The 72,089-nt window shown below is 41.8% G+C and overlaps 1 protein-coding gene across 3 annotated transcripts; it reads right to left on the bottom strand.

The window, feature by feature from the left end:
• Positions 1–18,060: 18,060 nt before the first annotated feature.
• On the bottom strand, positions 18,061–60,337 carry ABHD8 (abhydrolase domain containing 8). 3 transcript variants are annotated; one of them, XM_040320408.1, is made up of 5 exons: positions 60,151–60,337; positions 35,328–36,072; positions 33,796–33,966; positions 30,610–30,826; positions 18,061–19,124 (listed from the first exon to the last, which is right to left on the bottom strand). In XM_040320408.1, the coding sequence occupies exons 2-5, from the start codon at positions 36,062–36,064 to the stop codon at positions 18,957–18,959; spliced, it is 1,293 nt and encodes a 430-aa protein (XP_040176342.1). In that variant the 5' UTR covers positions 36,065–36,072; positions 60,151–60,337; the 3' UTR covers positions 18,061–18,956. The 3 variants fall into 3 exon arrangements, with proteins under 3 accessions (XP_040176342.1, XP_040218301.1, XP_040176352.1); XM_040362367.1 differs by lacking the exon at positions 60,151–60,337 and adding an exon at positions 59,601–59,949; XM_040320418.1 differs by lacking the exon at positions 60,151–60,337 and adding an exon at positions 41,783–41,805.
• Between the last annotated feature and the right edge of the window lie 11,752 nt (positions 60,338–72,089).

Genomic DNA, 72,089 nt, shown 5'->3' on the forward strand with positions numbered 1-72,089 from the left:
CCCCCCTAAAAGGTGTCAAATGTGACACCGGAGGGGGGGTTCCGATGAGCGGGAGTTCCACTTTAGGGTGGAGCTCCGCTTTAAAGGCCCGGGCTGGGGTTTACAGCCGCGAGCTATCCTTGCTTGCCATCTGGTAAGCGGGCATTCCTTATGGTCTTATGGTGTCTTCACTTTTGGTGGTGGATTTCTTAAATTTTTAACCATTCAAGAAGATTTTGTGTTTTTCAACACATTTGTTATCTATTTATTTATTTATTGTTTATTCATTTATTCACACTTCAATTACTACTCGCAGTAGTATCTTTTTATATATTATTTTGTATCACAGCGCAACTACATTTTCTTCTATCACTTCTCATAGCCTACCTGATGCCCTGCTAGGGAAGAAGCCCCCCCCCCCTCCCTCCCCCTCCTGCTAAGACCCCGTGTGTGTTTCCTGATGATTTTGAATCGAGGATCCGGTAAACGTATTGCCCAAACAAATGGACATTTTAGGCATACAACAAAAGTTAAGTAGATGACGGTATTGTACATTGTGTACCCGTCTCCCCCCCCCCCCCCTCTCCCCATGTAGAGTATCCTGAACATTACATATCACCTGCATTTTGCTTGAAACTGTTGTGAACATGATCACTGCATATTGTATGTACATCTTTATTTATGTTTTCTGTTTGTTGTTGATGTTTGTTGTTCCATTGAAAAATAAAAAACTTTTTTGTTAAAAAAAACTATGCCCTTTATCATGCCTTAAAGAGACAGGAGCTCTTTAGGGTTACAACCACTTTAATTGCTGTGAAAATTGTCTGTTTCTATTCAGAGGCCACTCAAGAAGTGAAAGTGGAATTCCAGGCTTTTTCTAAGTATACTTAAAGGGGTTGTAAAGGAAACTTTTTTCATAATAAGCATCCTTTACCTGCAGACATTCCTCTTTTCACTTCCCCATTGTTCGTTTTTGCTCAGAAGTTGCTTTATTTCTTCTCTGTTCTGTTCACTTCCTGCTTTTCTGATTGTTACTCACCACCGTGATGGGAGGCTTTACTGCGGTGGTGAGTAACGTGCTCACCCCCTCCTGGGAACTACATCTGTGTGGCAGGACGCTCTCTACGTGTTAGAGACTTCAAGGAGGTGTGAATTACTTGGCGTGTCACAATTCATACTGGGAAATGTAGTTCTTACATGAACGAGCGATGCAAACCAGAAAGTGAATGCGAGAACAGAAACTAGAATGCCGGAGGTGATATAGATGAAGGAATTTAATAGGTATTTACTCGTTTTTTAACAGAATCATTACACTATTCTGTCTGTCTACCTTGTAGACATTCATTTTAGGCAAAAAAAAAATTTCCTTTAGTAACCCTTTAAACCTGCCACCACTTCTTTTCTAAATCCTATTCTAACTAGTAAAAGGAAGATGCTTTTACTTACCTATTCTGAGGGTGTTTCAGTCTGGTCATGTGATCTGCTCCCAGCCTCAACGACAGATGCCCCATAGCAAGTCTTAAATTGATGTCGCTGCACAGGCATTTCAAATGTTTTTGGCGATCTCTCCTCTCCCCTGAAGCCAGACATTGGGGTGATCATGTGACCGGACCATATCACTCTGAGAATAAGTAAGTATAGCATAAGCATTTTCTTTTCACAGGGTATTAAAAATATGATTTAGAAGGGGGGTGGGAGCAGCTTTAGGCATAGTTCAAAATTGCTTGGACTTGCACTTTAAACTTGTTAAAAGAGAAGTATAGTTTTTTTGTATTCAAACTTACCTAGGTGGTTGCAGCATTGGTCCGATGCTGCACCTGTTCCCCAGCGCCTCTACACTGAGAACCGAGCGATCAAACACCGTCAATCGCTAATTTCTCACAGCTTCCGAGCAGAGAGCTGCTGATTGACAATCAGAAGCTCTCTTCTCTGCTCCCTTCTCACTCACTGGAGCACTGAGCTGTGGAGGGGGAAGGAGCGGCCGGCTCAGGCTCTCAGCGGCTCGCTGTGAGGCTGAACTGGGTGCCGGTCCAGGGATCTGGAGGACCCCAAATCCGTAGTCGTGACGACACGGAGCCTGGACTAACTCTGAGACATCAGCAGAGAGCGGACTTTAGCCAAACAAGCTTTTGGCTGTACTTCTCCTTTAAATACTAACATTGGCGTTTTGTTCATAGGCCTTTTGCAGTGGAAGCTGGTTAAATCTGTTTTAATAAGTTAGTTCAGTTATTAGTATCTTGTAAATCACCACGTGGTAATATAGGTTCATTAAATAATAATTGTTTGCATAAATTAAACAGTCAGGCATTGAAGAGTTGAAACAGTAATAAGTACCATTCCATTATGATTATGTGCAAATGTCTGTTATTAATCCTTGTTCGTCTATGTGCAAATTATCATTTATTGCTATTATGAGAGCCACAGTGTCCAGACACTTGTGTTCACAAACAAGAACAACAATGGAGTCTTTTGTTGTATGGTGTTTGTCTTTTGGTATTTATCATTTAAGTTATTGGCCAGCATAACACTTTTACATGATTTTTTTAAATGTAATGTCTATGACATTTATTTAAATTAAATTAGTATTTCAGTTATACAGATAGTTTACTAGGCAGGTTTATTACAGTGGAACCTCGGTTTAAGAGTAACTTGAATTGAGAGCGTATTGATTTGCGAGCAACTTTTTTTTTTTTTATTCTGACTCGGTTTGCGAGTGTTGACTCGAAGACGAGCAGAATTCAAGCTAAATAGGCCTACAGTACCTCATTTGGCCTGATGTACCGGGGCGCAGGAGCCGAGAAAAGCCAAACATTGGCCTGCAGTACCTCATTTGGCCTGCAGTACCTCATTTGGCCTGAGGTACGGGGGCGCAGGAAATGAGCCGAAATGTCCTCAGGACTTTTCGGACGTTTTCGGCGCTCTCTGCCACCTCTGATAGTTTCAGATAGTTTTTCTTAGTTTTAAATTAAATGGTACATTTAGGAATAACAATGTAATGATACAGACAAATGCATTACAGCATTATGTTTCTTAGGCAGGCAATACACAATTCAAATCTCGGTCAGTTCAGTAGGAACCGGCCGAGATTTGAACCATGTATGGGCTGGCTGAATGTACAAAGTTGATCGATCGCTCAACTTGAGTACAACCAGCATGTCGGGTTTTACCTGCAATTATTGTCACCGGCTGCTATAGCTGCTAGCAATAATCACTGTCTTCTTCCAGCGGGAACAGCTTCCCCCACCCACCTCCCCTGCCCCCGCCAGGAGAAGACAATGGCCCAGAAAGAGGGATTCCCGCATCAACACTGTCTGTGTTAATGGGGGAATCAAGTGAATTTTTTTTCCTGCAACCCAAGTCGTGAAGCAGTCTGGGAGAGTTCTTGGGCATGGTTGGATTGAGCTGGCGTGCCAAGGATTGAAAAATTCTTTGTGGTAATCTAGGATTTGGAGGTGGAATGAAATGGTGGGTATTAAGGTGTTAAGGGGACAGGGGGTGAGTAAAGGGGGGAGGTGTAGAGGGGTATAAAGGGAGGAGCCACAGGGTTTTTAGGGCATGGGGCCTGATTGAGTAAAGTGTTAGCAGGTCCTGTAGGTAGATTTGAACTTTGATGTTCATTGGGTGGGTTAACAAATACAAGTCTAGGTTTGCCACTCATATAGGAGGAGTTGAGGTTGACCTTGAGCTCATAATTTTTATATATATATATATAGTTAGTTTGAAGAACATTCATCCTGCCCATGTTTTAATATATGGGTCCATGTTGTTGTTGGTAACGTGTATCAACTCCACCATTTATGCCACATGTTCTATTCATCAGAACCAGTCTTTCATTTCCATCATGTGAGTCCCTTTCTAGAATCTTGGTATGACTAATTTTGTGACAATTGAGGGATATTAACTACTTGTGTGAGGTTTTGTAGTTCATGTAGGGTAAGAAAGGGACCCAAGGTTTGTGCAGTGAGGTAAGACTTGGCCCACCAAACGTTAAGAAAAGTGACAGACATTCCTGGAAGAAATTCATGGTTGAATCTAACAATGGTTAGGGGGTTTTAATCAGAGGAGTGGTTGAATTTGCTGTTCAAGGTATGAAAGCTCTAAATCTAAGGGCAAGTATGCAAAGGAATTGCAAAAAATAAGTACTTAAGTGTCTAGTAAAAGTTCCAGTCCACGATCTTGGACAGTTGGCTAACCCAGTAGTATTTCTCTATGTCAGGGAAGCCAATGTCCCCTTTGGATTTTGGGAGGGTAAGGGTATGGTATTTTATTCTTGAAATACGAGTGCTGGGTATGGGTAATGTGCATTTGGTCATCTAAGAGCGATGGATTCAGCCTCCAGGGTCTTGTCGCTGAGTTGGGTCAAAAGAGAGCAATAGATAGGGTGCCAGAATTTTCAAAAGATCAGGTTTACTTACTGTGGGTCACGGATAAAAAGATTTGTCTTTTGTGGTTGGATTCATGAATTGTCAGAGAGAATTCATTCATAAAAAAAAAAAAGCGTGGGGTCCCCCCCAAATTCAATTACCAGGCCCTTCAGGTCTGGTATGGATATTAAGGGGAACCCCGTGGTCAATTTAAAAAAAAAATGACGTGAGGTTCCCCCCAAATATCCATTCCAGACCCTTCAGGTCTGGTGTGGATTTTAAGGGGAACTCCACCCCAAATGTAAAAAAAAAATGGCGTGGAGTTCCCCCAAAAATCCACACCAGATCCCTTATCCGAGCACGTAACCTGGCCGGCCGCAGAAAAGAGGGGACCCCCTCTCCTGAACCGTACCAGGCCACATGCCCTCAACATGGGGAGGATGTCCCTATGTTGATGGGACAATGGCCTCATCTCCACAACCCTGGTTGGTGGTTGTGGGGGTCTGCGGGGTGGGGGCTTATCAGAATCTGGAAGACCCCTTTAACAAAGGGGACCCCCAGATCCTGCCCCCCCTATGTAAATTGGTAATGGGGTACATTGTACCCCTACCATTTCACGAAGGAAGTGTAAATAGTTGTAGAAAAACACACACACACACACCGTGGAAAAAAGTCCTTTATTAAAAAAAAATATCCAGCGGTGGAAATCCACTCGGTCCCGGCTCCCTGCTCAAACGTTGTCGGTATCCAGCGACGGGTGATCTCCTCTCCAGTCCAGCGAAGAGAAGATCGTCCGGGATCCAGAGCGCAGCATCGCCGGCCACCTGTCTCCACCGCCGGAGACAGCCCGGCGAATGACGCTGCTGAAGCTGTGACATTTCTTATATTGGTGAGGCGGGGGCCATCCGTCACGTGACCCCGCCCCCTCTGACGCAAGGGGGAAGCCTGGGCTACCCCAGTGACGTAGCACAGGGTGCGTCAGAGGGGGACGGGGTCACGTGTCGGGTGGCCCCGCCTTACCAATATAAGAAATGTCACAGCTTCAGCAGTGTCATTCGCCCCACAACCACTGGCCAGGGTTGTGGGAATGAGGCCCTTGTCCCCATCAACATGGGGACATCCTCCCCATGTTGAGGGCATGTGGTCTGGTACGGTTCAGGAGAGGGGGGGCGCTCTCTGTCCCCCCTCTTTTCTGCGGCCGGCCAGGTTACGTGCTTGGATAAGGGGTCTGGTGTGGATTTTTGGGGAACTCCACGCCATTTTTTCTTTAAATTTGGGGTGGAGTTCCCCTAAAATCCACACCAGACTTGAAGGGTCTGGAATGGATACTTGGGGGGAACCACAGGTCATTTTTTTTTAATTGATGGCGGGGTTCCCCTTAATATCCATACCAGACCTGAAGGGCCTGGTAATTGAATTTGGGGGGAACGTACGCTTTTTTTTTTATGAATGAATTCTCTCTGAATTGCCGGGAGCCAACAATTCATTATAGCCGCGAGTCCGGTTTTAAATTACTTTTTTTCCTTCAGAAATGACACTTTGTGCAGAGACAGTTCTAAGTACGGGAAACATGCGCTATTTCACATGCTTACTTTACACCCCCCCACCATGGTACGAAATTTAAAGGAATATTTCACTTTTATTGTTTCACTTTAAGCATTATTAAATTCACTGCTCCCGAAAAAACTGCAGTTTTTTTAAAACTTTTTTTTGCATTGATACATGTCCCCTGGTGCAGGACCCAGGTCCCCAAACACTTTTTAGGACAATAACTTGCATATTAGCCTTTAAAATTAGCACTTTAGATTTCTCCCATAGACTTTAACAGGGTGTTCCGCGGCTTTTCGAATTTGCCGCAAACACCCCAAATTGTTCGTTGTTCGCCATACAGGCGAACAGGCAATGTTTCGAGTCGAACATGAGTTCGACTCGAACTCGAAGCTCATCCCTAGTCTCCATTAAGAATTATGATAGCCAAAGGAAAACTTTGTAGGTTGGCTCTACATTGATGTATGGAGGTGACATGTTTGGTGTTTGGACAGTGTATATTTGCTAAAGTGACTGGTTTGTTGTTCTGGCTTTCAGCAATAGGTAGCAGCCTTCTGTACCGGCCAATATGTCTCCTAGCTTGAATTGAGCATGTTTCGAAAGAAGCATAGAGACTCCATTAGACTTATTGGTAGCACTGGTAGCATAATAACCCCCAAGGTAGTGAGAATTTGAAAAACAAAGTCTGTTTAAAAATATGTTTCTTGTAAGAATGTGATTTGTGTTCTGAGATTGTGTATCTCATTTATTAGAAATTATCTTTTCACAGGGATATTGAGACCCCTGATATTCAACAAGAAAACTTTGCAAGGGGGGTTGGAAGTAATAGGTTTGTGTTTCCGAATTTGCATGTCTTGGTTGTGACTGAAAAAAATATAAAAGATGTATGGAAGCAGGTGTGGGTGAATCCTGAGCTACTCCTTGGTGAATCCTGTTCTGGAGGGTTGGATTGAGGATGGGATTAGAGGGTTGAGGTTTTGGTTGGAAGTTAACTGAGCTTGGGGAGGTAAAGGAGGAGGTGTGTGAGGTGGGTATAGAGTTAAGTGACAGGGAGAAGAGGGGAAGCAATACACAAGAGTATTGCTACTCTGGTGGTGGTTTGTAAACATGTCCCACCAAGTAGCAGACCTGGAGGTTGTCCTTGAAAGGTTTTGGCCAGTATATTGCTTGATTGTTCATATTTTAGACCACTGTTAGTGACCAGTTGTGTGCCACGTGACTTTGGGTATTATGATTGGGTGTCAGAGAAAGCTCAGTGTTGTAATTTTAAGTTGAAGTATGTCTGGGGTGAGTTATTTTACAAATAGCATGGTACCAGTGTATCATGGTACCATATGGGGGAAGGTGGAACACAAAATTAATACTCAACTAAGAGGCATACATGGTTTCTTATTATTTCTTATTAAAATACTTTTAAAAACGCGCCAGCTGTGGCAGATTAAGACTACAGTCTGGTCCAGACATTTGTAGACATGTGCACAGAAATTTTTTTCTTTTTTTTTTGTTCTGTTTCGTATCGTTCCGTAGGTTCGTTTCCGTTCGTTTTTCGTAAGACACCCGTTTTCCTGTTAGTTCCCGTTCGTTTTTCGCACGACGAGATTTTTTCGTATTCCGATCGTTTCGTATTTTCGTTACCGTTTTATTTTCGTACATGCGGGATGGTTCGTTATTCTGTTTAAGTCATGTTCGTTACTTGTTAGACAATAATTTTCGTGAATTTTCGTCAATGATTTGCATTCTGGTGTTTTGGATTTCTTTTTCTGTTCGTGTTTTCGGTCGTGTGTTCGTGTGACATCTATGACAATTTGTTGTGATGTCATGTGGGCATGCGACTGAAGATACGAACAGAAAAAGGATTTTCGTAATTTTGTACTTTCGTAAATATATCGCGGGATTCGCGGCACTTTCAACAAGCGGCTCATCCATATTAACGATTGTTAAGCCCCATACACTTGGTCAGACTTTTTTAACAACAAAAAAAGTTCGTTCTCAGAAAATTTGTTCGTTTTTAAACTCCATCAGAAAACCATTTTTGGGTTCAAAACTCTGGCCAACTGATCTCCCTTCAGATGAAAATCCACAGAAAAGTTTATTTGGCTTTACTGTACTACTGAGCACAAAAGAGAAGCTGCTTTACTAACTACACTCACTGCCCATTCAAAAAAATGAAAATGACATCTATAATAAAAGATTTCCATTCTGCATTTTGGGTCCTTTTTCATTTGGTGTTTTCGGTCGTGTGTTCGTGTGACATCTGTGGCAAAAGATTTGCATTCTGTTGAATCCAAAATACGAACAGAAAAAAGGAATTCAAAATACAGGGTGCGGGTCTTTTGTTGTGGATGTCATGTGAGCATACGACTGAGGGTGCGAACAGAGAAGGGATTCAAACAGGATACAGAATGCAAATCTTTTGTTGTGGATGTCGTGTGAACATACGGCTGAGGATACGAACAGAGAGGGGATTCAAACAGGATACAGAATGCAAATCTTTTGTTATAGATGTAATTTTTGTTCTTTTGCCGTTTTCATTTTGTCGTATTTTCGTCAGATCGTTCGTTCGTATTTGCGGTTGTTCGTTATGCGGCTCATTCGTAATCCTGTCGTTTTCGTATTTTGGTGCTTTATTTTTTTCGTATGTACACATTATTCCGCGGGTACGAAAATGAACATTTTCGTACGAAAATAACATTCGTACGAACGGGAATGCACATATCTAGACATTTGTATAGTTCGTAAAATTGTATGTGGATAGAGAAGGATAATAACTTAAGAATCTGATGCTGATCTTGTTCATTAATTACAGGATTTATGAGGAAAATCCCTGCTAGGATTTCCAGAATCCCTACTAGGATTTCCAATGGCACTCAAAGAATTCCTGCCAGGACTTCCAACGATACTCACAGAATCCATACCAGGACTTCCAATGGTACTTGCAGAATCTCTGCCTTCCCTTGCCACCTACCTTTCAAGCCTTGCCTGGACCTGGCTAATTTCTTGTTTGCTGCTTGACTTGACCCCTGCCTGAATCTCACAATTTTCATGCCTGCTTCCTAATGTATAGTCTATACACAGTAGCGGTTGGGGTGGAGTGCCCCTGAAGGCTGTGAACTGATGAGAGTTTGCAAGTAAACTGGAGCCACTAGGGTCTCCAGCTCCTCCACACGTTCAGGAGCTCTGGTGAAGACCAACTTAGACCCTTGTCAGCTGCCAGGGGGCACATAACAATATCAGAATTTTGGTCCCTGGAGAAATAGCAACAAGCAGTGGCGACCAGTCCATAGAGGGCCTAGGGGCGCCACCATCTACAGTGATGAAAATAAGTATTTGAACACCCTGCTATTTTGCAGGTTCTCCCACTTGGAAATCATGGAGGGGTCTGAAATTGTTATCGTAGGTGCATGTCCACTGTGAGAGACATAATCAAAAAAAAAATCCAGAAATCACAACAATGTATGATTTTTGTAACTATTTATTTGTATGATACAGCTGCAAATAAGTATTTGAACACCTGAGAAAATCAATGTTAATATTTGGTACAGTAGCCTTTGTTTGCAATTACAGAGGTCAAACGTTTCTTGTAGTTTTTCACCAGGTTTGCACACACTGGAGGAGGGATTTTGGCCCACTCCTCCACACAGATCTTCTCTTGATCAGTCAGGTTTCTGGGCTGTCGCTGAGAAACACTGAGTTTGAGCTCCCTCCAAAGATTCTCTATTGGGTTTAGGTCTGGAGACTGGCTAGGCCACGCCAGAACCTTGATATGCTTCTTACAGAGCCACTCCTTGGTTATCCTGGCTGTGTGCTTCGGGTCATTGTCATGTTGGAAGACCCAGCCTCGACCCATCTTCAAAGCTCTAACTGAGGGAAGGAGGTTGTTGCCCAAAATCTCGCAATACATGGCCCCGGTCTTCCTCTCCTTAATACAGTGCAGTCGCCCTGTCCCATGTGCAGAAAAACACCCCCAAAGCATGATGCTACCACCCCCATGCTTCACAGTAGGGATGGTGTTCCTGGGATGGTACTCATCATTCTTCTTCCTCCAAACACGGTTAGTGGAATTATGACCAAAAAGTTCTATTTTGGTCTCATCTGACCACATGACTTTCTCCCATGACTCCTCTGGATCATCCAAATGGTCATTGGCAGACTTAAGACGGGCCTTGACATGTGCTGGTTTAAGCAGGGGAACCTTCCGTGCCATGCATGATTTCAAACCATGACGTCTTAGTGTATTACCAACAGTAACCTTGGAAACGGTGGTCCCAGCTCTTTTCAGGTCATTGACCAGCTCCTCCCGTGTAGTCCTGGGCTGATTTCTCACCTTTCTTAGGATCATTGAGACTCCACGAGGTGAGATTTTGCATGGAGCCCCAGTCCAAGGGAGATTGACAGTCATGTTTAGCTTCTTCCATTTTCTAATGATTGCTCCAACAGTGGACCTTTTTTCACCAAGCTGCTTGGCAATTTCCCCGTAGCCCTTTCAAGCCTTGTGGAGGTGTACAATTTTGTCTCTAGTGTCTTTGGACAGCTCTTTGGTCTTGGCCATGTTAGTAGTTGGATTCTTACTGATGGGGTGGACAGGTGTCTTTATGCAGCTAATGACCTCAAACAGGTGCATCTAATTTAGGATAATAAATGGAGTGGAGGTGGACATTTTAAAGGCAGACTAACAGATCTTTGAGGGTCAGAATTCTAGCTGATAGACAGGTGTTCAAATACTTATTTGCAGCTGTATCATACAAATAAATAGTTAAAAAGTCATAAATTGTGATTTCTGGAATTTTTTTTGATTATGTCTCTCACAGTGGACATGCACCTATGATGACAATTTCAGACCCCTCCATGATTTCCAAGTGGCAAAATAGCAGGGTGTTCAAATACTTATTTTCCTCACTGTACATATCAGAGCGCCGGACCATGGATTCCAATGCGGGGTGGGTGTTTTTTTGAAGCACCTGATTAGAGCCAGGGGCTCTAATAGGCTTTAACAAAGGGTGGCCTCGGAGCGCAGAGCATTGCACTCAGAGCACACCCAGTTGTGTACGATCGAGAATTAATTTTTGCCATTTTCACACTAAAGTTCCTCCCCGCCAATTAAGAGGCAGGTCGCGAATTCTGCTTAAAAACATGTGAAAATTTAAAAAACAGTAACAGCTGATTGTAAGGAATTGAGTAATGGAAATGTTTAGTGAGGTATTTTTATGGTCATGATGTATTTTTTTTTCATACACTGTAAGTAGTTTCTGATAGGACCATTTTTCTTCAGCTTACCTACCTTTCAGTAAATGTATGGGTGGAAGTAGGAGGAAACAGCATACCTATGCATATATAGGCATAATGAAGAGTTACAGTAGAACTTCACTCTTTCAATTAACATTGACTGTTTTTAATCCTTATGCTGCTAGCATTAGTAAATAAATAAGAACGTGTATTTACGTGTTAGACATTTTTTTTATTTCTTCAGTTACTTCAGTTACTTCTTGGTTTCCAAGCCTAGGCAATTTATGTCATACATCCAAGGAGTGTTTAGGAGGGTAGAATGGGTTTTCTCAGCTAAGCATACCCTTCTGCCTGTATAACATTATGAATACTGACAGTTTAAGTAAACATTGGCTATCTTGTTACAATGGCAACTGAAGGTGGGTTAGATATATTAGGCAGCAAGTGAACATGTTATCCCTGAAGTCGATATGTGAAAAACTGAAAAAAAAAAAAATGGGCAAGCGTAAGGATTTGAGTGGCTTTGACAAAAGCCTAACTGTAATGGCTAGACAACTGGGTCAGAGCAACTCTAGTATGTGTATGCATGAATGGAAGTTAGGGACCTTAGATTTTAAGCTCCTTGATGTCACAGACTGATGTGAATTTATAATATATACTGTATGTGTAAAGCTCTGCGTAAATTGACAGCGCTATATAGGTACCAATAATAAGTAAATTACGCCAAAACTGCAGCTCTTGTAGGATGTTCCCCTCTGCAGTGGTCAGGACCTACCAAAAGTGGTCCAAGGAAGGAAAGCCGGTGAACCAAACGACAGGGTCATGGGCAGCCAAGGCTCATTGATGCACATGTGGAGCTAAGGCTGGTCCGTGTAGCCTGATCCAATAGCAGAGCTACTGTATCTTAAATAGCTGAAAAAGTTAATGCTAGGTCTGATAGAAAAGTGTCAGAACACAGTGCATTGCAGTTTTTTTTGTTTATGGGGCTGCGTAGCTGCAAACTGGTCAGTATGCCCATGCTGACCCATTTCCACAGAAAATGCATCTACAATGGGCAAATGAGCATCAGAACTGGACCATAGAGCAGTGTAATAAGTTGGCCTGCTCTGATGAATCCAAGAATAGTTTGAGCAACACAACAAGTTTGAGGTGTTGACTTGGACTTGAATTCTCCAGATCTCAGTCCAATTGAGCATCTGTGGGATGTGCTGGAAACACAAGTCAGATTCATGGAGGACCCAGCTTGCAACTTACAGGAACTAAAGGGTCTGCTACTAATAGATTTGTGCCAGTTACTACAGGTCTTGTGGAGTCCATGCCTCGATGTGTTATTGTGGGTGGTAAAATGTAATGGCTTATTGATGTACGTATATACAAACTTGATATAAATTTTACATATGCCTCCTGAAAATACAGCCTACAAGAAACTTTGTGTTAAGGTGGATGAAGATCATGAAACAGCCAAAGTTTTACTTAGCAGTGACACTGATTATTGGACAATTTGCCTGAGGATCATTAACACATTGGCCAGCATGACCCCCTGGTGGCATTTACTTCCCACACCTGTTCGATACTGCTGCATTTGCTGAGGGCAATTTTACAAATGGTCATACCTTCATTTCCGTGTAATCAATTGTAAAAATTTCACTCCGAGCCTCTGACAAAGGGAAATTATCAGCTTTTGCATGTCATGTTGGACAAGTCATCATTAACTTTGCAGACATGAATTTAGCTCACTTCAAGTTATAATGAGAATGTGTGTGTATCAACCTAAAATTTTGACTCTCCCCTGTTTCCCTTAAAAAAAAATTTTTCCTTTGAAATTAGTAGTTATGTATATCAATATTTGTAAACCCTTATTTTAAGATCCAGTTGTCCTTCTTTAAAATCAAGGCACCGCAAACAGAACACATTCTACAGTAATAAAATAAGAATATATCCTCATTGTTCTTTGTAGTTGGAGCCATTGTGCTGTAATTTATTTTAACAGTTTGTACCTTTTACTGTCTCTCAATAGCTTGTCTCCACCCTCACCATGCCAGTTGTGAATTGGAAGCCTACCTACCTTCTAATGCAAACAAAGAGCAGATACAGTACAGGAAGGGAAAAAAAGAGAGAAAATTGCTAAAACTGCACTTCAGCAACTTCACAACTTCTAATTTTGACAATATATTGTTCCATAGTGATTGTAACTACAGAGGTTAGTTGGGGCTTATTTCAAAGTTCATTTGCTGCATATAAAGATTATGAATTATATGTAAATATTTATTTAAATGTCAATGTCCATAGCATGGTCCCAGTTCTACTTTGAGATGGAAACGATCAGTCCTGCTTATTTAAAGAGGAGTTATTTGATTACGGCTTCAAGTGGAACCCAAAATTGTATTTATTGGCATTTATTCCTCATATTGGGATAAAGGATGGAACCAGAGACAGATTATCCACAAGGCATTTTAGCAGCAGCCTAGGGCCCTGTGACGTCCAAGGGGCTCAGCTGAAAACTCTAGTAAACAAGGGATATAGTGGAATTGGTCAAAGTAGAGCACCTACCTGTCATTTAATAAGATAGGAATTTAAGCAATTGGTGTTTGATAGGGCCGTGGGAAAATGCATATTGGGCAGTTTCCCTGTGCTTATAGCAGTCCTTATCAATGTCAATCGAATGGATGACAGAGCCAAAGCTGTTAACTTGCCTAGGGCCCTATTGTGCCCTAACCTGTCTGTGTGGAAAACCATTACTGTGACAAACTAAGGAATCCATAACCACTTCTATATTACAAAGTTTGTAAAGCGGCACCCTCAGTAAATGATACATACAAACACCTAGGCAGGTCCTGCTTTTCAGTCTTGGTGCCACTTTGCAATTTTTGCAACATGTAAAATGTTGAAGCAAACTTAATGTGGGGGAAAAAGGACGCTGTTGATAATGATCTTTCCGAATGCTAGTTGCCTGTCTGTAATAATGACCTTTTACCTCAGCAATTAGAGCCAATGGACTGGAACAAGTATGCAGATACAGATTACTGATTTTAGTTTAATCTTCCTAACATGCATACTTGTTTTAGATGATTGGTACAAGTGTTAGTGACAGTAGGCCCAAACAGGTTTGCTTCACAGCCTGCAAGTAGTAGATCTACATTCTGATGAGCCAAGCTTCCCTGCAAAAGGACACAGATCTACTGTAGCAATTGCCTAAGGTTGATCATACTATGTATCAATAAAATCATGTGTATAATAGTTCATTTGAATGACTATAAACGTGTTGTATCCAGGATGTTATCAACAGAAATGGTCATAAATATTAAGCTAAAATCAGCACTGACTTCCTGACAATAATCATTGTCATTTAATGCATTGGGTGATGAGCCACAATCATCTCCTGGCTATAAATGGGGTTAAAATAGGGACTGTAAAATCAGTTTTCTAAGTGAACATTGTGATGGAGTTTAAAGCCCTGTACACACGGCTGGGAATCCCGTCAGGGGAAAAAAAACTTTGGTTTTCCTGACGGGATTCCTGGCAAGCTTGCCTTGCAAAGATTACCACAATAGACAATGGAATGCAATCACACCCCACCCCTTTCATCACAGCAAGCTGACTAGTATACATCAGCCAACACACAATATATATACAATATATACAATATCTGACCGCATTAAATGTGACTAGCACAGACCATAGTGGGGTTCTCATTCACCTTGTGCCCCTAAAGTGACTCCCGTTACATGGCTCCCCCCTTGTGGAACACTCTGGCAGACCCGGCTTGATCCTTTTCGGGTCAACTTGGGGATGTCCGGAACTAGGAGGCCGGGATAACGTCTGTTTGCCGGGATAACCCATCAGCATTGCCATTTGGCTTACCAGGTCTGTAGCTGATGGTGAAGGTGAATAATGGAATTCAGTTCAGGAAAAGTCACTTGCTTTGCTCTCTCAATGGCTCCCAAAACCTGTTGCTGATGCTCTTGGGACAGATACGGCACCACCTGGATGCAAATCCCATTTAATCTTTTGACAATTTCAGCCTGTTTGTGCATTTCAATGTTCAAGCCACGGGACATCTCATAATACATGACATAGTGTCGTTGCATCTCTGATTTCTCACTGGCCAACTTGTCACATTCCCATTTTAGACTGTGATATTGTCCCGGATCTACAGTACATGTCGGGGAAGGTAGTCTTACCCGGGTCTCAGCAGCAAGCGAGTTGGTTCCAGCAACGCGGGTCTGGGCACAGGTAGTCACTGTGTGGGCTTCAGCGGGGCACATCGGGGCGTACGCAGAAACAAGGGGGGCCAAATCATTCCCCAGTAGTACATCTGCTGGCAAATCCTTCATCACCCCCACATTCACATGTCCCGAACCAACCCCCCAATCCAGGTGAACCCGGGCAACGGGTAGCCGGAAGACGGTGCCTCCCGCTACTCTTACGGCTACGGTGTCTCCGGTGTGCTGGCTCTCTGGGATGAGTTTCTTCTGTAGCAGGGTCATCGTGGCTCCAGTATCACGTAGTCCATTGGCTACCTTTCCATTGACCCAGACAGTCTGCCTGTGTTGCTGCCTGTTGTCCTGGTTAGCTGCTTGTATCGGATCTGCCTCGTGCAGAACGTCCCAATGTTCTTCCTCCTCAACGCAGTGGGCCGCAGGCATGGATGTGCGGGGGTTCCCCCTTTCTGGCTGTCTCCATGACTGTGACTGCCTGGGTGGATTCAATGGACAGTCTAGCTTTCTGTGTCCTACCTGTTTACACCCAAAACACCTGATGGACTGTGAGTAGTCCTGGGAGTTGAACCTAGGCTTCTGAGGATAAGTGGCCGCTGGAGGTGGTGTTGTAGGACGGTCCGACTGGGGTTTGTAGGCAATAGCCGGCGGGGGTGCCGCTGATCGATAATCCACCCGAGCTGTGGTCTTGACCACAGAGTTATCCAGTTTGCGGGCATCTGTGTATTCGTCCGCCAGGCGAGCTGCTTCAGACAAGGAGAAAGGGTTTCTGTCCCGGACCCATTCTCTGACTTCCCGGGACAGTTTGTCAAAGAAGTGCTCCAGCAGGAACACCTGCAGCACCTCTTCCCCGGATTCTGCTTGGCATCCATCGACCCAGTGGGATGCTGTGCGGTGTAGGCGGCATGCCCACTCGGTATATGAGTCTCCAGTCTGCTTTCTCGTCTCTCGGAACCGCCTCCGGTATGCCTCCGGTGTGACGGCATACCTGGCCAAAAGTGCTTCTTTTACCAGTCCATAGTTCATAATATCCTTGTCTGGGATGGCCCTGAACGCTTCACTGGCCCGGCCGGACAATTTCCCAGACAAAATGGTAACCCATTCCTCTGTGGGCACCCGGTGTAGGGCACATTGCCGTTCAAAATCAGCAAGATACCCATCAATCTCCCCTTCCGTTTCAATGAAGTTCTTAAAAGCAGCAAAATGTATCTTTCTCCTTTCAGTTGGTGCTGCTGTGACTTCTGCTGCTGCAGAACGTCTTTGCCGTAGCCAATTTGCGTCCACAGCAGCTATAACCCGGTCTATGATCTCCGGTGGAGGGTTAGGACCATAGTGTGCCAGTCTTAGTTTGACAGCCCGATCAAAGCTTGCCTCCTCCAGGGTCCTGTCTGTTACACTGGGCCTTTCCGTTAAGTTGGGTCTTTCCGCTCCATCCATTTGGACAAGTTCTGTGATCACGTCCATCTTCTTATGGTTGCTGGCCGGTCTGCCACGGTTCTCCAGTAAGTCCTTGAGGGTAGAGAGCTTCAGCCGTTCCTACTGTGTCTCCATTGTCCTGTGTCCTTGTAGCCGTCCTTTAAGGGATGGAATTATCCCACTGCTGTGCCACCACTGTAACGGAACCCCAAATGGGACAGGGGTTAAATCCGTTCACGATATTCCATTCCACCCAAGACAGCTTATCGACACTCCACAATCAGGCAAACGAACACGACCGATAAGAATTCCCCCCAGAAACGAGACACACAGCTCTTGTTTGAGGTTTAAAACAGGGAATGAATCTTTATTATCTGCACATGGTAACACATTCCTCTTCAAAATACATCCCTCCCACCCTTGGGAAACAGGGTGGGTTAAATTGTCCAATGACAATGGTGATACCGGTCAGGTGTGTTCAAACTTCTCCTTCAGTAAACAGTCTTAGCAGGGGGGGGGGGGGTTGCTGGAGTGATTCCCCCCCCCCTTTCCTCACAGCAAAACACTTGAACATCCCATAATAGGTATGCAGACTGTCTACCAAGCTCCAATCCACATAGCAGACTTAATTACCACAATAGACAATGGAATGCAATCACACCCCACCCCTTTCATCACAGCAAGCTGACTAGTATACATCAGCCAACACACAATATATATACAATATATACAATATCTGACCGCATTAAATGTGACTAGCACAGACCATAGTGGGGTTCTCATTCACCTTGTGCCCCTAAAGTGACTCCCGTTACACCATGTATACAGACGGCCAGTCAAATGAACTGCTGTTCTTTTGAATGGCAAGAACACAGTGACGTCATCGACAACGACGAGCCGGTGTCTCGTATTATTCAATGCCGTCGCTGCCATCTTGCTACACCCCACACCAACCTTGTATGCTACCACGCAGGCGTCAAAGTGTTATCGAGCATGTGCGGTTTTTCACTGCATACAGACGATCGTTTTCTTGGCAGGAAACACTCTGCCGGGAAACCCGACAAGAAAATAGAGAGCAGGGTTCTCTATTTTTCCGTCGGGATTCCTGTCTGTTTTCCTGATGGAAAAACTGCTAGGGAGCATACACACGGCCGGGATTCCCGGCCAAAATGCTCTCCTGGCAGTTTTCCTGCCGGGAAAACTGGTCGCGTGTATGTGGCTTAAGACCATTTTCCTTTGCTCTTATTTTCTTCACAGATTGCTTGGCTAAAGCAGGTTTATTGAAATGGCTAACAAAACACACAGGCCAGAAATATTAATAAATTACATGTTTACTTGGATTCAATAGTGCCATCAAACAACTTCCATGTTAACAACAGAAGGAGATGAACAGCAATCTTAGATGCGAAACACATAAAATACATTATCAACAATATTTATATTTCTTAAATATTCTCTATGTGATTCCTCACTCTCTATATTCGCCATTCATTAGCCAACAGGTCTGGCTTCAGCATGGATTATACATCAATATTTCCAACCCTTTTTCTGCCAGTGGTTTCGTTTTAGCAATAAAGGGGAAATTTAATTTCTCTGCATCCACAGTCCGATATTCAGGTGGATTGGCAATGTCTTAAATTTGATAATAGTAATTCAGCATTCCTATTTGTTTTCTTCTTGTAAATGCCCTCTTCTGTTGAAATACCTTCCTTCTTATTTGGCCTTATGGTCAACAAGGTTCATGGCAAGGTAACATACCATAATTCTACATGAACTGTCAACTTGATGTGTTACCAACAAAGGACCCGCCCTCTTCCGTTAAAATACCTTCCTCTTATTTGGACTTATAGTCAAAAAGGTTCATTACAAGGTAACATACCATAATTCTACATGAACGGTCAACTTGATCTGTTACCAGCGAGGGACCTCAGTCAACCTCTTACTGTTTTCTGCAACTTGTTATGGCTGATTTGGCGGCCAAATGGTGGAAGCCCTTCTCTGAAAGCTGCGTTATATTAAGTTTCTGGATTGTTGAAACAAAATTCTCCCTGGACGCCATTCTCTGGGATCCAAAATCTTTAAACCTTGGCCAGTAGTTTTCAGACCAGAGGGCATCTTCTTCAAACGTAGACTTGCGTCACTGTTTGGCCTAAAAGCAGAAAAGTCTCTCTTCTGTCTCTCAGCATGGTCAGGTACTTCTTTTTCCTCTTCATTCCTTCACAACGTCCTGTGTCACAACTTCCTCTACACTTGAGTTTTGCAGCTCTGGTTCCCATAAGAAGAACTCATGAAGTAGAGTGTTAACAGTTTCTGGGCACTCCAGCATGACCATGTGACTGCCTTCTTCTATCACCTTTAGAAATGTGATTAGTAGGATCTACATGTTTTGGGGAAAAAAAACAAGAATTAATAATCAGACCTGTGCCATCTGCTTTACCAAGCACATATGTCACTAAATCTAAAATACTTAAAAAAGGCATGTCTAAAGCTCGGGAGACAGACTTATAATACGCACAGTAGGTAACCTAATTCATAAATCACCCATCAGCTCTTCTAAAATACCAATACAAAATAATAAAACCAGCCCCTGACAACTTTTTAATTGTGCATCAGTTTTGAGTGAAAATCTGTCCAATCCTGATAAAAATTGTCTCATATCCAGTAGTAAATCTGTAAACAGAGATTTAAGCCAGCCAACTGGACAAGATTTGAACTGTTAATGGGCAGGCTGAATGTACAGTACCAAGTGGATCGATCAATCAACTTGGGTACAACCAGCCTACTGGCTGCTATAGCCGCTAACAATAATCACTGTTTCCTCACCCTCCCCGCTCCCCCCCCCCACTAGGAGAAGACAATACCTCGGTAAGAGGGATTCCAGCATCAACGCTGTCTATGTTGATGGGGGAAGAGTGAATTTATTTTCCCGCAACTCATTTATGGCCGGCCTTACACAACTCTTTTACACAGCATAGGCTTGTCTTGCATGGCAGTAAACCTGATTTTTCTCTAATGCAATTCACAAACACTTACAAGTTTTGTTCCCCCCAGCTTGGCTGATGAGCTCACTCTCTGTCACTTTGCTCTTTTTCATCAGTATGCTCCTAATTAAAACATAAGCGCTGCAGCAAAACTGGGTCTATGCTGCTTCTCCCTCTCCCAGTTTAAGCTCCACTGTCAACTGAATATCAGGTAAAATGCAGGCACTACACTGCTTGCATTTAAAAAATACATTTCATTATACTGTATTACTTTATGTCTTTAACTGCCTGTAGTTCAGCTGTACTATTTTAGTTTATGATTTTTTTACTCTGCATTTCATTCCCTAAAGCTATGAAGTAAGGTGACAATGAGCCTGTAGTCATGTCAAAAATGTAATCAAACTGGCATTAGTTGCTTTTATAAGTGAGGGTTTTTTGGAACATGAAGTCTACTAAGCATAGGTACAGTACTTGCTGTTAAAAGGGACTGTCCCTGATTTGGAGCAATGTCCCTCTGTCCCTCATTCCTCCTCATTTGTTCCTGATTTTCGTCTGATCTATATAGATGCATATAAAATGCACTTTTTATCTATCAAAAAGTGTTTTCCAGCGCTAAAATTTCATCTGTTTTTTTAAATTGCTGCATTTGTAAATTCCAAAAGCCAATATAAAGGAATAGTAGTGGTAAAAAAAACACTTGTGGGTTCAACCAATTTTGTTTTTTGTACAATTCTCCTTTAAGGGGGCGTAGCAAGGGGTGTGTTCTATGCCTGCATACATTTGCATTCCCATCTCAGAAAGTTGGGAGGTATACTGTTACTAATATGCAAAACGAATGAGTGCTGTGTTTTAGGCCCCTTTCACACTGGGGCGGGAGGCGCGGTGGCGGTATAGCGGCGATACAAATAGCGCCGCTATACCGTCGGAATTGCTGCTAGCGGTGCGGTATTAACCCCCTCTAGTGGCCAAAAAAGTGTTAATACCGCTCGCAATGTGCCTCTGCGGTATTACCGTGGTTTCCCATTGTTTTAAATGGGAAGAAGCGGTATACATACCGCTCCTCTCACCGCTCCAAAGATGCTGTTTGCAGGAGATTTTTTTTCTCTCCTGCCAGCGCATCACCTCAGTGTAAAAGCCCTCTGGCTTTCACATTGAGAAGGCTGGGCAGGAGTTTTTCAGGCGGTATTAAGGCGCTATTTTTAGCGTTGTACCGCCTGAAAAACTGCTCAGTGTGAAAGGGGTCTTAGTCATTTTTTTAGGAAACCAACACATTCAACAGGACTTTGCAAATTATCGCTTTGCTGATTTCTAGAGATATATATAACTAAAACATACTCAAACCAGAATATAGATGATGGTAGATGGTATTAGGTGGCAAAGCTGAAAAACGGTAAAGAGAGTTTGAGACTTGGCAAATGAAATTTGCAAAGAATAAAATAAAAAAAAAGTAACATTTTAGAAACTGCCTGAAGAGTCCCATGTTATATGGCTTTAATAGAAGCATACTCGTCCAGTACACTTTAGTGGCAAAAGTATTTTTAACCACTTTAAAACCGCACACCGTCATATGACGTCCAAAAAGGGATCTGTTATCCCAGGTGGACGTCATATGACATCCTGTACTTTGTGTGGGGATATCTGAATGATGCCTGCACCTAGAGGCCTCATTCAGATATCATTTTCTTCCAGTGACGATCCTGCGCACCGTAAGAACAATCATAGTGGCGGTTCCCCCCCTCCCGCCACCATCCGGTGCTTCTCCGGGCTCTCCCGTCACATCGGGGGCCCGGAGAGATGATCGCCGTCTGCCGGATGTGCAGCATAGAGAGGACTGGTGACCAGATGGTCACCAGTCATCTCTATGACCGTCGGAGGCCCGGGCGCGATGTGATGACGTCACGCCTGGGTACCCGTAAGTAAACAAACCGCAATTGCGGCTAGTAAGAATGAGATCTGTGAACTTTTTTTTCACGATCTCATTCTTTCCAGCCTGGAGGAGAGATGTGGGGTCTTATTGACCCCGCATCTCTCCTTAATGAGGACCGGTCACACACTATTCCTAATACAAGGGATGTTTACATTCCTTGTAATAGGAATAAAAGAGATCGAAAAAAAATTTTTTTTTAAAAAGTGTAAAAAATAAGTAAAATAAAAAATAAATGTATTAATTAAAAAAATTAAAACGCCCCTGTCCCCGGTAGCTCACGCTCAGAAGCGAAAGCACACATAAGTCCCGGCCACGTATGTAAACGTTGTTCAAACCACACATGTGAGGTTTCGCCACGTGTGCTAGAGCGTGTGCAACAATTCTAGCACTAGACCTCCTCTGTAACTCTAAACTGGTAACCTGTAAAAAATTTAAATCGTCGCCTATGGAGATTAAGTAACAAGGTTTTGCGCCATTCAATGAGTGTGCGCAATTTTAAAGCATGACATGTTAGGTATCTATTTACTCGGCGTAACATCATCTTTCATATTTTACAAAAAAATTGGGCTAACCTTACTGTTTTGTTATTTTTTAATTCATGAAACCATTTTTTTTTACAAAAAAAAGGCGTTTGAAAAATTATTGCGCAAATACCGTGCAAGATAAAAAGTTGCAATGACCGCCATTTTATTACCTAGGGTGTCTGCTAAAAAAATATATATATAATGTTTGGGGGTTCTGAGTAATTTACTAGCAAAAGAATGATGATTTGTACATGTAGGAGAGAAGTGCCAGAATAGGCCCGGTATGGAGGTGGGTTTTAAAGCCCGGTATTGAGGTGGTTAAATATGGAAAAATTCAATACAGGTTTGAAAAACCTTTACATTTTAAAATTGCCAATTAAACATGCCAATTCTTTAGGCCTGAAGAATATTTAAAATCCCCAAAACCTTACAGCTGTATATATTTTCTAAAAAGCAGAGACACTAGAAAATGTTGCTAATTTATAAAGCATTTTGCACTGAAAAAATATGCTTAAATTAATTTTAAATTAATGTACAAAAACACGATATAATAACCAATTTTTTGGTAAAATATAAAAATGAGGTTGTGTTGAGAAAATGGACTTAAAATATGTCAAGTTTAAAAAATTGCAACTGTGAAATGGTGAAAAAAAATGGTACCTAAAATTGTCTATAGGTGACACTTTTAGGCCTCATGCCCACTGACGTTTTAAAAAACGGGCTGTAAAGCTAGTACAGACGCCAGGAAAAAATCTTAACACATTTTTTTCTGTGTTTTGCACTGAATTCAATGCACGTTTCGCTGCGTTAGCTTTCAGCCGCGTTTTTCCTTCTCTATTCAAAATCAATGGTTCCCTAAGGGAGCCCATTGATTTGAATAGAGGTCGCACCAGAAGTCGGATCAAGATGATCCGACTTGCGGGGCGACTCGTGTGCGGAGAATCTTGAAGGGGAACCCCCGCAAAAATAAATAAAAATCGTGTGAGGTTCCCCCCAGGATGATACCACTTCCTTTGGTCTGGTATGGATCTTAAGGGGAATCCCCCACACCGAAAAAAAACAGCGTGGGGGTTCCCCCAGGATCCATACCAGACCCTTATCCGAGCACGCAGCCCGGCAGGTCAGGAACGGGGACGAGCGAGCGCGCCCCCCCTCCTACACCATACCAGGCCACATGCCCTCAACATGGGGGGGTTGGTACTTTGGGGCAGGGGGGGACTGGATTTTTTTGCAGCTTAAAAACGTCTCAGACATTTACAGCTCAAAAACATCATGGTGGGCATGAGGCCATAGACTAAAAAACGCGCAGAAATGTGGCTGTAAAAACGTCTGTGGGCATGAGGCCTAAAAGTCTTTGCAGTTTATTCATTTAGACTTAAAGAGGAACTGCAGTCTGCTTGCATAATTTGTAATAAAAACATCTTTGCCATTCTGAAGCTTCCCTCCAACCACTTTGCATATTATTTTATATATACTGCGATTCTGTACTTGACAAATATGCTGCAGAAATCTCTTTTCACTGAGTCTGGCTGCAGCAACTTTAACTGAGGGCAGCTGAAGCGCTGCCTGTTCACTTTCTGGATTTACACAGGCACACATCTCAGCAGCCCTGCAGCTCTCATTGGCCTTCTTATGACTCATCCCTTCCTGGCAAACTCTCACAAAAATGAGAGAGAGCTGTGCATGATGTCTTAAGCCTAGGCTTTTTACCAGACAAGAAACAGGAAGTGGGCCGTATAAGGTAATTTTCAAGGAGCAGATAAAAGGTCCAGAGTTAATTTCAAGTGTGCTATTTGCATATGGAATCTGTTGCTGTCAACTCTCAATATGAGATCCAAAGAGTTGTCACTATCAGTGCAGCAAGCCATCATTAGGCTGAAAAAACAAACAAACAAATCAGAGAGATAGCAAAAACATTAGGTGTGGCCAAATCAACTGTTTGGAACATCCTTAAAAAGAAAGAACGCACTGTGAGCTCCGCAACACCAAAAGACCCAGAAGACCATGGAAAACAACTGTGGTGGATGACCGAAGAATTCTTTCCCTGAAGAAAACACCCTTCACAACAGTTGGCCAGATCAAGAACACTCTTCAGTAGGTAGGTGTATGTGTGTCAAAGTCAACAATCAAGAGAAGACTTCACCAGAGTGAATACAGAGGGTTCACCACAAGATGTAAACCATTGGTGAGCCTCAAAAACAGGAAGGCCAGATAAGAGTTTGCCAAACAACATCTAAAAAAGCCTCCACATTTCTGGAACAACATCCTATGGACAGATGAGACCAATATCAACTTGTACCAGAGTGATGGGAAGAGAAGAGTATGGAGAAGGAAAGGAACTGCTCATGATCCAAAGCATACCACTTCATCAGTGAAGCATGGTGGTGGTAGTGTCATGGCGTGGGCATGTATGACTGCCAATGGAACTGGTTCTCATGTATTTATTGATGATGTGACTGCTGACAAAAGCAGCAGGATGAATTCTGAAGTGTTTTGGGCAATATCTGCTCATATTCAGCCAAATGCTTCAGAACGCATACTGCGAAAGCAACCAAAAGAGTTTAAGGGAAAGAAGTGGAATGTTATGCAAGGGCCAAGTCAATCACTTGACCTGAATCCGATTGAGCATGCATTTCACTTGCTGAAGACAAAACTGAAGGAAAAATGCCCCAAAAACAAGCAGGAACTGAAGACAGTTGCAGTAGAGGCCTGGCAGAGCATCACCAGGGATGAAACCCAGCGTCTGTTGATGTCTACGCGTTCCAGACTTCAGGCTGTAATTGACTGCAAAGGATTTGCAACCAAGTATTAAAAAGTGAAAGTTTGATTTATGATTGTTAATCTGTCCCATTACTTTTGGTCCCTTAAAAAGTGGAAGGCACATATACAAACTGTTGTAATTCCTACACCGTTCACCTGATTTGGATGTAAATACCCTCAAATTAAAGCTGAAAGTCTGTAGTTTTTTTTTTAAATCAAAGATGTTTATTTAGAAAAGACAAAACAAAAAAAAACAGAAAGGAAAATCACAGCGAATACACAGCTCATTAACACATCACCGGAACATTCCACCAGTGCAAATAACAGTTCACACCTGAAGCACCGCAGACTCCCAAATAACAGAATGAAAGTCTGTAGTTAAAGCACATCTTGTTTGTTTAATTTCATATCCATTGTGGTGGTGTATAGAGCCAAAAAGATTAGAATTGTGTCGATGTCCCAATATTTATGGACCTGACTGTAAGAAGCCCATTCATTTAGTAATATTATTAATGTGATAAAAAGCTACTACCACTGAAAAGACACTGCATATTTCTAATACCCCTACCAATATCCCTAGACCACTTGCTCCTTATTATGACCACCAACCTTATCGTCCATCTTACCCTCCAAGAGGACATGGGGGTAATGGTCGAGGCGGTAGAGGTAGAGGTAAATATCAATACTCTGCACCTTCTTATGCGGTTCAACTGTATGGTCATTTTCAACACAATACCAATTACAGGGGTAGACCTAATTTCCCACCAGCATCTAGAGGGGGACATCCTCACAATAATGGATGGGGGGAAGATTACAACCAATATGGTAACCCTGTACCTACCAATAACCGCTTTGCCCCTCTGTCAAACAGAGATGAATCAGAAGGTTTTTTATTTAGGGAACCCTCCCCAGTGGTGGGGCCCTACATCTGCAACCCCAACTGGAAAGGGGGGGGGGGGGGGGGAGAAGGGAAAGAGAGGGAAGCGGGCAGGAAGAAGAACAATCAAAAAGGACAAAATCCCACTAGGCACTGGTATTTTCAATAATCTAAATCTAAATTTGTAAGAACTTTAAATATCAAGAAGTACTTTTTATCCAAACCGGCTGAAAGGTCTTCCTTGATTCCAGTTGGCACTCATTCCAACCTCAGGAATAAAAGCGTGTTCAATCCTTTCAACTTGGACACTAAACATATTGATGTGTTTAAAGGGTCACTAAAGGAAAAAAATTTTTTAGCTGAAATGACTGTTTACAGGGCATAGAGACATAATAGTTAACTGATTCCTTTTAAAAATGATTAAAAATAGATAAAAAAACAATCATATAATGTGCCTGCAGTGTAGTTTCGTTTTTGCTGTTGTTTGCTGGTTCTCTGATGTACAGAGAGCCACTAGAGGGCAGTCAGCCAATAGAGAGCAGTGATACTTTGTCTAAAACCCCTCAGCACCAATCCAGTTTCGTTTTACACACAGCTCCTTGATTAGTGACCACCGTGAGAAATCTCCCAGTACTGTGGTTATCAGGAAACAGGCAACCAGGAAGTGTCCAGAACAGAGATGATTTACAGCAACATCAAAGCAAAAACGAACAATGAGGACATGAAACCAGGACTGCAGTGAGGTAAAGGAAGCTATTTAGCTAAAAAAAAAAATTCCTTTAGTGACCCTTTAAGAATACGGTCTTAAGCGATTTGGACCAAATGAAAGAAAGAAAAATTAAAGACCCTTTCTTCATCAAAAAGGGCATAGCATCATTGCAGTCCAAAAAATAAGTAGTAATACATCCATCAGATAAAGGGGGAGGTTTGGTTGTAATGTCCAAACAATTCTACAAAGACGAAATTAATTGTTTATTGGGAGACGTCAATACCTACAAGCTTCTTAAAAGTGATCTGATATTTCAGTTCAAAGAAGATCTTACTACCTTGGTTAAAAAGGGTGTCAAAAGGAAAGTCCTCTCGAAAAAGGAGGCCGAGTACCTAGATACTAGTGCATGTAGAACGCCTATTATTATTTTTTTACCTAAGGTACATAAAAATGCAACACATCCGCCAGGGCGTCCCATAGTCAATGGCATCGATTCTGTTTCTTCAAGATTGGGTCAATGTATTGATTTTTTCTTGAACCGTATTGTCTCTAAAACAAAGTCCTTTTTAAGAGACACTAAACAATGTATTCAAACCTTAGAAAATGTAACTTGTACCCCTGATAGTTTACTTATTACAGCCGATGTTAGTTCCTTATACACCATCATTGGACATGCTAATGTAATTTCGGCAGTAAAGTGGGGTTTGGCGCAATCCGACTTGTCTGCCAAACACAGAAAATTTCTTCTCCAGTGTCTGGAATTTTGTTTGACTAAAAACTATTTTTGGTATAACAGAAACTTTTATTTACAAACAATGGGTGTCGCTATGGGGGCAAAGTTTGCCCCCAGCGTCGCCAATTTGTTTATGGCGTTATGGGAAGAAGAGAGTATTTTCAAAGACCCCCCAGAGCAGCTTAAATGCTACAAACGATACATTGACGATTTTGTCATGATATGGGAGGGGGATTTGCCTAGCCTTGAGATTTTTATGTTGAGGTTAAATAATAACACTCAAAATATTTCTCTTACGTGGAACATAAATACTGAAAAGATTGTGTTCCTTGATTTAGAATTTTTTAAGGAAGGAGAGTGTTTCAATACTCGCAACTATTTGAAACCCTCTGATAGGAATGGCTATATTCCTCTAGATAGTTGCCACCAAAATTGGTTGTGCAACATTCCTAGAGGACAATTCATACGCCTCAGACGGAATTGTACCTCCGATATTGATTTTTTTGCACAGTCTAAGATTTTGGTCAACAAGTTTCAACAAAAGGGATACAGTAAGGAAGCTATTGAAAATGAACTATCTAGGGTAGGCTCCTTAAACAGAGCTGACCTTGTTCTAGATTCCAACAAACAAGGGAAAAAGGAAGGAAATTATGAATTCAAAATTGTTTTAGACTACAATATCCTGCATCGACAATTTGAAAAGATAATAACTAAACATTGGGAGGTGTTAAAAAAGGATAAGATCCTGGGAACGGTCCTTCCCCCTCAGCCTCTTTTTATCTATAAAAAGGCACCTTCTCTGAGGGATGTTGTGGCCCCTGGGGTCATAGACCCTCCTATATTCAAGGAAAATAGGATTTTTTCTTTTTTGTCAGGTTTCTATGCCTGTGGGCAAAGCCATGCCTTCAAACAATGTAAATTTAACATAAAAAAACGTAAAGAATTCACTTCATTCTCTACAAAAAAATCATATACCATCAAGAATCTGATCACGTGTAATACAGTAGGTGTGGTCTATATGCTGGAGTGCGATTGTGGACTCCAGGATATAGGTCGCACCTCACGATCTCTAGCAGTTAGAGTTGGTGAACATGTAAACAACATTAAGTTTGGGTTACGCTCCCATAATGTCTCCAGACATTTTAGACAATGTCATGATAGGAATCCGAGATGTTTAACATTTTGGGGTTTGGAAAGGGTGAACAGACATTGGTGGGGAGGTAACTATATCCGACACATTAGTCAAAGAGAATCTTTTTGGATTTTTGAGGCTAAAGTTCTTACACAATGGACACAATGTGGATTTTTATTTGAACTGTTTTATATCAAATAAATAGGTATATTTTGAAAATGTATATTCCATTTATAGACACTGCTTTGGAGGTATATTCAATTTTAATTAATTTTAATTATTTTTGTTGTTATATTTCTTCATTTATGGGGAAATAATTATCATGATAATATATGAGATATTTAATTATTGTTTGTGAGTAATTTGTATATTTATATTGTATGTTCCGAGGACAGTATAGGGGCGATCTAGTAATTGAAAAAAAAAAAAAAATATTCCTAATGTAATTTACTTTTTGACCACAAGATGGCAAAAGTCATTTTTATGCTTTAGGGTTGTCTGATGACCTCTATGTGAGAACAATAAAGTTGTCCACATTCGAAAATGACGTCGGACCCCCCGCTTGGCGTGTCCGCGTTGTGTTGCAGGAAGGTCTCTATGACAACGGTAGTGTATTTAAAGGCAAGCCGGTGATGTTTCAGGCTCCGCCCCGCTGGGGGAGGTTGTAAAACGCAACGCACACGGGGGTTCAGGAGTCTGTTATTACGTCGCTCGCTGCCGTCCTGGAAATTAAGACTACACGCCCTGTTTGTTCCTAAATGCCTTTTGTTTACTGGCTAAATGTGAGTTGCCTGTGCTTTTTATACCTTTTAATAAATACCCGAGTCTAGCAGAGAGCACTTAGATTGTGATTCCTTCTTTCATGTTCGGGTCCATGTGCATTGGCTGTCCTATGAGGATTTGAGTTACCATCCTGCTTCCTGGTCTCCTATGCTTGAGATATCTGCTCATTTGACCATCTGGTAATACAGTGGTCCATGTGTGGAGGTGAGAGTACCCATTCTTACTGGTGGAGGGATCACTTTAAGTTTGGCTTTTCAATCATCACTTGGTGAAGAATTCTAAGATTTGGCACACTGGATGTCCACTTTTTATCACATTAATAATATTGATTTATTTCACATATATAATATTCTAAATATTATTTTTTAGCGTTTCTCCATATTTTTGTATCACTTTTGGATTTTTGTGAATATCCTTCTTAGTGTTCAGCTAGCATTACTGGTGAATGTAAACTATTTTGTTTTTTTCACTTTTTCTTTATTCATTTATTATTTATGATCTATATTTTTGCGCTGATTGCACCCCTGTTTTCCTGCATTCATTTAGTAACATTAGTATGTCCATAGACACGTAATGTGTGCCTTACCACAGTGATATAGCATGAATGGGCCCTAACGGTGGATTGCTGAGGGCTTTTGTAAACATTCAGGTCTTCAACCTAACTATGTCTTGATAGAATGGGTTACAACCTCTGTTAGGATTTTATAGCAGTCTGTATGGGGAATGAGCACTCACTCAAAAGTAAATTTTTGCAATAGGAACACAGATAACAAAAACAAAAAACATTTTGGTAGTATTGGGAAGGAATACAAAAATGTAATAGAAAATGTCATAGGTATAGTTGGGCTTTTATATCATGTAAAGTACGCCTATGTCTTTGTCTTCTTCTCATTTCTCAGTGAAAATTATACAAAAGGTTTAGCAAACTTGTAGTCAGTAGCAGAATGGCAAAATGTACACACTTCATAAACACATGCCTTTAGAGGGCAGTGTAGTAGAGCTAATGGTGGTTTTCCAGCAAGCTTAATTCAGTTTAGAAGCATAACTCGTAATACATATTTAATAAAATGTCTGAGAGAAGTGACTTTCTCCAACTTGTACTATATGTAAACAAAACCATTATAAGGATAGGTTTGGGCAATATAACAAGCTCTTCTCATCTTCGTACATAAGGCCTCTTGCCATTTAAAAAAAAAAAAAATAACACACAAGCCTCAATTCACTAAACTTTAACACGAGGGTCAGAATCTTAATTTTAACCATGCAATTGTAAATTTTTAAATTTTAATGGGCCTCAGTTTGAAAATAACTTTCCGTTTTTTTTAAAGGGATATCCTGATATGTTTGCTTTGTGGATAATTTCTCTTTAATTCTTAAGCACAGAACAAACTTTTAAAGCCAGTTCATAGATAAGACTTTATTTTAAAATGTAGTACCTCTGCCATCCGTTGGTCTTCTTCTAGGGGAACAAATTTGTCATGCATTCCATGCACAAGCAGCACAGGAACTGTTAACTCTGCGTGATACACCTCATCGCCTTCTGGCCAGTACTGGCCACTCATCATGGCTCGTAGCACGAAGGAGGACACGTTGAAGGCATTGCCCTCTCGTAAGAGCTGTTTCTCTTTGGCACCTTGTCGAGCAAATCCAGCCCTGACAACACAGAAATAAGTCAACAAGTCAGCAAACAACATAACAGATTATATTCACACTCATGTAATAAATTCCTGACACGTGTAATAACTGGATAATAAAAATGTTGAAACCAGATCATGTATCAGGGACTATTATATATTTCATTACAATTTTATTTACAAACTTAAAAGATGCACTGGTATAGTTAGCCTGTAAAACTGGTGTGTCTAAGGTATTGCACACCTCATTTTTGTACACGGTACTGCAGATAAAAAAATCTGGAGTGGCACTACTGATGATCATGACTGATTAATACCTCAGAAATTTAAATAAGAGAAAGTAACACCTTATACAGTATTACAAACATATTGGTAGAGAACACACCCCAGCTTTGCCAACCTCGAAAAATAAATATGCAAACATGAATGAATACATCCAGTTTTTTTTCACTACTTTGCCTTTTTTTTTTAAATAACAAATAGAATAATGTAAAACAGTGGTTCTTAACCTCAGTCCTCAAGTACCCCCAACTGGCCATGTTATAGGAACTTCCCTTAGATAAAATAGCTTTTATCAATACGATGTCGTTGATATTGATTTAAATCAGCTGTGCAAAGTAAAAGGAAAACCTGAAAACATGACCCTTTGGGGGTACTTGAGGACTGAGGTTGAGAACCACTGATGTAGAGGTTTATTAAAAAGGTATGGTGCAGTAAAGCACTTCTGGTAGTTAAATAGTACAGTTTAATAAACGTTTTTACATTAAAGGGGTTGTAAAGGTAAAAAATGTTCTCCCTAAATAGCTTCCTTTACCTTAGTGCATTCCTCCTTCACTTACCTCATCCTTCGATTTTGCTTTTAAATGTCCTTATTTCTTCTGAGAAATCCTCACTTCCTGTTCTTCTGTCTGTAACTACACACCGTAATGCAGGGCTTTTTCCCTGGTGTGGAGAAAGCCTCTTGAGGGGGAGGGGGAGAGCAGGAGTGTCAGGACACTCTCTACTTTCCAGACAGAGAAAGGAGCTGTGTGTTAGTGGGCATCCTGACACTCCTGCTCGCCCCCTCCCCCTCAAAAGGCTTTCTCCACACCAGGGAGAAAGCCTGGCATTACTGTGTGGAGTTACAGACAGAAGAACAGAAAGTGAGGATTTCTCAGAAGAAATAAGGACATTTAAAAGCAAAATGGAAGGATGAGGTAAGTGAAGGAGCACTGCACTAAGGTAAAGGAAGCTATTTAGAGAATTTTTTTTTATCTTTACAACCCCTTTAAGCCAAAAGAGGGACAACTACGGAGGAAAGGGAGAGTAAAGGCGGCCATAGAAGGCGCAATTTTCTTTTCTGCAACCACAGTCAGTGTTGATGGGGGAATCCCTCCCACAAAGCTGCATTCTCCCAGTGGGGGGCAGGGGGAGCTGTCCCAGCTGGGAGAACACACAGTGATTATTGCTAAAATAAGAATTACTTCTTCTCCAACAAACAGCTGTTTCCAAAAGCTGGTCCGCTTTACCACCCTTGCAGCTGCCCCTTCACCGACATCATTGTGGTCAATGCAGGACCAGCATACATGCAAATGTCAAGGGGACACCTACATCCCTGGTACATCCCAGGGCTGTTAAAGGGGCAAAGAAGAGCAACTGCTGCTGGAACTGGCATTGACTGGTTGCTATAGGTTATGGCCCTCAACACATTCATCGCTCATTTGCACTGTTTAACCACTTTAAAACCACACGCCGTCATATGACGTCCAAAAAGGGGATCTGTTATCCCGGGTGGACGTCATATGACGTCCTGTACTTTGTGCGGGGATATCTGAATGATGACTGCACCTAGAGGCATCATTCTGATATAATTTTCTATCATTTTCTTCCGGCGGCGATCCTGCGCACCGTAAGAATGATCATAGCGGCAGTTCCGCCGCTTGATTGTTATAGGCGGCGGCACCATCCAGTGCTTCTCCGGGCTCTTCCATCCCATCGGGGGCCCGGAGTGATGATCTCCATCCGCCGGATGTGCAGCATAGAGATGACTGGTGACCAGATGGTCACTATTCATCTCTATGACCGTCGGAGACCCGGGTGCGATGTGATGACGTCACGCCTAGGTACCTGTAGGTAAAAAAAACGCAATTGCGGCTAGTAAGAATGAGATCTGTGAATTTTTTTTCACAATCGCATTCTTTCCAGCCTGGAGAAGAGATGTGGGGTCTTACTGACCCCGCATCTCTCCTTAAAGAGGACCTGTCACACACTATTCCTATTACAGGGATGTTTACATTCCTTGTAATAGGAATAAAAGCAATATATATATTTTTTTTTTTAAAGTGTAAAAAAAAAATGTAAAAGTAAAAAAAAAAAAAAAATTAAAACGCCCCTGTCCCCGGTAACTCGTGCTTAGAAGCGAACGCACACGTAAGTCCCGCCCACGTATGTAAACGTCCTCCTCTATAACTCTGAACTGGTAACCTGTAAAACATTTAAAGCGTCGCCTATGGAGATTTTTAAGTAACAAAGTTTGGCGCCATTCCATGAGTGTGCGCAATTTTAAAGCATGACATGTTAGATATCTATTTACTCTGCGTAACATCATCTTTCATATTTTACAAAAAAATTGGGCAAACTTTACTGTTTTGTTATTTTTTAATTCATGAAACCATTTTTTTTACAAAAAAAAGGTGTTTGAAAAATTATTGCGCAAATACTGTGCAAGATAAAAAGTTGCAATGACCGCCATTTTATTCCCTAGGGTGTCTGCTAAAAAAACATTTATAATGTTTGGGGGTTCTGAGTATTTTTCTAGCAAAAGAATGAGGATTTGTACATGTAGGAGAGAAGTGCCAGAATAGGCCCTGTATGGAGGTGGGTTTTAAAGCCCTGTATTGAAGTGGTTAACTAAATAAGCTTGTAAGTATCTTGATACTCTGCCACCTTAAACTCAACAAATACATGCTTTTAAAATTTGACAAATAGAAAAATCTTTTGAAAACTTACTTGAGGAAGCTCCATGCCAGGCAAGGAGACAAACAGTGCAACACACAGGTAGGCATATTAAAGATGGAGCAGAGGCTGGGTTCAAGGGCTGTGGGTCCACCACCATTAATCATAACCACCTTGTGGACTAAGTCAGGATACTCATGGGCCAGAAAGGTACAGAAGGAGACCCTATGGGTTTAAAAAATTACATAAATATTAAGAAAGGAACTTAAACCATCATAGTTCAGTGTTTACATTCTTTACATGCTTGACTCTATATCCTGCATTTCTCTCTGGGCTCCCTTTTTCCTCTTTAGCACAGTTCTTGGCAATATATTTTTTTTGGGCATCCACATCATAATTTCAATGTCTATGAAACATTTTTGTTTACTTAAAGGAGTTCTCTGACCTAAAACTTTTAACCCCCGCTGTGCCCGGGCTGTAAAAAAATAGAAAATAAACTGTCACTTACCTGCCTACGATCCCCCCTTGCTCCGATATCGCCGTCCCGTTCTCCGGTCCCGGTCTCTTCCGCTTCCTGTGTGTCGGTGACTCATAGTGCGCTCAGCCTATCAGTGGCCGCGACGGGACATTGCTGCGGCCGCTGATAGGCTGAGCGCACTATGAGTCACCGACACACAGGAAGCGGAAGGGGCCCGGGACCGGAGAACGGGACGGCGATATCGGAACAACGGGGGATCGTAGGCAGGTAAGTGACAGTTTATTTTCTATTTTTTTACAGCCCGGGCACAGCGGGGGTTAAAAGTTTTAGGTCAGAGAACTCCTTTAAATCACAGAGCAAAAAGGGTACAATTGCAGATGCTGTAAAAATACCAATGACATCAAAAAAGACTATCAGACTATAAAGACTATGGCCGCTAGGTGGCGCTTCCATTGCGGTCGGCCTAGATTATGTAAATTAGTTTGTACGCCGATTCCCGAACGTACGCCCGGCCGCCGCAGTCGATTTACGCCGTTTCCGTAAGGCCTTAGGCGGCCTAAAGTTATTCCACCTATGAGGTGGAATAACAATGTTAAAGTATGGCCGCCATTCCCGCCGCGAGGTTCGAATTTTTTACGTTGTTTGCGTAAGTCGTCCGTGAATCGGGAGTTGCGTCGTTTACGTCCACATCGAAATCAATAGGCCCGTACGGCGTACTTAGCCGCAATGCGCACTGGGAAATGTAGGTGCCCGGCGCATGCGCAGTAGCAAAAAAACGTCAAAAACGTGAGGTCAAGCCTCATTACCATGAAACACGCCCCCCCCAACCCATTTGAATTAGGCGCCCTTACGCACGCTCGTTTTAGGCTACGCCGCCGTCAATTTAGCAGGTAAGTATATTGAGAATCATTACTGGCCTAGCTAATTTACGGCGGCGTAGCCTAAACACACTAAGCTACGCCGCCGTAACATTACACCAATGTACCTGAATCTACCTATATGTCTTTTTCTTTATAAATTATAATTTCTCTTTGAATGAAAACGAGTTTAGTATGCCATGTGGTGTGTAAGTTAGCCATAATTCTACAACTTTGGTTTTCCAACTCACCCATATGAATGTCCAACTAAAATGTTCTTTTTCTTGCCGTAACGCTTGAAAACGCATCTCATATCCTCTGCTAGAGCATAAAATGTGTAAGCTGCCCCAATTTGTGGAGCTGCACTAGATCCATGTCCCACCAAATCTGGGGCTACTACCTCATAGCCAAGTTTAGAGAAGAAATCAAGTTGTTCTTTCCATATATCAAGAGATCCACCAACACCATGAATGAAGAACAGGACTACATCAGAATGTGTGCCCTTACAGCTGCTGACTCGTCTTTGGCAATCAACCAGCACAACTTTCTTTGGCTTGCGTTTTCTGCGTCTGCCAGAAGGTACATCACTCTCTTTTCCTCCTCCACCATCATTGCCTGTACTAGTGTAATCAGAAAGCTCCACCTCCAATGTTCCAGCTTGCTCTGTGTTCCCATTACGGCAATGTAAGATTTCAGAACGAAGGGTGGCACCAAGGTTTTCTATCACTAGCTGACCATTACGATAGACAGTTATCCTCCTCTTGCAGTGAATTAGGCCTTTTCCTGAGTTCTTCGCTTCTTCTACTTCCTCTATATCTCCACCTCCAGGGCGAGAAGGCAAGACGTGTCGTACTCGTAAAACACGACCTGGCTTCACCTCCAGAAAATCGTAACCATCGCCTGTCTCTGATATATCTGCTGGACCTACAGAATTTGGTGTTTTGCCTGTGAGGCAGTACATTATACGTTCTGCTATGCTGGTCAACATGATGTCTCCTATAAAATGTCAAACAGCAAAATTAGTAAAAGTATGAATTTCTTTGGATATCGTATACACAACAATATTAAACAACTCACATGAATTCCAAATTATTTCCTAGTTAAAGTAATCATATCATGAGAGAAATACTGATGATTTCCATTACTGATTGGTTTCCTTCCCCACCCTATCTTTGGAACTCCTGTTGGGTTTTGTGATCCAGGGCTTTGTTGGGGACAATTAATCCTTACACTTCCTGTCATGCTGATAATAGTTTTACCACACAGGAAGTGAAAGAAAATCCAGTTCACAGGCAGCATTGGAAGTCTGAAGTGTTCTAGCCAACCCCCTACTCTACCACTAGAGAACATCATTTGTATTTCTGCCTGCGTTGCTATTGGGGACTTACTTCCTATTTGGTTAACCATTGCAAGAGTACAGGAAGTGAGGGTGAATCTCGAAGGATGGCCACACACTCTTAGGCCACGTATACACGGTCGATCCATCCGATGAGAATGGTCCGACGGACCGTTTTCATCAGTTTACTGCTGAAGCGGCCTGATGGTCTGATGTGCGTACACCATCAGTTCAAAATCCGATCGGGTCAGAACGCGGTGATGTAAAACACATGACGTGCTGAAAAAAAAATGAAGTTCAATGCTTCCAAGCATGCGTCGACTTGATTCTGAGCATGCGTGGTTTTTGAACCGATGCTTTTGTGTACTAACCATCGGTTTGGACCAATCGGTCAGCGGTCCATCGGTTCGATTTTAAAGCAAGTTCTCTAATTTTTGTCCGAAGGACAAAAGACCGATGGGGCGTACACATGGACGGTTTGGACCGATGAAACGTAACTTTGTTCCTTTTTTTATCGGTTTGGACCGATGGTGTGTACGCGGCCTTAGATTTCTCCTAATTAGCGCTGAAGGCCGAACACTAGAAATCTGTTGATCCCCCACATCCTTGCTAAATAGCATGGGTGGACAAATCTTTCAAGAGTTTTTATCTGAATACTTGTTCTGGGTTACTGACTCATAAATTGAGTTTACTGGATCTGCATGATGGCCAGGTAGCTAGCATTTTTAAAAATGAATTTACGAACTAAAGATATTAAAGGGTCTCGTCGGCATACACAAAGTGTATTAAACAGTGGTAAAGTTGCATGAGAGGCAAAAAAAATTCCAGATAACAATTGCCCTGTATAAAAAGCAAAGCAACGCCATGCAGTTATATGTACGGTAACTTATAAGGGTGCAGCTAACTCAGCAGTCAAACAAGATCAAGATCTAATAAAAAATTTAAAAGAAGAGAAAATAGGTAAAAGGAATGACAGAAGAAGAAAAAAAGGCAAATGGACGAATCAAGACCTGCACCATAATGATGTACATGACCATTATACAATATTTGTCAATGCAATGACAAATTGTGGGTTCAAGTTTGGTTCATGCCTAAAAGAATCTGTTCACCGTCAGTCTTTTTACATTTGCTAGTTATCTGCTAGCATCAAATCAGTAAGCTATTAATTAAAATAGGCTGTAATTTGGAGCAGGCAGTAAACAATTTATATAACAAGGCACGATGAGCTGAGCGGTTAACAGAACTTGGAAATCACACTGTGCAAAACAAAAAAAAACGAATGGCCAAAAACATCTGCAGACCTATAGGAGCTGAAAAGACGTTGATAGGAATACACAGACTGCAAAAGCCAGGGGGTGTCAAAGATTTCATAGCAAAGAAGAAAAGGAGAGTGCAGAGAGCTGCAACCAAAACCAGTTCTAACTTCTTTCTATAGTAGAATGAAGGACAGCATTCTACAATCTGGGTTTCTCTACCACCAGGCCGCCAGCATTTACTATGAGAAATTACAGCTTAAATGAATGAAACAGCCATGCCCTCACAATTCACTGAGTGTAATGTGTAAACTATTTAATTTAAGCTGTAATTTGTGTGTGCCCTGGGAAAAGGCAGGTCCTATAATAGTGTCATAGTGCCACCTGTGTGCGCCCGGGTCACAGTCAAACAGTCCTCCTCTTAGCCTTCGGCTCAACCCTCTCTCCCTCCTTCACTCTAGTCCTCCCATCCAACTCAGGCTAAGCTCCCATGGCCCGCTGTTTCAACGTTCAGGAGCCAGACACTGGTTGAGGCAAGAGAGCAAGCCAAGCAGCACCTGGTTTCAAGATGTTGGCTGTATAACCCTCTCTCCCTCCTTCACTCTAGTCCTCCCATCCAACTCAGGCTAAGCTCCCATGGCCCACTGTTTCAACGTTCAGGAGCCAGACACTGGTTGAGGCAAGAGAGCAAGCCAAGCAGCACCTGGTTTCAAGATGTTGGCTGTATAACCCTCCCAGCCCTTCCTCCATTTCTGCACAGTTCTTTATCCCAGTATCATGGCTAGCTACAGACTCCCAGAAGATGCTCTGCTCTGTTTTCCTCTCCGAATACACCTCCCTTAAAGGGAATTTTTGGAATGTGTAAATCACAAAGGTTATTAGAAATGTGACCAGCCAAGCAACATACATCTTATCCCACCACTGCTTTTCTCTGCTGTACTCATCCTTGAGGGTCTTGCTTACATTGAGTTAAGGTCAAGGTGGTCTACTTATTGCATTTTTAAGCATTCAATATTTTTTTCACACTTTACATATTTGGTCCCTCACAAGTCATTTATGGTGGAATTGTTGGTGATGCATGGAAAATGAGAGAGGGGGGAAAAGAAAGAAAGAAAGAAAGAAAGAAAGAAAGAAAGAAAGAAAGAAAGAAAGAAAGAAAGAAAGAAAGAAAGAAAGAAAGAAAGAAAGAAAGAAAGAAAGAAAGAAAGAAAGAAAGAAAGAAAGAAAGAAAGAAAGAAAGAAAGAAAGAAAGAAAGAAAGAAAGAAAGAAAGAAAGAAAGAAAGAAAGAAAGCTTTTACTTGAGTTTTAATAGCGGTCATTGTCATTATTTAAAATTACAGTAATTCATATTTTCCACTGATAACTCCCTTTTTAATACATGCTTTGCATTATTTGTACAAAAAGCTTCCACCACCTCCTCAATACACAATGTTCAGTTCTTGCTCATTTGCAATGCAAATCTATTCAACAATAGATTCCATAACAAGCAGGTACTGATATCTTGGCAGATAAAATTGTTATGATTTAGAAGTGTCTCCTGTTGAATGTTTCCCATAATCCATGCTGTTTGCAACATGGCACAGGTTCTATTTACCAAAAGATGCTTGCAGTCATGTACCCACAACAGCAAGGCAAGAGTGGTAATGGTGGGATACAGTGTTTACTGTGTTAAACTAGTCCACCTGTCGATGCATCTTGTGCACAGATTGACTGCAAAAGTAAAGCTATATGGGAAAGGGGTGGGCTTAGCTATATGAAGTAAGAGCAAGGGGTGGATTTACCAAGGGCAAAGTGCACAGTCAATTTGCCCTTGGTAAATCAACCCCCAAGTGTCTAAACACTTCAGATTTCCTTAAAGCTAAATTAAAGACATTTTTTTTTTTTTTTTGTGAAGTTGCACTAGTTCATCATGAGCCAATGTTTTCATTGCCAATACATATTCCATACTTGACTGATCCCTGTGGACCTAGGGTTGGCACCTCATCCCTTTAAACCCAAACACATATGAATTACACAGGTTTTGTGTATAATACATATTATAATATATAATAATAATTTTTTTCAAGGCCAATACATATTCAATACTTGAATGATCCCTGTGGACGTAGGGTTGCCACCTCATCCCTTTAAACCCAAACACATATGAATTACATTTTTGTTCTGTGGCTGATTAACCACTTCAGCCCCAGACCATTTGGCTGCCAAATGACCGTGCCACTTTGCGTCGCTTTAACTGACAATTGCGTGGTCATGCAACATTGCTCCCAAACAAATTGACGTCCTTTTTTTCCTCACAAATAGAGCTTTATTTGGTGGTATTTGATCACCTCTGCGGTTATTATTTTTTGCACTATAAACAAAAATAGAGCGATTTTTTTTTAAATAAAGCGATTTTTTTCTCAGTTTAGGCCGATGTGCATTCTTCTACATATTGTTGGTAAAAAAAAATGCAATAAGCGTATATTGATCGGTTTGCACAAAAATTATAGCATCTAAAAAATAGGGGGTAGTTGTATGGCATTTTTATTATTTATTTTTTATAGTAGTTATGGCGGCATCTGCAATTTTTTATCATGACTGCAACATTATGGCAGACACATCGGACACTTTTGACACTATTTTGGTACCATTCACATTTATACAGGGACCAGTGCTATAAAAATGCACTGATTACTGTATAAATGTGACTGGCAGGAAGGGGTTAACCAGTAGGGGGCAGGAAAGGGGTTAAGTGTGTCCTAGGGAGTGATTCTAACTGTGTGGGGGTATGGCTTACTGTGACATGTCACTGATCGCTGCTCCCAATGAGAGGAACACACAGCAGCACAGATGGCCACATGTGCAAGGTGCCTAAAAATTAAAGGGGTTGTAAAGGTAAAAAAAAAATCCCTAAATAGCTTCCTTTACCTTTTTGGGACCATTGACATTTTTTTTTTTTTTTTGGGAGGGTGGGAAGTTTATTTTTTCTTCTTTTTTTTTTATTTGTTTTTAATAAAAGGGGTGGTAAAGGTAGCCTCTTGAGGGGGAGGGGGCGAGCAGGAGTGTCAGGACGCCCACTAACACACAGCTCCTTTCTCTATCTGCAAAGTAGAGAGTGTCCTGACTTGCCTGCTCGCCCCCTCCCCCCTCAGGAGGCTTTCTCCACACCAGTGACGTAAATTAAAACCCCTTTAATTTACGTCACACACGCTTCTGACCTCAGGTGGCATATACATTCATTTTAAAGGATATATATATATATATATATATATATATATATATATATATATATATATATATATATATATATATATATATATATATATATATATATATATATATAGAATTTTTTATATATATATATAAAAAAAGGTTTTATATATATGTATTTTTATATATATTTTATATATTTGTATAAAATATTTTTAATATATTTAAAAAAAAATCCTTGCTCCATGTCATGGCACCCATTTGCTACCTGTAGATTTTTGCTGTAGCTAATTTCGATCTGGGGTTGCTGTTCAGTAGCTAATTTAGATCTGGGGTTGCTGTTCAGTAATTGTAACAGCTCCCCTTCCTGTTGTCTTGCGTTCTGATCCATCAGAAAATGGCGATCTACAGTTTCCAAGACATTTGCTACAACAAGACGGCAGCGGCCCCACTTCCGGCGGCTGGAATATGGCCGCTGCCCCACTTGTAATTGTCCCGCGGCCACCAGATGAGGATGGACGCTTAGTACCCTGCTGGGTACAGGGGGACATTGAGAGCTGACACTGGGGCTACGAGAAAATGGCCGCCATCCCACTTCCGGCGGTACTCTTATTAGCAAGAGATGCACGCCGATGCGGCTAAACCGTCCTTTCCTCTACAGTACTGGACAGACAGGGTGTGAAACTGAAACCCTGCTGCCCAGTGCTGTTGCACCCACAAATAGATGCTCTATGGGGCGTAAGATGCATCTATCTATCATAGTCACTAGGCCACAACAAAATGGCCACTGCCCCACTTCCTGTATATGGAAATGGCCACTGTCCCACTTCCAGCCCACTAACACGCCACCCTATATAAAGTACCCTCACTATACCTTTAAAGGGTCACTAAAGGAAAACATTTTTTTATCTAAATAGCTTCCTTTACCTTACTGCAGTACTGGTTTCATGTCCTCATTGTTTGTTTTTGCTTTGAAGTTGCTGTAATTCTGCTGTGATCTCCACACTTCCTGCTCGTCTGTTTCCTTATAACCATCGTACTGGGAGCTTTCTCACGGTGGTCTATAAGCTGTCATTACTGTGTGTCTAAAACTTCCCAGAACCAATCAGATTCATTTTAAAAACAAAACACTGCCCTGGATTTGTTTGTTTTTGTTCTGTGTGTCTCTCTACTTCACAGAAACATGAAGCCAGTTTAAAAGTGAAAGTGAAACTAGAGGCACATTATATGATTGATTTTTATCTACTTTTAATCATTTTTAAAAAGGAATCAGTTAACTTTTATGTCTCTATACCCTGTAAACAGTCATTTCAGCAAAAAAATGTTTTTCCTTTAGTGACCCTTTAATCACCCCTGAAGAAGTCACGAGAAGTGACGAATACGCGCATGAGTGTAACAAGGAGTCCACCAAGAGGTACCAGAGGTGACGTTGGCGAACACACTTTCCTTTTTACATGCCTGTTTTTATCACAGCTATGTGAGTACCCTTATGTATTATTTTTGTTAAATAAACCTTTTAAAACGGTACTGCACTATTGGTACTTTATCTCTCTGGGTGCGAGTCATTGTCACTCCTTGGACGTGACTACCGAGAGGGACCTGTCTCTTTGATTGCAGTCCATCTGGATAACATTCTATGCGGATACGATCGGAAAGTGCGTTTGGGTTTATATGCGGTTACCTTACAGCAGTAAGGTAAGGAGACATCCTCACTTACTCTGAAGAGAACACTGGAAACTCATCTTTTCTTCACGTTGTATTTTGTTTTGGCATCTACACCAGCACTTTTATTACTTTTTGGACTCTTGTTTATCTTCCTTTTTTTGTTATGCCCATAGGCTTTTGCTGCATGGACTTTTATCTTAGCCTATCTCAGCCACCTGTGTGTTGTGTTATGCACGTTGTACACCTTATTTTGCATTGGTACATTATTATATTATTGTATTTCACTTTATTATGAGGATATACCTAATAGCACTGGTGTTTTGAATTGATACACCCTTGTCAGCTAGCTTAGCTGTACTGAAATACGTTTACCTTTGATGTTATATGTCTTTGATTGGATTGTTATATAATCAATAGACAGACTATCTTTTCACATATTCACTTCCTCCACACGTTTATTCCATCCCCTATTTTATAGCGCAGCACTACCTTTCTTCACAAGGACTAAAACAAGCTGTCACTGACCACTGCAGCTGCAGGAATTGTGAAGCAATCCATTCTTGTCACTCTAGGAAAGTAAGGCCACTTTCACACTGAAGCGGCGGGTCCGTTAGCGGTAAAGCGTCGCTAGCCGGGGGGCTTTAAAACCAGAAGGTGTTAAAAAAGGATTAAAAGCGCTCCTGCTTAGCACCGATTTCAAAGGGGCGCCCATTCATTTCAATGGGCAGGGGTGGTGGAGGAGCGTACCGCCCCAGTGTGAAAGCACTCAGGCGCTATTTTTTGTGCAAAAACGCCTGAAAGTGGCCTTAGGGGTTGATTTAATAAAACTTTACAACCCCTTTATCTAAATAGCTTCCTTTACCATACTGCAGTGCTCTTTTCATGTCCTCATTGTTTGTTTTTGCTCTGATGTTGCTGTATTTCTTCTCTGTTGTGGACACTTCCTGGTTGTCCGTTTGGAGATAACCACAGTGATGGGAGCATTCTATCTGTGGTCAGTAACGTGCTCGCCCCCGTCCTCTGGACTACAGTTGTGCGTTAGCTCGCTCTGTACATCTTACAGACTTCAAGGAGGTGTGATTACTGTGTGTGTCTAAAACCCCACAGCACCTCCTCCCTTGGATCAGTTTCGTTTAGCAAACCATCACTGCCTCGCCTGGACCCCGCCCCCTAGCTTTTTTTTTTGTCCTGTTGTTGCTGCTGGCTTCTGTTGTTTATGGCTCTGTGGGTGGGTTTCCAAGCTTGAATATTAATCGTTGGGCGGTATAGTGGGAGGTATAGTGGGCGGTGTATTCAAAAACTGTGAGCGAGCTCTCGTGCCCGTTTTTCTAAACTGCGCATGCGTGATTTCACAACTCGCATTCGGCGCTCTATAAGTATTTATTCCAATCCAATTCCAATTCCAAAGAATACTGGGAAATGTAGTTCTAAGCACTACGGCGACGTCGTTCACACGAACGAGCGCCGAGATACAGGTAATCAACAGCAGAAACAAAACTAGAAACAGGTACATTATATGAATGAATTTAATCGCTTTTTAATTGGTTTTAAAAGGAATCATTAAACTATTCTGTCTCTATACCTTGCAGACAGACATTTTAGCAAAAAACATTTTTTTTTATTTACATTTCCTTTAAAAGTGTAAAATCTGGTGCATCTTTGCATAGAAACCAATCAGTTTTAAGATTTTTTTTTCAAAAAATAAGAGATACTTATGTCTCATTTTTATTTTGTTAAAATTAACAAACATGTCACACTTACCTGCCCTGTGTAGTGGTTTTGCACAGAGCAGCCCGTATCCTCCTCTCCTCCTGTCCCCCTTCGGTGCTCCTGGCCCCTCCCTCCTGTTAAGTTTGCTTGCTGTGGGGGCACCCGACCTGAGTCACAGCTCCCTTTGTCCATTCAGACATGGAGCCACAGCCTGGCTGCACCCCCTTTCTCTGCTCTTTTGCTGACTGACTTTGATTGACAGCAGCGGGAGACCATGGCGCTACGCTGCTGTCTCGCTGGCTCTAGAAGGGTCTTAAGTAAGTATTAGGTAGGTTGAGGGGGACTGCTGCACACGTTTTTTTTATCTCAATGCATTCTATAGATAAAAAAAACTTCTGCCATCTACAATGAATTTAATTTAACAACCCAATGGAAGAAGCTGATTGGCTACTACGCACAACTGACCAGAGTTTGGACTCTACGTTGATGTGCCTCGGAAGTTCAGTCCCCATCTTGGAGAAATGTCACATGATGTCTCTTCTGCAATAAAAAAAACCCTACCTGCCTGTTCACATCATGTATCATCACGTCTCTTCTGCAATAAAGAGCCTGCCTGTTTGCAATTTTATTTCAACTTTAGCATCACTGTAAGTCGCAGTCACTAGAAACCGCAGCTCCAAATCTTCTCCTCTTCTGTCTACTTCCTGCTTGGGTCCTTCTTCAGATGTACACCTCTGTATTATGTGGACATCTACTACTAAATGTCCATCAGCGGGGGTCCCCTTAGGATCCTGAAGAACACCAACATCAGCAGAGGGGAGTGAGGGAAGCAGGGGTCTTGGGCTTCATAGCACCCATGGATTATGAATCTGTGGTAACTAAGGACCTGGAGGGGGAATTAGGTGGGTATAAGTGGCTTTACAAGGTAAAGGGGAAAAAGGGCTAGAAGTTTGTGCCAGGGGTGGGTGGGAGGAACAGATAAAAAAAAAAAAACCTTTTGCCCAGAGTGGAGCTTTTAACAATAATTGCCACTATCATTGTGGACCAAGAACATTGCTAGAAAGATCACGAAAAAAGCTAGTACCATTTATGCTTAACTAGCTGTATTTGTTCGCATCCACCATTTAAGACGCATTGGCAGATCAAAGCTCTTTAATATAACCCTGCCAAGCTACTTCAATAACACTTGTGGATGGGTGCTGTTACAGAAATGGTGTTGCCATGGTGATAGAATGCAGCATGTAAAGCTGCAGTTTCTAGAATGAGGACCACTTGGCCTGAACAGTTCTTTTTCGTGACCTACTTAATACTAGCATCAGAAACATTTAACCATTAATTGAAAAACACGTCTTTAACAGTGTCATTTTTTTCTTTACCATTACATATATAATAACCACTAGACTTACATGGCTTTTATCCTATGATGCAAATTAAACAATTGCATTTTATAATTTGGTAAGTATTTTAACCACTTCCCTACCGAGTCATTGTAAAATGACGTCGGCGGGAACCTTTCATCTTTCAGATTGGACGTCATATGACATCCTTGCATATCCGGCCGCAAGGGGGGGCGGGCGCACCCACGCCGAATTGCTCGGACCCTTTGCGCGTGCCCGGCGGCCGCGATGTCCGCCGGGCACCCGCGATTGCCCGCAATCATGGCAGAACCATGGATCTGTGTGTGTAAACACACAGATCCATGTCCTATCAGCGGTGAGAAGACCAATGTGTGTTCCCAGTACAGAGGAACACACATCGATCTCCTCCCCTTGTGAGTCCCCCTCCCCCTACAGTTAGAACACATTTTAGGGAGCATATTTAACCCCTTCAGCGCCCCCTAGTGTTAACCCCTTCCCTGCCAGTCACATTTACACAGTAATCAGTGCAGTTTTATAGCACTAATCGCTGTGTAAATGTGAATGGTCCCAAAAATGTGTCAAAAGTGTCCGATATGTCCGGCGCACTGTCACGTCACAATAAAAAAAAATTGCAGATCGCTGCCATTACTAGTAAAAAAAAAAAATGCCATAATTCTATTCCCTATTTTGTAGACGCTAGAACTTTTGCGCAAACCGATCAAATACGCTTATTACGATTTTTTTTACCAAAAATATGTAGAAGAATACGTATCGGTCTAAACTGAGAAAAAACACTTTTTTTTTTTGTTTTTAATTATGATATTTATTAAATCAAAAAGTAAAAGATAGTGTTTTTTTTCTAAATTGTCGCTCTTTTGTTTATAGCGCAAAAGGTGATCAAATACCACCAAAAGAAAGCTCTATTTGTGGGGGGGGGAAAGGGTGTAAATTCTATTTTAAAGCGACGTCGCACGACCGTGCAATTGTCATTCAAAGTGCGACAGCGCTGAAAACTAAAAATTGGTCTGGGCAGGAAGGGGGTGAAAATGCCCTGTATGGAAGTGGTTAAACAAATGGTTGGAAACTGCCCCCAATTCCCTATTCTTAGCAGTAGGTGAAATTAGTCAATATACTGTACATAGCTCCCAACTGTCCCTGATTTGGAGCAATGTCACTCTGTCCCTCATTCCTCCTCATTTTGGTCTGATCAATATAGATGTATATAAAATACACTTTTTATCTATCAAAATTCCAAAAGTCCATATAAAGGAATAGTAGTGGTAAAGAAAAGCACTTGTGGGTTTAACTAATCTTGTTTTTTGTACAATTCTCCTTTAAGGGGGCGTGGCAATGGGTGTGTCCTGTGCCTGCATACTTTTGCTGATAGGTGTCCCTCGTTCCCATCTCAGAAAGTTGGGCGGTATGAATATAGGGTTAATTTACTAAAACTGGAGAGTGTAAAATCTGATGCAGCTGTGCATGGTAGCCAAACAGCTTCTAACTTCAGATTGTTCAATCAAGCTTTGACAAAAAAACCTGGAAGCTGATTGGTTTCTATGCACAGGTGCACCGGATTTTGCACTTTCCAGTTTTAGCAAATCAATCCCTATGGGCCAGTTTTTGTATTTGTTTAATAAAAGGCCATTGCACTAGCCTTAATAACCAAGACTGGTGCAGTGTTCAAAGCCTATACATTGATATTAATGACCTAGAAATTGTAGCTGTGCGTAGGATATATTAAAATATACTGTTATCCAGGGCTTATATTCAGGCATTATACTTTCATTGCATAGGTAGCGGTCTCCCTGACTTCCAAAGGCGTGATGGTGACCCCCAGAGCCAGGGAGAACTGACATTCCTCCTCAGGGTGCAGGTTACAATTCATAGTGGGTGTGGTGCAAGGTAAAAAGATTATGCGCCAGTCACTTTTTGTAAAAATTAAGGGCTAGATTCAGGTAGAATTAGGCGGGCGTAGCGTATCTCAGATACACTAAGCCGCCGTAAGTTTGAGCAGCAAGTCCTGTCTTCACATAGAACTTGCGCTGAAACTTACTGCGGCGCAGTGTAACTGGGCCGGCGTAAGCCCGCCTAATTCAAAATAGGCTGGTTGGGGACGTGTTCTATGTAAATTACTAGTGACCCCACGTATTTGACATTTTTAATGAACGGCGCATGCGTGGACCTATCCCAGTGCGCATGCTCCAAATGTCGTCAAATCGTCATGCTTTCGACGTGAACGTAAATTACAGCCAGCCCCATTCACGGACGAGTTACGCAAATGACGTAAAAAATTTAAATTTCGACGCGGGAATGACGGCCATACTTAACATTAACAATAGCATGTATTTGGTGGAATAACTTTAGGCCTGAAAACCCCTTACGTAAACGGCGTATCTTTACTGCGATGGCCGGGCGTACGTTCGTGAATCGGCGTATCTAGCTGATTTACATATTCTAGGTGTAAATCAGCATACACGCCCCTAGCGGCCAGCGTAAATATGCAGTTAAGATACGACGGCGTAAGAGACTTACGCCGGTCGTATCTTAGCAACATTTAAGCGTATCTCAGTTTGAGCAGATACGCCCGTCGTAAGTCTTTCTGAATCTGGCCCTAACAGTTTTATTTCTCTTAACATGAACGGTGGGAGAGAGGGTTAGGGCACAGGACACCCTTAGGCAAATGCAATAGCAATTAGGCAAACTCCATAGACAAAAATAGAACTGGGCAGACAGCAATACACATAAAGGGCCTTTACTAACTTGACAACCGGGCCTATTTTGGCACTTTCTTTGGCACTCTCCTTTATGTAAAAATCAAATTCTTTTTGCTAGAAAATTAATCAGAACCCCCAAACATTATATATTTTTTTTTTAGCAGACACCCTAGGGAATAAAATGGCGGTCATTGCAAATTTTTTTCCCCTCGCACGGTATTTGCGCAATAATTTTTCAAACGCCTTTTTTTTTTTTTAGGGAAAAAAACAAACAGTTTCATGAATTAAAAAATAACAAAACAGTAAAGTTAGCCCAATTTATGTAAAATGTTACGCCGAGTAAATAGATACCCAACATGTCACACTTATAAATTGCGCACACTCATGGAATGTCGAAATAAGATCTCGCGCCAATATGGTTTAAATAAAGTGAAAAATTAAAAAAGTAAATATATAACCAAGCTGCTCTCTGTGAAATTACATAAATGCAATTTTAAACAGTGGAGTGAAATATAGAGGCGCTAGGTAATAGTGTGTGAACACTAAAAATATTATGCATAAATACCTAAATATAAATGAGTGAGTATGAAGTAAAAATTGTATAAATCAATAATAGTGACCATATATAACAAAAATTAACCACAATAATTGTTAAAAACAATCAATAAATAGTATTGCACAATATAAAGTGAAAAATGTGCCAAGAAATAAATAGAAATAAAATAGAGTCCATATATGTATAATGATGAATCTTCAATAATATAGACAGAAGATCTTCCACCTTCACCAAGATATAAAAAGACCACCAAAAGTGCTCATGGATGGCACCTTACCGCAAATAATGGACCACTTTAACTAAAAAGAGGTCAATTAGGCAGATTGGAGATAATTTCCCAGGCTTAGATCCCTCAGTCTCAAAGTCTTGATAGCGCAACACTCCACGCCACATGAGGTATTAAAACAAGAGAAGGAAAAAATCGCCATAGAATAATATTGTTTTTTATTGTATAAAACAGAAGAACAAACGCCAAATGGCCTCTTACTTGATGGGGTGCCTAGCCCCGGCACTGAGGTTGAAGGCGTGGGTATTATGGGGAGATGAGATGGAGTCCTGTCACCGGCATAAAACATGCAGAGCCGCAATCGCATGGTTGGCGTGCGTTCCACCCTCCAAGGTTGGAGAACCAGCAGGACCAGGAAGTAGGTGGGTCGAGCGTGACCTGTAAGCCTCGACGTACGTTTCGTGATGATGTCACGTCGTCAGGAAGCATACAGCGTCGCGCTCAGGGTCTGTCTTAAAGGCCCATCAATCAACTAAAGTGGGAGGGGATCAGAGGGGCTGCAACACTCAGTCCCGGATCAAGCAAACCTGGACATTGTAATAATCAATGCGTATATGCCAGTGAACTAGATATAAACAAGATTGGAATGTCGCCAAACTTCGGTACTTAAAAATCTCCATAGGCAACGCTCTAATTTTTTTTACAGGTTACTATTTTCGAGTTACAGAGGAGGTCTAGTGCTAGAACTGTTGCACACGCTCTAATGCACGCGACGATACCTCACATGTGGGGTTTGAACGCCGTTTACATATGTGGGCGGGACTTGCATGCGTGTTCACTTCTGTGCGAGAGCTACCGGGGACAGGGGCGTTTTAAAAAAAATGTCTTTAATTTTATTTTTATTTTACTTCATTTTTTTATTTTTACACTTTTTTTTTTATCACTTTTATTCCTATTACAAGGAATGTAAACATCCCTTGTAATATGAATCACTTTGACAGGTCTTCTTTATGGAGAGATGTGGGGTCAATAAGACCCCACATCTCTCCTCGAGGCTTACAAGCATGAAATCGGTGAAAAAAAATTCACCGATCACATGCCGACAGCCGCAATTGCAGCTTTGTTTACTTGCGGGTACTGGGCGTGACGTCATAACGTCACGCCCGGGCCTCCGACGGTCATAGAGATGAGTCATCTCTATGCTTCCCAGACAGTGTCGGCCGATTCGCTCTCCGGGCCCTCGATGGCACGGTAGAGCCCGGGGAAGCACTGGATAGCGGCGGGAGGGAACGTCCCCTCCTGCTGCCTATAAGAACGATCAAGCGGCGGAACTGCCACTTTGATCATTCGTATAGTGCACAGAATCGGCGGCTGAAGACGGTGATATCTGAATGATGCCTGTAGCTGCAAGCATCATTCAGATATCACCGCACAAAGCCGAGGCCGTTAAAAGATAGCCTCCGGTTGTAAAGTGGTTAAAGTGGTTGTAAAGCGCTTTTGACTGCTTCTACCTATAGGTAAGCCTAGAATAAGGCTTACCTATAGGTAGTGGAAATATCTCCTAAACGTGCGCCGTGCCATGTCGATTCCAGGCCTGCAGATGGGCAATCGGAGCCCAGAATACAGGGCACACACACAGGGGGACATGTGTGCCAATACCAGGGGTGTGTGGAAGGAATCGGATGACAGCGCAGCCACCCAAATACTTTCACCTGACAATCCGAAGGCTGCCTGTCTTTTTTACACACAATCCCGGAGGCTGCAGCCCCCGTCTGTACTGACCTGGCAGCGAACGGGTTAAAAAAAATGTAATAGAAAAAACTTATACCAACAGGCATGTCTCTAGGAATGGCACCTGTGGGCACATGCCTACAGTGTCTAGTGGAAAATCTGGCTCTGTGCACAACTGACTACCCTTGTATGTCTCTATCCCCCTTTACAACAATGCAAACAAAGAGAAAAGTAGAAATGCACTAACCTATAACAACATATTAGCAATCATTGCCTTGACTACTCCATACCAATTAAATAAAATCTGCTACTATGGTTTATGGTAGTTTGTACATTATCAGTGCTCTTTGCAGTGTTAATAAAAGCAATGTAAAGTCAAGCCACAGCAAACAGTCCAATGGGAAAAAGTAAAAAAAACGTAAAAAAAAAAAACATTAAATACCCAATTTTTAACTTATCTGAAGATTACATCCTCTGAGGAATCAAGTTAATTTTAATTAGCCAGAGACACTGTCAAGAACAGGAAGGGGACATGCAGCAGTGACACCAGCTGTATGTGGGTCGTCATGTACATTTGTACTGCATTCACAGGAGCACTAAGAAGGGTGTCAACGCTCCCCTGTCTTTAAGCCAGTACAGTAAGTGTTGCCACTGTTAAAAAAGGAAGTGACATTCTTGCTGTGCATACTGACGGGATCAACTGGTAATATAAGTTTTGACTTTAGAGGGAGGAGTCTAAACATGGCACCAGCAGAGAGCTCAGGCTAGGAGCTCCAGGCCTCCAGACCTAATCACTCCAGAGAACAGAGCAGAGCGGTGTAGGCATGGTATGTGGGTGGATCCAAGTGCGGACAGAGAGGCTCGACTGGAGCCGAGGCCCGAAACCGGGTAGCGGAAAGTGAGGTCGGGAAAGCTCGGCTGCACCAGACAAATTGACGGGGGCCCGGCAGGAGCGCAGGGGCCCGGTCTCGGCGGGAAATAGAAGCAGATCAGTGTACCGGGAGCCAGCCACCCAGCAACCCCCCCACCCCACCCTATCCCTGAAAGAGGAGGAGAGAGGAAACATTATCCAGGAGCCAGACCAAGAAACCAGCAGACATTCACAATACATTCTCAGATCCGCATATACCTCAGAGCGGGGAACAGAAGTAGTGAGTCCCCCCTTATTGTTTTTACTTAGACTGAAAAAAATTAAATAAAAAAAATAATGCTGAAAGACTGTCAGTACACTAATATTAAATAACAAACAGAAGTGGAAGTTAACAGAAGAGGAACACATAAAAGGGGGTGACAAGAAAGGAGAGAGTAAAATAAAGAAATTCTAACATGTAGGAAAGAACAGCAAGAGGAGGGGCAATGGAAAAACTACCTAAAATAAGCTTAAGCCCAGGCCCTATAGAAAATGCCTCAAAAAGGGCCCTCTGAAAAGCAAGTAATTGAAAAGCAATAAGGAACTCGCGGAAGACAAGTAGAAGCTAAAGAAAAAACTGACACAGTAGACTATCATCTGACACTAGTATACTCGGTCAGTCAAGAATAGATCAAGAAATTGAAAATGATAGGGAGAAGGGAGATCAACAGTTAAACGACTAATTACCCACAAAAATAGAAATGGCATCCATGTTAACCGTCTTGGAATGTGCTTTAAAGGAAAAATGGAAGTCTTCAAGAATGGTCAAAGGGAATTAGCATATAAACTGGAAGACCAGGAGAATAGAGACTGAAGGAAAAGCCTGAGAATCCGGGGCCTACCAGAGTGAACACAGGGATAGGAAAGATGCAGACAATTTGAGGTGGGGGGGCAAGATAAAAAAGGATGGAGGACCTGGATAACTAGCGGGTGCCAGACCCACATCCCAAAGCAAGGGAGAGGGTCAGGTGTGGGTGTCAAATAAAGCACCACCTCAGGGCAAAAGAGCAGGATGGGCATAGAGGGCCCATAGAGGTACAACAAGATGCTGCTCTAAGGCCTGGAGAAGTTAAAAAATAGGAGGGGGGGGGGGATATGGTCCTAATGTATAAGATCACTAGGAGGGGGAGGGGGGGAAGATGGCTACAGGAGAAGAATATATAGTGCCAAGGATATGGAATGTTTTTTGTTTTTTCTTGTCTCTCTCCCTCTCTCTCTGGTCCTAGGTCTGGGTCCCTGTCTTCTGGCCTCAAGGAGCTCCTCTGAACTCGCCTTCGGACGGGGCTGGGAAGGGAGAGGAAAGGAGATGGGGAGGAGAGGAACAGAAGAGATAATATGACAACATTACATTTTTTAACATATAATGTTAGAGGGCTAAACACCCTAGAAAGAAGACATAAGGTATTTAAAGAAATGAAACGGTACTCAGCAAGTATAATATTTCTACAGGAAACACATTTAGCATTAGCTTAAAATATAAAGTTATATTCTAAATGCATGGTATTATGGGGATTCCCCCACTAAAAGAGCAAAGGGTATTGCAATAGGTATGGCAAGAGAAATAGGGTTTTTATTAGAAGAGAGGAAGGTGGACCCAGAAAGGAAAGTTACAGGGACAAATGGAGTGTACAAATGTCTGGTAAGATGGCACCGGATAAAGTACAGAAATGTCAACCAGGGAAATCCTACCTGTGTTGGAGAGGGTTTGGTCAGAAAGGCCCACATATGGTGGAAGTGCCTGAGGATAAGGGAATATTGGCATGAGGTACAACAGAATGTGGGAGAGATTATAGGATCAGAGATTCCTGACGACTCATGATTTTGTTTATTCCATAATGTAAACACCACAAAAAAAAAACAATATAAGAATTCAGTTATACCATATTTAATAAATGCAGCAAAGGGGGCAATACCAAGAAAATGGTTAGACCCACAGAATAGAATATACATATAAAATGGAATATCTGAATCGTAGATAAGAAGATCCGGTAGAAAGATTTGCTAATATATGGGGAAAGTGGATAGAATTTAAGAAAACTAGGAAATATGCGGAATGCCTGGTAGAGTAAAGAGAAAAGGAGAGGGGGAGATGAGAAATAGGAGTAAATGCCACATATGGGATAATAGGGGGAGGGAAGAGAAGGGGGTGGGAAATGGGGCAAGAGAGACATGTATGTTTTTCTAGGGTCATGTGTTTAACTATGTGAAATCTAGAAGTTTCTTCTTTTTTTATATACAGTAAAACCTTGGATTGCAAGCATAATTCGTTCCAGAAACATGCTTGTAATCCAAAGCACTTGTATATCAAAGTAAATTTCCCCATAAGAAATAATGGAAACTCAAATAACGTGTTCCACAACCATTTATTCATAGGTCCTTCCGTTTAAAGTTCATATAAAAAGATTATAGCATTGTGACTAGGTTGTGTAACCATAAAATATCCATCCACAAATGGAAGCCTCCACAAGGGAATTAGAAGCAAAATCCAGCAGGAGCTACAGAATATAAAAGAGAAGAGAGGAGTATAGCAAGTGTAGCAATATGTTGCTAAATGTTGCATCTTCATTAAAGGAGTTGTAAAGGAATTTATTTTTTCACCTTAATGCAATCTATGCATTAAAGGGGTTTTCCACCCATTTTTTAAGTTTATTAAAAGTCAGCAGCTACAAAAAGTGTAGCTGCTGGCTTTTAATAAACTGACACTTACCTGCTCCTGCGTTCCAGCGACACGCCGGCCGGGGGTCCGCTCCTCTCCCCCCCTCCCCGGTCGGCGTCATTATTGTCACTGTGGGCACCCGGCCGTGACAGCTTTCGGCTTCACGGCCAGGCACCCACTGCGCATGCGCGAGCGGCGCTGCTTGATTGGACAGGCGATCGCCTGGGACCTGTCACGTGTCCCAGGCGATCGCCTACAGGGAGGGGCTGACAAAAGGCGATATGACGTATCGCCTTTGCAGCCCCTCGGCGGAAGGAGGAAGTGGGACAGGAAGTCCCCTTCTCCTGAAGCCCCCACTCCTCCCCCCCAAAAAAAATGACATGCCAAATGTGGCATGTAAGGGGGAGAGGAGTGGGTTAAGAGGAAGTTCCGTTTTTGGGTGGAACTCCTCTTTAAGGTGAAAAAACATCTGCTGCTGCCGCCCCCCCCCCCCCCCCCGAGCCCCCGTTATACTTACTTGACCACTCGAAAGTCACACTCAGTCTGGCCGCTGATTGGCTAGAGCGGATGGATTGAGAGCAGCGCAGCCATTGGCTGGTGCTGCTGTCAATCACATCCAGTGACGTGCCGCGGGGCGGGGCCGAGTGATACAGTGAGCGGCTATGGCCGCTCGCTGTATCATGGGAGCGCACACGCAATTCGTGACCACCATGCGAGCTCTTGCATGACTGTGGTTACTAATTGCGGGGAGGACCAGAGACAACCACAGAGGGACCCCAGAAGACAAGGATCGGGGGCACTCTGTGCAAAACGAACTGCACAGTAGAGGTAAGTATCACATGTTTGTTATTTTAAAAAAAAATGTCCTTTAGTGACCCTTTAAATGTAACCATATTGCTACACTTAGAGGCACCTCTCTTCTCTTTTATACTCAGTTGTGACATGATGCTACTCTTATATCAAGACATTGCTTGTATATCAAGTCAAAATGTATTAAAACATGTTGCTTGTCTTTCAAAACGCTCTCAAACCAAGTTACTTTAAAACCAAGGTTTTACTGTATATGGAAAAACAAATAAACTTTAAATAAGAAGCCAAAAGAATATTTGTAAGCTCATGCAGGAAAGCTCAAAATCGGATGTGCCTGTATTACATAAGACGTGTCTTTATATTTTGAGCCAAAACATTCCTCAATAACCAATACAGTTCATGGCTTATCTTTTCTTGCCAGGGAGTAGGCTGTACTGGATGTGATGATTCACATACATACAAATCTGTGCTTTCAGACACAGCTCTGACCTACTTCCCAGAGACCTACTTGTGTAGTTATGCAGAAAAGGCAAACTAAATTAACTGGATATTATATGTCAACTGTCACTATACAAATGATCTAATTTACAGATATCCACACACACACACACAATTAGCATGCTTAGATCATAATAAACACTTTAAACAGAAATCAGACAGTGGAGTAACCTATATAAGTCAATCAGAATGCATCTTTAACTGATCTTGCTATAGTAAACTGTCTGATCGGGTGCTATGGGCTGCTGGACCTTTTGCATTGTTTCACTTAGTAAAACTGTTTGTCGTAATGCATGGTGTGTTAAAGGAAAATCAGTTTTCTCATAGGAATGTGGCACGGTCGATTTGATTTAAATCAAGTTGATTTAAATCACTAGTAAACCATGATTTGTAAAGAGCAACTGTCACCTCTGTCCCGCACCAGCTCCTCCTCTAACCCGCTGTTGGCTCACTGACAGTCCCATTCACTTTAATGGGACAGCTGTTGATGCGCCAGTGACACAACAAGGTGAGGGACGTGGCAGCAGCAGGTGAATTGATGCCCGCTAACAGGCGCTGCCATGATGGATCTGAAATAACAGGTGCTCATTAAATCTTTAATATTTGCGAACAAAATGAAGGTTTCCTATTTAGAATAACAAGCTGTCAGGTTAGTAAACAGTGATATCAGAACTGATTTTAGGTTTAAAGGTTAATCACACATAGTTGGAGAACTACTCAAATTATTTTATTTAATTAAAACAATAACATTGCAGATGCATGTTATCTCAACTTGCGGTGCTTGGATTCATTAAATGAGTTTACCAAAAATGTAAATATTGCAGAATATACAGCCTCATGCTACATAACTAAGCTCCATTTCATGCTGAATAAACTAAAATAATAATGTATCTTAAATAGAAAACTATCTTTAGATAAAAGCATTTCCTTAAAATAAAAAATAAATTTAAAAAATCAGATTTAAATCACAAAAATCCAATTTAAATCAAAGAATTACGATTTAAAAAAAAAAAAATCAATGTTTTTTCATCCAGCCTGGAATGGCGGGTGTGTGAAGTCTAGGGGCCAGATTCTGGTACAATTGCGGCGGCGCAACATAACCCGTTTACGTTACACCGCCGCAAGTTTTCAGTGTAAGTGCCTGATCCACAAAGCACTTACCTGTAAACTTGCGGCGGTGTATCATAAACACGTCCGGCGCAAGCCCGCCCAATTCAAATGGGGCGTGTACCATTTAAATTAGGCGCGCTCCCGCGCCGGACGTTCTGCGCATGCTCCGTTCGCAATTTTCACCGACATGCTTTGAGCGAAATTACGGCGGAGCGACGTGTTTGTGAATCGCGACGTGCGTAACGTACTTACGCCGAAAAAAAAATAATTCAAAATCGACGGCCATACTTTAACATGGTGGAGTAATTTTACACCATGTTAATAGCACACTTAACTTTGCGACGGGAAAAAAAGACTTGCGCCGACGTAACGAACGCGAAAACCTTTGTGGATCGCCGTAACTGCTAATTTGCATACCCGACGCTGGAAAACGACGCGAACACCCCGCTCCTATACCGCTCCAAAGATGCGGCTAGCAGGACTTTTGGAGCGGTCCTGCTAAGGCACCGCTTCAGTGTGAAAGCCTTCGTCGTTCTTTTTCCTGTGTTGTTAACCGAAGGCCAGCAAATCCTTCCAACCAAGTAGCCAGTTTGCATTGATTGGCTACAGATTAATGAATATTTATTCTTACTGAATTAAAGACCGCCAGTATGGTTCCCTTGGATTAAAGACCTTGTAATCTGCTGTACAAGGGCTAGAATGATTTGGGGTTCAGTATGGCGTGCTAACCTGGGGCACACAAAAGGATTACAGTGCATTTTTTCTCTTTCTCCCTCCCTGCTACACAACAGGCCTGTAATGACTTTTGTAGACCTTCAGTCTGAAGGCTTCAGATGCTGCTGGCTTCCAGTCTGCATTCTAGTGGTGTATAGCTACTTGCTTATCATTACAGAAGCTGCACTGACCATGCTTGTTTACATGATACCTGCAAAATCCATCCCTGGGGTATTCGGTAGAAGTCTGCAGAGCAAACCCAAGATGCCTTCTTACTAATGTATTGCAGAACACTTCTCTGCTGGCTTGCATACTAGATTACTGCAGTCTATTTACTGAGCGAATAACCTTTATACAAGTACCAAAAGGCAGCTAATGCATCCATACTGTACTTTCACCCTTTCTAAGGTTACATGGCCATAATACACCCAGATAGGAAATATATTTTCATGACCGCAATAATTACAAATCTGCATAGAAATGTATTTCCAGTAGTTTCTAAATAAATCCTGTAAACAAATTAAAATTATTTCCAAGTTTTTTTAACTGCATAGTATTCTCCCTTTGTTATCTCTTGTCACATAAGTAGGTCAGAACAGAACACATTTGTGTATGTGAATCATCATCACCAGCATAGCCCACACTCTGTCTGCAGCAATGTACATTACAAGAATAAAATGAACATGCACTTTATTTTTAGTCTGCAAACATCAAATGGATTAGCAAAATCACTGGATGTGCAGAATCCTGCAGACAGACTGCAAGTGATGCATGAAGTATACACTTGCACAGGCATCCAAGTAAATAAAGGGCCAATTATTCCCTGCCAGAAGAGATTGTATGAAGAATAAAAGGTATGCAGGCACCCCAGTACAGAAAGAGTTAACCTTTCCCTGCCAGGATAGACTGCATAAGAGAATGAAGGTACACAGGCATCCCAGTACAGAAAGAGTTAACCTGTCTCTGCCAGGATAGATTGCATAAGAGAAGGAAGGTACACAGGCATCCCAGTACAGAACGAGTTAACCTTTCCCTGCCAGGATAGACTGCATAAGAGAATAAGGGTACACAGGCACCCCAGTGCAGAAAGAGTTAACCTTTCCTGCCAGGATAGACTGCATAAGAGAATGAAGGTACACAGGCATCCCAGTACAGAAAGTGTTAACCTTTCCCTGCCAGGATCGATTGCATAAGAGAATGAAGGTACACAGGCATCCCAGTACAGAAAGAGTTAACCTGTCTCTGCCAGGATAGATTGCATAAGAGAATGAAGGTACACAGGCATCCCAGTACAGAAAGAGTTAACTTTTCCCTGCCAGGATAAATTGCCTTTGGGCATAGAGCTAGGGGTGGTCTGCATGCCCTGTTACACAGATGCCAACACTGGGTAGTTTGCATGTAATACGATTTAACTGGTAGAATGTATAAAATGGTCCTAAAAATAGGGTCTATTTATAAATGTGTTCATCCAACTTTCACCCAAGATTCGCACATTTTTATAATTGGATTCTATTGGAAAAATTGTGTGATTTCTGGGTGAGAACTGCTTAAATCTTAGATGAATATATTCAGAAGTAGACACGATTTTTATGAATATTTTAATTCTACCAGTTAGATCCACATTGGCCTGTTACACATATGCACCCAAATCAAAGCGCATTATATTGGTTTACCCTATATGGATGTAAGGTTAATATTTTGGGAATTACCTATAAACATTTTTCACTATAAGAAAATCTAGTAAATATTGATACACAATATTCTGTTTTCATAGCAAGACCCAAAACAAACAGACTCCAGTAAATGGCATGAATCGTGTTGCATATTGTACTGGTTGGGCACCCCTGTTGTGGGCAATCCAGCCTCTGTGCATCATGAAGATCAAGTCACACAGAAAACATTCATGGCACTTTCCTGGAGCTGTCAGTGCTTTAAATGTCACAGGCATGACAGCTAAGCAGAGGCAATCACTGGGTTAACAGCTCCTATAAACAAAATCAGCCTGCACTTGTCTCTGGGAAGTGGAAGGTTAAAGTCACATAGACCCCCCAAAAAAAATCAAAGATATATATGAGGGGTGCACCTACCTCATTTATTGTCACGATTTTTGGTGCTCCTGAATTGGATTTGTTTGTTGACAAGGATCTGGCTGGTAGATGGATAAAGAGAGCAAATCCTGCAGTGGCAATCTGCTGCTGAGGCTAATTCTCTTACCCTGCACCCACCGCCTTGCTTTACAATCACATTAAAGCATGTGAAGCAACCTTGCTACTTGCTTGTTGTTTCCCCATCTAAAAACCCCCCTAAAGATGTAAACCTTCTCCTGCCCCCCTACATGCTGTTGCCATACAGAATCTGAAGTGGAAACCTCCTAGAGGTGTGTGCAGAAAGGAACACAGAGGATCAAGCACCTATCAGCAGCCATTGCAGGCAGCCAGAGCCAGCCAATAAGAGGAAGAAAGCAGAGTAACTTAGTAACAGCACTGTATCCAGTCACTTGTATAGGATGTGACAGTTAACTCCTTCTCTGCTGATCGCTGGCCTAGCTTACTGTATAATGACATTTAAAAATAGCTTTGTAGGTCTATAGTCTTGCTCTTAAAGTGTATGCAATCTCTAACAATACATTATTCTCACCTGTTCCTTTTTGGTTAAATACACCATTTTATTAGAGCCTTTTATTATATCTGTTGGACAAGTGCAAAATAAATAAATAGCCGTTGATCCAGCTAGAAATCTTTTGAACGTATAACTTCCTGCGCTTTCTGCCTCTGGACTGTTATTCCTTAGCAACCTTCCCTCATTGGACAAAAAAAAAAAAAACTCCCCTTGTTATGGACAAGAGGGAAGTGTGGTGTAGTTACATAGGTTATAAAAAGACCATCTAGTTCAACCAATAACAGGAGGGGGGGGGGGGGGGGACATGGGTTGATTTAATAACACTGGAGACTGCAAAGTCTGGTGCAGCTGTGCATGGTAGCCAATCAGCTTCTAACTTCAGCTTCAATTAAGCATTAGTAAAAAAAAAAAAAAAAAAAAAACTGCACCAGATTTTGCACCCTCCCTTATTAGTAAATCAACCCTATCAATGTTTTGAAGACCTAATGCACCCCCTGTCCTAGGGTCATAATGCTGCTTAATACGAGTATAACCCTAGGACAGGCAGTGAATTGAAGCGGTTTGAAAAAAAAAAATTATATATATATATATATATATATATATATATATATATATATATATATACATACATATACATATACATATACACACACACACACACATATACATATATACATATACAGTAAAACATTGGTTTGCGAGCATAATTTTTTCCAGAAACATGCTTGTAATCCAAAGCACATTTATATCAAAGCATTTTTTTACAGGGTATAAAAGAGAAGAGAGGCACCTCTAAGTGTAGCAATAAGTTGCTAACTGTTGCGCATTCATTAAATGTAACAATATTGCTACACTTAGAGGCTCCTCTCTTCTTTTTTATACTCAGTTGTGACATGACGCTACTCTTATATCAAGACATTGCTTGTATATCAAGGCAAAAATTATTAAAACATTTTGCTTGTCTTGCAAAACGCTCTCAAACCAAGTTACTTTCAAACCAAGGTTTTACTGTGTATGTATGTATATATATATATATATATATATATATATATACACACACACATATATACACATACATATACATATACATATACATATACACACAGTAATACATACTGCAGTTTACCAATCTTTTTTTAACAACAAGGTTGACATTAAGATACTCGGTCACAAATCAGGGGAATTGAATACACAGGCATCAGAATAAAAAAATATAAAATAAAACAATATTCAAGTACAGCACATTGGGTACAGTAAAAAAAACGAAAACAGAACAAAAACAAAAATAAGGGTATGTAACTACACAGGGTCTTGCTATATCCCGAGAAATCCCACAAAGCTACTGAAGGGGGGGGGATGGCCGCCACCCACAACCCGGGCCCCAGTGTTGGCTGCATTTGTTTTTGTTATTTCATCCCCCCCCCTCCCTTTATTTGCACCTGGTGATCCATCCAATAACACACTTCCTGACTAAAGTCGGTTACAGAGGGATCGAATATCGGCCAGCCCAGCAGGTACCGGCTGAAATTTGATGCATTTATGGGCCGGCTGTTTGTACTGAAGTCAATCCATCGATCAGCTTCAATACAAGAAGCCTGTTGGATTTTTTACATGCAATCACTGTCCGTGGCTATAGCATCTAGCAGTGATCATTGTGTTCTGCCAGCAGGGAAGGCTCCCCACACCCTACACAATAGCGCTGCAGGAGGCAAACCCAAATCAACACTGACTTAAAGGATCACTAAAGGAATTTTTTTTTTAGCTAAATAGCTTCCTTTACCTTACTGCAGTACTGGTTTCATGTCCTCATTGCTCGTTTTTGCTTTGAAGTAGCTGTAATTCTGCTGTGATCTCCACACTTCCTGCTTGTCTGGCTCTTTATGAAAAATCTCATGGGAGCTTCTCACTGTGGTCTAAGCCAGTGTTTCTCAACTCGAGTCCTCGAGGCGCCCCAACAGGTCATGTTTTCAGGATTTCCCTGAGATGAAAGGGCTGTGGTAATTACTAAGGCAGTGAAACTGATCAAATCACCTGTGCAAAAAAATGGAAAGCCTGAAAACATGACCTGTTGGGGCGCCTCGAGGACTGGAGTTGAGAAACCCTGGTCTAAGCTGTGTGTCTAAAACTCCTCAGAACCAATCAGATTCATTTTAAAAACAAAACACTGCCCTGGATTTGTTTGTTTTTGTTCTGTGTGTCTCTTTACTTCACATAAACATGAAACCAGTTTAAAACCGAAAGTGAAACTAGAGGCACATTATATGATAGAATTTAATCTATTTTTAATCATTTTTAAAAGGAATCAGTTAACTTTTATGTCTCTATACCCTGTAAACAGTCATTTCAGCAAAAAAAAAAATTCCTTTAGTGACCCTTTAAGCAATTTTCTGTTTTTACACCCGTTTTCCACCCGTTATCATCTATACTTGCTTTAGGATGTCTTATTTGTATGTGGAGGAGCAATGGAGCCATCCTTGGATAGCATCATTGTCTAGGGGGGTAGTGTTAGATTTACACTCACTGGCCACTTTATTAGGTACACATTGCTAGTACCAGGTTGGACCCCCTTTTGCCTTCGGAACTGCCTTAATTCTTCGTGGCATAGATTTAACAAGGTGTTGGAAACATTCCTCACAGATATTGGTCCATATTGACATGATAGCATCATGCAGTTGCGGCAGATTTGTAGGATGGACATCCATGATGCGAATCTCCTGTTCCACCACATCCCAAAGGTGCTCTATTGGATTGAAATCTGGTAACTGTGGAGGCCATTGGAGTACCGTGAACTCATTGTCATGTTAAAGAAACCAGTGGTGAGATGATTTGAACTTTGTGACGTGGTGCATTATGCAGCTGGAAGGAGCCATTTAGAAGATGGGTACACTGTAGTCATAAAGGGATGGACATGGTCAGCAACAATACTCAGGTAGGCCGTGGCGTTTAAACAATGCTCAATTGGTACTGAGGGGCCCAAAGTGTGCAAATATTCCCCACACCATTCCACCACCAGCCTGAACGGTTGATACAAGGCAGGATGGATCCATGCTTTCATGTTGTTTACAAATTCTGACCCTACCATCTGAATGTCCCAGCTGAAATTGAGACTCATCACAACAAGCAATGTTTTTCTAATCTTCTATTGTCTATTTTTGGTGAGCCTGTGCGAATTGTAGCCTCAGTTTCCTGTTCTTAGCTAACAGGAGTGACCCCCGGTGTGGTCTTCTGCTGCTGTGGCCCATCTACTTCAAGTTTTGATGTTTTGTGCATTCATAGATGGTATTCTGCCTAGCTTGGTTGTAACAAGTGGTTATTTGTGTTACTGTTGTCTTTCTATCATCTCGAACCAGTCTGCCCATTCTCCTCTGACATTAACAAGGCATTTTCCTACACACAACTGCCACTCACTGGATATTTTCTCTTTTTGGAACCATTCTCTGTAAACACTAGAGATGGTTGTGTGTGAAAATCCCAGTGGATCAGCAGTTTTTGAAATACTCAGACCAGCCCACCTAGCACCAACAATCATGCCACATTCAATGTCACTTAAATCCCCTTATTCCCTGTTCTGATGGTTGGTTTGAACTGCAGCAGGTCATCTTCACCACTTCTAGATGCCTAAATGCATTGCATTGAGGTGCTTCTATGTGATTGGCTGATTAGCAATTTGTTGTTACGAAGCAAAGTGCACCTAATAAAGTGGTCAGTGAATGTAGATGGACTTGACTAACAAATTAAAGCTGAACTCCATCTGACACTTTTTATGCAGTTAGGCCTGATTCACACCAAGGCATATTTAGTGCCTTTTGCATTTTGCAGATTTGCACTACAGTCCATGTAACATGGTTTCCTATGGAACACGTTCTGTAGTGCAAATCTGCAAAATGTTCAAAGCACTAAAAATGCACAGGTGTGAATCCAGGCTTTGAGCAAATCCTTTTTGGATAAAAGACCTCAGTCAGTGTTAAATGGTTTGTCTTAACCCTCTAACTGCTACATTTGGTGGACAGCCTGGTTTCTTAAAGCAAAATTAAAGTGTAAAAACAAGTTGCAAACAGGCAGTCTTTTTATAATACACTTATGGTATTTGCCTTTTACGCTGGTGAGGGACCTTGTGCATGTCAGATCATTTAAACAGAGATAAATGTTTTTTACTTTAGTTCCACTGTAAGGCCCCTTTCACACGTGCGGACCATTCAGATCCGGCTGTCAGGTTTTTCAGGCAGACCTGAACGGGCACTCCATGTACCTCTATGGAGCATTGGATTTCAAGGGACTTTCCCTGATTTGGAGCAATATCTCTCTGTCCCTCTTTCCCCCTCATTTGTCCCTCATTTTTTTCTGATCCATATAATTGTATATAAAATGCACTTTTTATCTTTCAAAGGGTGTTTCCCAATGCTAAACTTTTCATCCAATATCTAAATTGCTGCATTTGTAGATTTTAAAAGCCAATATAAAGGAATAGTAGTGGCAATAAAAAGTCCTTGTGGATTTGATTAACCTATTTTTGGTTAATTCTCCTTTTAAGGGGGTGTGGCAGGGGGTGTGTCCTATGCGTACATACGTTTATTAGTAGGTGTTCCTCATTCCCATCTCAAAATGTTGGGAGGTATGCGATCCGATCCTCTCCGCTAAAGTGTGACGAATGCAAACCCTATTTTGCATCCGACTGGCTGCTCAGATCGGATGAAAACAGACAGATGGTTCGTTTTAATCCGATCCACCCATAGAGGAGAGCAAAGATCTGACTGTCCTGTCTCTGCACAGCGTGCAGAGACAGACTAGTCACCTGCCTGTTCAGCGGGGATCAACGGCAATTTTGACAAGTTTTTGCCCCGATTTGCGTTTTTATTTTTTTAACCTGATTTTTAAATGAAATGTAAAAAAATTAAAATTGATTTTAAAAAAATTAAAACGCAAATCGCGACAAAATCGCAGTAAAAATTAAAGTCAAAAAACGCGGCAAGCACAGCAAAATACACTGCAAAAACGCTCAAAAGCAACATGCATAGGTGTGAATGGAGCCTAAGGCCCCTTTCACATTGAGGAGTTTTTCAGGCAGTACAGCGCTAAAATTAGCGCTGCTATACCGCCTGAAAAACTCCTGCCCAGCTACCACAATGTGAAAGCCGGAGGCCGGATAAAGGGTATTAACCCTTTATCGGCCGCTAGCGGGGGTTAATACCGCACCGCTAGCGGCCGATTCCCGCAGCAATCCTGGCGGTATAGCGCCACTATTTTTAGCGGCGATATACCGCCACCGCGGCTACAGGTCCAATGTGAAAGGGGTCTAAGGCTCCATTCACACTAATGCTTTTTTTTGATGCATTTTGCATTTTGCAGAAATGCAGGGAAATTTTTTAACATGGTTTCCTCTGGAACATCAATGCTTTTTTGTGCCTCTGCGTTTTTGGAAAGGGTCAGGGACTTTTTTTCCTGCAAAAAGCAGCGTTTTGCATGCAATAGAATTCAATGGACCTGCATCCAAAACGCATTTTGCCGCGATTTGCGTTTTTTTTAACCTGTTTATATATAGCTAGTTGTTAAAGGAAATGTAAAAAAAATACAAATTACTGGCTGAAAAAAAAACAACGCAAAACGCTGTAAAATCGCGGTAAAAACGCACGTCAAAAAACGCACGTCAAAAAACGCAGCAAGCACCGCAAAAAGCATTGCAAAAACGCTCAAAAGCAACATGCATAGGTGTGAATCGAGCCTCAGGCCTGGTTCACCTCAGTGCAACTTTGAAAGCACTCTACTTCAGCCGCAGATTAGTGCCATTTGCACCTCGGATTTCATTGCAGCTCGCGACTTCATTTGACAGAAGTCTATGCAAGTCGCAATGAAAACCCCAAAAAGTAGTGCAGGAAGCTTTTTCAAAGTCGCAACGATTTGAATGTTTTTTTTTTGCTGACAATGGGGTGCGACTTGTCATGCCATTTTGAACTGTCAAATGGCATGACACATCGCACCAGTATGAACCAGGACTAAGTAAGAATGTTTGTAAAAAAAATTACATTATATTATATATTAGTATATATATATATATACATTATATATTAGTTCATGCTGATTTCCAACAATATATGTCAACTTGCTTTGTTATGCAAATAAAGAACTGTAAATTCTGTTTAGACATGTTTACATATTGACACGATGTAGAAATGTGTTGAATATTGTAGTGCAGACATGCTGACCATAAGATAACATTAGAATTGTCATCTCTCACCTAACCCATATTTTTGTAAGCAGGGATCAGCACCATGGACAAGAACTCATATGAGGCCGGTACATGTGTAGGTTTGCATTCACAAAAATTTCCTTTTAAACTGGTTGTATCCCTGCAAACAAAAAACAAAACAAAAAAAAAACAAATCCTGTAAGGCAAAGGCAGAATGAGCTAGTATGCATGGCATACTAGCTCATTATGAAATACTTACCTTAGATCGTAGCGTCGGCATCTCATCCTGGTCACCGCCGAGGAATCTGACATTTTCCCCTCTGCGTGTCTTCCGGCGCTGTGAGTGGCCGGAGCCACAATGAAGTCACTCCCACGCATGCGTGCGGGAGTCTAGCTTCTGGCAAGGTGTTCTGATTTTCCAGCAGCGCCGGCCGGACCTTCAGAGCGCATGTCAGCGGCTGCATGCAAGGTGAATATCTCCTAAACCGTACAGGTTTAGGAGATATTCATTTTACCTACAGGTAAGTCTTATTATAGGCTTACCTGTAGGTAAAAAAGGGGTATACAACCGCTGTAAGAAAATTCATTAAATTTTCTAACCGTTAGTGGTGTCAAATAAACATTCATTTTCGGCCACAGTCATGAGAAAATTCAAAGGAGCAGGATGGGAAAATTTTCAGACAGTGGTTTTCATTTTGGGAATTACATTCATTTTAAAATTGAATGTTAAAAGCAAGTGAAATTCTTTCATTCACTGAATCTACTAAGAATTTTCATGCCAATGCTTACAAATTTTCTCGTCCGAAAATCTACCACGTATGGCCAGCATTAGAGAGGAGTGGCCCAATCACATTCCTGCTGTCATTTTTCTAGCAAAGGTAAAAAAGTAAGATCTCGTGTACATGGACTTTTGTTCGCTGAAAATTCCTCAAGTGTAAAACTCTGGCACTTTTCCATACCCTGGCACGTACAGCCACCAAGTCAAGTGAATGGCTGTATGCGACGGTACTAGTAAGAACGCTGATCACTCATTACTGCATCAGGGTTTACCCACACATGCACAAACAACGTATTTCCCCAAATGTACCACTTTCGCATTTTCGTGGGTAAACTAGGAGTTTCTAGCTAATACATTTCAATGTGCATGAGATTAAGGTTAAGACTGTTTACGGTGATTCACCAAGAACCTTTTCTTCTAGCCAGGAATGGTCAGGACCACTCAGATGATTAAATTCAACTAAATCTCTCTCTCTCATTCTCATTAGGTCAAATCCCTATTACAATTGCTTTACTCTTTACCTTGCATGCTCTGTGTTATGCTAATCTGAATACAATGGATAATGCAATAGATATCTATTGCAAGGTGTATCTACGTTTTTCAATTTGAATTGTTACATAGAGTGCAGGGTTTAGGGGTGTGCTATGCACAATGTGCAGGGTTCAGCTCACTTTCATAAGCTGTTTACATCTCACTTCCACCCAGTGGCGGTGCGTCCATAGAGGGCGCCGGAGCGCCGCCCCCTCTCGCTCTCGCACCGCCACTGTATACAATACATAGATTCATGCATTTCAGAATCCACAGAGCAAACATTTCAGAATCCACAGAGTAAAAATTTCAGAATCCACAGAGTAAACATTTCAGAATCCACAGAGCAAACATTTCAGAATCCGCAGAGCAAACTTTTCAGAATCCGCAGAGCAAACTTTTCAGAATCCGCAGAGCAAACATTTTAGAATCCGCAGAGCAAACATTTCAGAATCCGCAGAGCAAATATTTCAGAATCAACAGGGCAAACATTTTGGAGTCCGCACAGCAAACATTTCAGAATCCACACAGCAAACATTTCAGAATCCACAAAGCAAACATTTCAGAATCCACGCAGCAAGCATTTCAGAATCCACAGAGCAAACATTTCAGAATCCACAGAGCAAACATTTCAGAATCCACAGAGCAAACATTTCAGAATCCACACAGCAAACATTTCAGAATCCGCAGAGCAAACTTTTCAGAATCCGCAGCGCCGCCCCTCTCGCTCTCGCACCGCCACTGTATACAATACATAGATTCATGCATTTCAGAATCCACAGAGCAAACATTTCAGAATCCACAGAGTAAAAATTTCAGAATCCACAGAGTAAACATTTCAGAATCCACAGAATAAAATTTTCGGAATCCACAGAAAAAACATTTCGAAATCCATAGAGCAAACATTTCAGAATTCACAGAGTAAAAATTTCAGAATTCACAGAGTAAAAATTTCAGAATCCACAGAGCAAACATTTCAGAATCCGCAGAGCAAACATTGCAGAATCCACAGAGCAAACATTTCAGAAGGCACAGAGCAAACTTTTCAGAATCCGCAGAGCAAACTTTTCAGAATCCGCAGAGCAAACATTTTAGAATCCGCAGAGCAAACATTTCAGAATCCGCAGAGCAAATATTTCAGAATCAACAGGGCAAACATTTTGGAGTCCGCACAGCAAACATTTCAGAATCCACACAGCAAACATTTCAGAATCCACAAAGCAAACATTTCAGAATCCACGCAGCAAGCATTTCAGAATCCACAGAGCAAACATTTCAGAATCCACAGAGCAAACATTTCAGAATCCACACAGCAAACATTTCAGAATCCGCAGAGCAAACTTTTCAGAATCCGCAGCGCCGCCCCTCTCGCTCTCGCACCGCCACTGTATACAATACATAGATTCATGCATTTCAGAATCCACAGAGCAAACATTTCAGAATCCACAGAGTAAAAATTTCAGAATCCACAGAGTAAACATTTCAGAATCCACAGAATAAAATTTTCGGAATCCACAGAAAAAACATTTCGAAATCCATAGAGCAAACATTTCAGAATTCACAGAGTAAAAATTTCAGAATTCACAGAGTAAAAATTTCAGAATCCACAGAGCAAACATTTCAGAATCCGCAGAGCAAACATTGCAGAATCCACAGAGCAAACATTTCAGAAGGCACAGAGCAAACTTTTCGGAATTCGCAGAGTAAAAATTTCAGAATCCACAGAGCAAACATTTCAGAATCCACAGAGCAAACATTTCAGAATCCACACAGCAAACATTTCAGAATCCACAGGGCAAACAATTCTGAATCCACAGAATACAATTTTCGGAATCCACAGAATACAATTTTCGGAATCCACAGAATACAATTTTCGGAATCCACAGAAAAACATTTTGAAATCCACAGAGCAAACATTTCAGAATCATGTGACATGTTACTTCAGTCTCAGGCTTCATTGAAAAGAAAAACCTTATTATCAGCCCCACTATATCACCCATTTAGCAAAATCTTGCCAAGCAATTTACAGGAATGATAGAAGTAACTACAAAGAATGGACTAACCATTTTTAGTTTCATTCTTCTCAAGATATTGCTGGTTCTATGTTGTTGGATATACCTTTGTCAACATCCTTACATTATTTATACCTTTGTTAACATCCTTACATTATTTATGTATCACTTTATAATTAATAAAAAAAAAAAATATATATATATATATATATATATATATATATATATATATATATATATACGCACACACACAGGCCCGGATTCAGATAGGAGATAGGACGGCGTATCTCTGAGTCCAGCCGTCGTATCTATGCGCCTGATTCAGAGAATCAGTTACGCATAGATATGCCTAAGATACGACAGGTGTAAGTGTCTTACACCGTCGGATCTTAGGCTGCAATTTCAGGCTGGCCGCTAGGTGGCGCTTCCGTATATTTCCGCAAGGAATATGCTAATTAGGTAGATACGGCGATTCAGAAACGTACATTCGCCAGACACAGAAGTAAGTGCCGCCCATTACATGCCCCAAAAATTAGCCCACAGGCGTTCACCTGACAGCAAACAACTTTGTATTTTGTGGCTGGTGGTACATTAGGCATTCACCGGATACAGAATTAAGTGTCGGCCATTACAGGTAGTGATGGACGAAACATCCGACGGGACGGTTAGTGAACGCTAAACGCGAACTTTCTCAAATGCCCGCGAACTTCAAGTTCGCGACGGGCCCCATTGACTTTAATGGCGGGCGAATATTAAAAACCTTCAGGTCATATTTGCAGCCACAAAATACTTACTAGCTGTGCACAAATAGTCCCACAACATGGACACTGACCTACCAGAAGTATTTAGCGAAAAAACGGATACATAAGTAAGTGCCGGCCATTACAAGCCCCAAAAATTTGCCGAAAGGCATTCACCTGACAGCAAACAACCTTGTATTCTGTGGCTGTTGGTACATTAGCCATTCAATGGATACAGAAGTAAGTGTCGGCCATTACAGGCCACAAATATTACAGACGTTCACCGGACAGCAAACAACTTTGTATTCTGTGGCTGGTGGTTAGGGATAAGCCGAACACCCCCCGTTCGGTTCGCACCAGAACCTTCGAACGGACCGACCGTTCGCGCAAACATTTAGAACCCCATTGACGTCTATGGGACTCGAAAGTTCGAATTCAAAAGTGCTCATTTTAAAGCCTAATATGCAAGTTTTTGTCGTAAAACGTCTTTGAGAACCTGGGTCTTGCCCCAGGGAACATGTATCAATGGAAAAAAAAGTTTTAAAAACGGTAGTTTTTTCTGGAGCAGTGATTTTAATGATGCTTAAAGTGGGGGAAAAAAAGAAAAATTCCTTTAAATATCGTACCTGCTGGGTGTCTATAGTATGCCTTTGAAGTGGCACGTGTTTAGAACTGTCCCTGCACAAAATGAGATTACTGTAAGAAAAAAGTAATTTAAAACTGCTTGCGGCTTTAATGTAATGTCTGGTCCCTGCAATATGGATGAAAATCATTGAGAAAAATAGCACAGACACAGATAGTACACACACCACGTAGCTTTAGGTGCACACTGCAGAAGACACGGGCAGTACACACACCACGTAGCTTTAGGTGCACACTGCAGAGGACACGGGCAGTACACACCACGTAGCTTTAGGTGCACACTGCAGAGAACACAGGCAGTACACACCACGTAGCTTTAGGTGCACACTGCAGAGGACACAGGCAGTACACACCACGTAGCTTTAGGTGCACACTGCAGAGGACACAGGCAGTACACACCACGTAGCTTTAGGTGCACACTGCAGAGGACACGGGCAGTACACACCACGTAGCTTTAGGTGCACACTGCAGGGGACATGGGCAGTACACACACCACGTAGCTTTAGGTGCACACTGCAGAGGACACAGGCAGTACACACCACGTAGCTTTAGGTGCACACTGCAGAGGACACAGGCAGTACACACCACATAGCTTTAGGTGCACACTGCAGAGGACACAGGCAGTACACCACGTGAGAATACTGCAGCTAGCACAATCACCTGCCTGCCAGTAAATTAGGAAGTGCAGATCTAGCTAAACTATACAGTGTATAAATATATATACAACACCTGGGATGCATATATATCCTCTACACACTGTAACTTAAACTGACTAGCCTGCCTGCCTGCTCTATCTACCTACTAAAAATGACACTCTCTCTCTCTGTCTTCTCTTTTTTAACCACCGCAACACACTACTCAATGCCGACCTGCAGGCGGCCTTTTATAGTGTGGGGCGTGTACTAAACCCCCTGAGCCATAATTGGCCAAATCCACCCTGGCTTTGGCCAATTATGGCTCTCCGTTTTTTGAAAGCTGTGATTGGCCAAGCATGCGGGTCATCAGCCAGCAATGCACTGCGATGCCACAGTGAATTATGGGCCATGAAACGCAACTCGAATTTGGCGTGAACG

This window comes from Rana temporaria, chromosome 1 (assembly GCF_905171775.1).
Source record: "Rana temporaria chromosome 1, aRanTem1.1, whole genome shotgun sequence".
NCBI classification, from domain to species: Eukaryota; Metazoa; Chordata; class Amphibia; order Anura; family Ranidae; genus Rana; species Rana temporaria.

Coding starts and splice junctions, on each gene's coding strand:
- ABHD8 (XM_040320408.1), bottom strand. CDS start 36,064: ATGTTGACCAGCATAGCAGAACGTATAATGTACTGCCTCACAGGCAAA. Junction 33,967..35,327: donor TTAGTTGGACATTCATATGG/GTGAGTTGGAAA, acceptor TTAAACCCATAG/GGTCTCCTTCTGTACCTTTC. Junction 19,125..30,609: donor AAGACCAACGGATGGCAGAG/GTACTACATTTT, acceptor CAAAACATGTAG/ATCCTACTAATCACATTTCT.